The 70,907-nt window shown below is 40.3% G+C and overlaps 6 protein-coding genes and 1 long non-coding RNA gene across 8 annotated transcripts in view; 5 read left to right on the forward strand and 2 right to left on the reverse strand.

Annotated features, from left to right (window-relative positions):
• Positions 1-495: 495 nt before the first annotated feature.
• LOC134059823 (grpE protein homolog 1, mitochondrial-like) lies at positions 496-5,054 on the forward strand. The gene is made up of 4 exons (XM_062516332.1): positions 496-603; positions 1,589-1,751; positions 2,305-2,386; positions 3,895-5,054. The coding sequence occupies exons 1-4, from the start codon at positions 536-538 to the stop codon at positions 4,239-4,241; spliced, it is 660 nt and encodes a 219-aa protein (XP_062372316.1). The 5' UTR covers positions 496-535; the 3' UTR covers positions 4,242-5,054.
• A 2,670-nt stretch (positions 5,055-7,724) lies between these two features.
• Positions 7,725-11,607, reverse strand: LOC134060354 (transcriptional adapter 2-beta-like). Its single transcript, XM_062517040.1, has 3 exons — positions 11,275-11,607; positions 10,260-10,752; positions 7,725-10,214 (listed from the first exon to the last, which is right to left on the reverse strand). Exons 1-3 carry the CDS (start codon positions 11,542-11,544, stop codon positions 9,484-9,486), a joined length of 1,494 nt encoding a protein of 497 aa, XP_062373024.1. The 5' UTR covers positions 11,545-11,607; the 3' UTR covers positions 7,725-9,483.
• Positions 11,608-11,708: 101 nt separating this feature from the next.
• Positions 11,709-13,538, forward strand: LOC134060006 (coiled-coil domain-containing protein 96-like). The gene is made up of 2 exons (XM_062516576.1): positions 11,709-11,755; positions 11,877-13,538. The coding sequence occupies exon 2, from the start codon at positions 11,911-11,913 to the stop codon at positions 13,429-13,431; it is 1,521 nt and encodes a 506-aa protein (XP_062372560.1). The 5' UTR covers positions 11,709-11,755; positions 11,877-11,910; the 3' UTR covers positions 13,432-13,538.
• A 6,993-nt stretch (positions 13,539-20,531) lies between these two features.
• On the forward strand, positions 20,532-57,797 carry LOC134059509 (uncharacterized). 2 transcript variants are annotated; one of them, XM_062515944.1, is made up of 11 exons: positions 20,532-20,656; positions 20,781-20,832; positions 20,959-21,114; positions 21,272-21,389; positions 21,533-21,583; positions 21,680-21,757; positions 21,891-21,947; positions 22,043-22,102; positions 22,256-22,417; positions 57,037-57,200; positions 57,432-57,797. In XM_062515944.1, the coding sequence occupies exons 1-11, from the start codon at positions 20,563-20,565 to the stop codon at positions 57,616-57,618; spliced, it is 1,179 nt and encodes a 392-aa protein (XP_062371928.1). In that variant the 5' UTR covers positions 20,532-20,562; the 3' UTR covers positions 57,619-57,797. The 2 variants fall into 2 exon arrangements, with proteins under 2 accessions (XP_062371928.1, XP_062371927.1); XM_062515943.1 differs by lacking the exons at positions 57,037-57,200; positions 57,432-57,797 and adding exons at positions 22,518-22,681; positions 22,916-23,287.
• Positions 29,921-55,446, forward strand: LOC134059507 (putative leucine-rich repeat-containing protein DDB_G0290503). The gene is made up of 4 exons (XM_062515941.1): positions 29,921-30,119; positions 51,315-52,979; positions 53,709-53,744; positions 54,156-55,446. The coding sequence occupies exons 1-4, from the start codon at positions 29,960-29,962 to the stop codon at positions 54,704-54,706; spliced, it is 2,412 nt and encodes an 803-aa protein (XP_062371925.1). The 5' UTR covers positions 29,921-29,959; the 3' UTR covers positions 54,707-55,446.
• LOC134060191 (uncharacterized) lies at positions 36,491-38,367 on the reverse strand. Its single transcript, XR_009935138.1, has 3 exons — positions 38,121-38,367; positions 36,945-37,283; positions 36,491-36,694 (listed from the first exon to the last, which is right to left on the reverse strand). It is a non-coding gene; the product is annotated as an uncharacterized LOC134060191 (long non-coding RNA).
• A 7,400-nt stretch (positions 57,798-65,197) lies between the features above and the next one.
• Positions 65,198-70,907, forward strand: part of LOC134059508 (E3 ubiquitin-protein ligase TRIM39-like) — a 12,268-nt gene continuing 6,558 nt past the window's right edge. The window contains exon 1 of the mRNA XM_062515942.1: positions 65,198-65,414. Coding sequence (XP_062371926.1) covers positions 65,255-65,414 — 160 coding nt within the window. The 5' untranslated portion in view covers positions 65,198-65,254. The remainder of the gene's footprint in view (positions 65,415-70,907) is intronic.

Below are 70,907 nucleotides of genomic sequence, written 5' to 3' on the forward strand. Positions count from 1 at the left end.
TCGCCACGGGAAGGCGTCATTTCCCCCAATTTAGACCGATAAGCCTATTCATTTAAATGACAACCGTAAACATAGCTTGGAAGAGTCGCTTGTTTGGGTTAGGCTACTTTGGCTTTCAAATTGGCCTAGGAGTGTTGCCTTTCTTTACATAAGATGATTGTGCCAGGCAACAAGTGTAAAGCCGCTACTTTACCTTATAAAGTTCTGGAAGTGTTTGGATGACTTGACGCAAACCAAATGGACCACACTGTTGCTAATCTCTGGGCTATTAGTGTATTTATGCTGTTCTTAAATTCGTAAATCAAGTTGAAAAGTAACCTTTACACAACGCTAAATTACACTGTCCTTGATCACGTGTGCAGCATTTGACCTTTAACTTCCGCTCTACCAAACTACAGGAAGGAAAGTGGACGCTTGCGCGTATTTGATTGGACAGGCTGACGGGGAGTTTGTAGACGGCTGCTGTGATTGGTCAAGTTACTGGAGTCACTGCAGACTGCACTACACTGTCCTCCAACGTGTTGTATCACTGATCATGGCGAGCTGGTGTGTACGTGCTGTTAGACAGAGCTACACTATTGTAGCATCTCCTTCACTCGTCAGGTAACGTTAAGAATACTTCTGAAATGAAGTTTCAGTTCTTTCTCGTGTGATTTATCTTGCTTCTGTTGTCAGTGAAGTTCTGCTCGAATACCACTTTCGTAATTTTAGCGACAGCCGGAGTCGGGTCACATGCAGACAACGTTAACTAACGTTGGTAGCTAACGTTGCCTCCGTTTTGCTACGGTTTATATAAACGTTATGTCTAATCTTGTGTCATGTGCTAATCCCTCGTTTTAGCCGTAAATTCACTTGTTAAGTGATTTACATACTCAGTCCAGTAGTTCATCGAATTATGTCACACAATTTCAGCTTGTTAGCATGCTAGCATCCCTTACAACACCCAGGAGTTCAAAGTAGCGTCAACTATTATGACAATTTGCTGAGACCTATTCAGATGATGTAACTTTATCTTGGCAGTAACGTTCATACAGGCTGTATTAACCTCTCACTTGAACACTGTGCTGAAATTTTAAGCCAGTCATGACGTTAGCAGCTACTCTACTTTATGGTACGTGATGTTCTGTATCAGTTAGCTAGACGCATGTTAATAATAATCAGTAGTTACGTAGGGCAGGGCTTTTGAAAGTGCCGTTCATGTGACCTTCTCGACCTCGACTCCTTATTGGTAGGTAATGTTGCCGTGAAGTTTCAAATGTTCGAGTAGTGTCTGCAGTTCATAGTGGTCTGGTTGCTGTCAAGGTTAAATTGCTAGTGAGCGTTCCCCACAGCCAAAGACTGACGACACAGCAGGAAATGCGGCATAACAGTATGGGTGACCAGTCTAGACTGATGTCTAATTGACGTAAACTTCAGTGTTGTTTGTTTTGTTTGTGTTGTTGTATGACCACTTGGGACCTAAACACTGGGACCCTATTCTGACTGTGCACTTCATACTACACTTGTATTGTTATTCCATATTGACCATGACACATGTTCGCTGCTCCCTTCCACATCCCGATAACCTGTGTCCTGTATTCTGTCATAGGGCAACTCCAAGGCTACTATGCACAGCAGCCCACCAGAAGAGCCCGGGCTCTGGCTCTGGCTCGGAGGAAGATAGTGGAGCACAGAAGCCTGAGCAGAGTCCAGCAGAGAAGGCTCTGACGGAGGAGAAGGCACAACTGGAGGAGCAGGTCAAAGAACTCACAGTGAGTGGGAACTTTCACATACATTACATTACATTTGGCTGACACCTTTTAACCAAAGCGACTAACATGGTTACATGGACATGGTAAAAACATTCAAGCTTTTTAGAGCACTTCTAACAACAAATTAAAAATGTCCTGTTGTGGAAAGGTTGGGATACGGAATATTTGTGCACGTGTCCATGGAATCCATGGTGCATTTAGTTGCACTCATTGTTTGTTTTCCCATACCATTTGTCATGTTACTGTTGTACCTTTGTGGTAGACATGGGCCAACCACTGCTCTTAAACAACCTTACACATAATAAAATAGTGATGGTCTAAGTTACTGATGAGTTACACAGTAGTGTACAGTACCAGATAGTACAGAAACAAACAAGGGCCCTAATATTTTCCATTGAATTGAGATATTAGGAAAATTCTTGCCTCAATTCAGTGCTTCAGTAGTTAGTCACAGTAGACATGGTAAGGGTAGGGGAGGCATTGGTCAGTTGGTTTTGTACTGCTCTGCCATGACACTTCCAGAAATATTGAAAATGTACATTTTGTTGGTCAGGACAAATACAAGCGGGCACTGGCAGACACAGAGAACCTGAGACGCAGGAGTCAGAAGATGGTGGAAGATGCAAAGCAGTTTGGTGAGTATTTACAGCGAGGAAAGTGAAAGGGCGTAAGTCCCAGGCCAGGTCACTCTATACCTTGCTCTGTTGGTCTTCTATGGCTCCTAATGCAGCACAGAGATAAAATACTCACCTTAAGACGAGTGAAAGTCAGATTTTGATATTAAACAGGTCACCTACAAGAGTTTTGCAGTTCTGAGGAGAAATGCCTGACCCTTAGCCTGGCTGACACTAAAAAAACACTTCCTAATTGAGTATAGGTCTGGACGGCTCTTGTGTTCATTTGAGACTTCCGAGGAATGTCTTTTATTGAAAACCCCCCCATGTTCATGCCCCCAGAGTGTAGCACTGTAGCTGCAGCAACTCAAGCTACTCGGTGACCTGGAGAAACAGAGCTATGTGCAATATCGCTGTACAGTAATTCTCCTTTAACAGCTGATGACATCCACACTTAAAGGGATATTCCGGAGTGAAATGCACTTTAGATAATTTTTTCGGACTATTGGGAGTACATACGTTGAGTTGACACCAAAATCATGTCATTCGGATGTATTTTGAGAAAGTTCGAGTTCACCGTTTTTAGCCAAAACTCGTTACCCTGGAAGTGACCCGGGCATGCCCTTTCGCCGCTACAAAACGCTATTTTTATACCTCTTCTACTGTTCCAAACAACACTACACTTACGTGGTAGTGAGTAGAGGTTCCCTAAAGCCAAACCGAAGTATCCCCACGTCTTTATGTGGTCGGATAGAGAGTCCAGAATGAATTTAAAGTCAGTACCTTTCCGGAAATGTCGCTGCTGCAGCTGGCAACGCTTCAACAACACTTTATTAACATTTCCAGAAAGGTACGGTTTGGCTTTAGGGACCCTACTCACTACCACGTAAGTGTGGTGTTGTTTGGAACAGTAGAAGAGGTATAAAAATAGCGTTTTGTAGCGGCGAAAGGACATGCCCGGGTCACTTCCAGGCTAACGAGTTTTGGCTAAAAACCGTGAACTCGAACTTTCTCAAAATACATCCGAATGACATGATTTTGGTGTCAACTCAACGTATGTACTCCCAATAGTCTGAAAAATTGATCTAAAGTGCATTTCACTCCGGATTATCCCTTTTAAACTATACTGATAACATAAATAACAATATCATTGGGGATCTGCAAATGTTCAGGGTTAGTGGCGTGTTCAGTCCTCTTTCTTCTTTTGATGCTGCTTTTTGTTGGGTGCTCTTTGGTCCAAGGTAAATAATTTGTGTAAGAAAAGGGAAAAAAAATCCTCCACGACCAAGGCACTCCAGAGGTTTAAAATGTCTTTATTTTGAAACTGACATGTCCAACAAGGACCTAAAAATGCTCACGCGTTGCGGCTGGGGCCTTCATTCATTAACACGAGGAGAGACTTTCCTTATCGATGGTTAGTGTGCACACTTATCAGTGTGTGAATGGCCCTTTGCTGTTTTGCATCCCTGCATAGACTTTGAAAGTGTGCCAGTGGTGGTATTCATTTGGTGTGTTTTTTTCCCCTCCAGGCATCCAGGGCTTCTGTAAAGATCTTCTAGAGGTGGCAGACATCTTGGAGAAGGCAACAGAGTGTGTGCCTAAGGAGGAGGTTACATCACAGAACCCTCACTTGAAGAACCTGTACGACGGGCTGGTCATGACCGAGGTCCAGATGCAGAAGGTCTTCACCAAACACGGCTTGGTCAAGCTCAACCCTGAGGGCCAGAAGTTCGACCCCTACGAGCACGAAGCTCTCTTCCAAGCACCTGTCCCGGGCAAGGAGCCGGGCACTGTTGCGGCGGTCACCAAAATCGGCTACAAGCTGCATGGACGCACCCTCCGACCAGCTTTGGTGGGCGTGGTCCAGGCTCCCTAGGCCCTGGGGGATTGGTGCCGTGGCAACGTCCTGTTACCTGGGCAACAGATCTGTTTGGGCTCTTGAAGGTGGGGCATTATATGAGAGCCCTTTAAATGGTGCCTGAAAGCGAGATGGAAAAAAACATTTAAAACACAGGATCAAACTGACAGCAAATCTCTGGACCTCACCTAGTGATGAAGAGTTAATGTTAAAAGAAACAAATAGGGAGGGCGGAAACTAGCACTTCATGTCAATCAGGATGTCAGGCTAAACCTCCAGCTCCTGCTGTCATCTGTCAGTACAGTCAGAGTATACACTTGTTTTCGTCCAGTTTTCCAATAAGCTATACTTATGTTAATCATAAAAAATGCACCCATAATGTTATCAATCCTATACGTTGTGTATTATTGATGTCTAGTTGGGAGAACATCCTGGTCGAATAGAATGGAACTGTGATGAAGCCCATTATACAGCAACAGAAACATTGAAATCTTACCAGTCACAGCAGATCAGTGCACCACATATAGTGACTTTAGTCTTTTATAGATGTATGGCAATTTGTCATAGGGTTCAGCTGTATCATATGCGCATTATGGCCATAATCTTGACACAAAGTTCATTTTAGGTCCTATTCTTATGGTCTCTTCAGATTTAAGTTTTGTTCAGAATTGCTCTTCACCTTTTCAAACTGTGAGAATGGCATTGTCCCATTGAGTGCACTGGGTTTATTCACATTGGCAGGTGGCATGTCATCATAGTATTTTACAAAGGATGTGTAAAGTTCAATGGAAACTTTTCATAATGAATAAATAAATAATATAACTCCTTGAAGGAGAGAGGCGGTCTTAGTTTTTGGACAGCATCGCTCAAGACCCATGGTTTGTCTCTAGGCCATGAGACTTGACGAGCACACCTTTGACATCTCTCTTGCTGATAATGCAGATGTGAATCCAAAAGCTAAATTCTGGAGTACCTGCTTATTCGTTCAAAATGTATGTGAAATGCTTGTTTCTGTTGTCCAGGCAGTTATATCATAATGTAAGATTACAAAGTTGGATGAATAACAGCCCTCAGGAAATCCCATAATAATTATTATGTTTTTCTGGACTTTTAGGTTTCACTCAGTTATGTTGCCTAGGAGATTAGAAATGTCATGGGGAAACTACCCCATGTTTCAATTCTTAGGGGTTAAGATTGATCTCAGAAAGGCATTGTGTTCCATTCGGTAAATAAACTTCCCTAACAAGTGATTACAGTTAAACTATGAGACATGAATGTTTGAAAATGAATCAAGGTCACAGGCCTTATCTGGAAAAAATTAGCATTGCAGTCCTTGTCTAAAAGTTTCAAAGCCATTCTGTCACCTTGAATCCCAAGGGTAAACCATCAGAAAGAAGACCGCTAGCCAACCTCAAATTTCATTTTCTGAAACCTATTATTTTTGCCATAACAACGCACAACCAGTTGTGTCTTCTACAAAGATGTTTTTTTTTTTCAGGTTCTGTTCAAATTACTATCATCCAACAACATACTCATTTCTTGTGGACTTCAAGCACTTCTCTACATTTCAGTCATGAGATAAACATATTTAACTATGAACATCACATTATTTGTAGCCACATCTGGTAACATTCCAAGAGACCTGAATGACAAATTTTCCTTCCTGTAAAATCTCAACCATTGGCCTCGCACTTCAAGTACCAGTACTTTATTGACACAACGCAAAGTCCCCAAAGTTCTGTAATGATTGCATTTTGATTCATATAATATCTTCCTTTTTTGAAGGTCTACACGTGACCATAACAAGGGACTACGTCTTCTGTTCCATGACTGGACTGTATAAAAAAAATTACATTTGTATGCACATGTCATGAAAGTTGAAGTCTACTGAAATAAAATGTCAGAAATATCAAAACTTCTTTCCTGGCAATACTTTTTGCGCATGGAACATGTACAATAGCAATAGTAGTTCTATACAGTTTATGTGGTGTAACAATTACAATAACCCCAAATGATGTAAGAACAGTCAGACAGCAACATCAGAATAAAGTATGTGCACTTTAATACAAAACAAGAGGTTGACGCAAACAAATTGCAATGTGCAATCACAAAATGCAGGGCAGAGAACCAGCCCACATAACGGTCTCAACCACTAAACCTGCCTACCACTGCTGAGCATACTACAGGTACATAAAAACAACTCAACTGCATGCTAGGACAACATACAGAAAAAAAGCAACTTTGTAAATGCGTACATCGCACTCAGTTTTTTTTCCTTACAAAAGTTATAAAAACCGCTCTTGAAATAAAATACTTTACATTTCACAGGTCATTGTTTTGAATATCCCATTTCTTTCTCAAACATTTCAGTTCCAAAACATTATTTACATTCACTCAGATACTTCACAATACGTCCCACTGAAATAAAATGTACAATTGTATACCCAATGTAAAAGACAGGATTGTAGAACAGAGGAAATTTTGCTAATAATTTGCATTTCCTATTTCTGCATCTGGCCTTGTAACTGCTGTAAAAAAAAAAAAAAAAAGACCTGGTAAATGCCTACGAGACAAATATAGGATATGTTTGGTTTGAAGCATTTTCAAAGCAACTTTGATCATGTTTAGCTACTCTAGATTCCAACACACTAAACGTAAGATCAGCTCTGAAAAGTTTGGCATGATATTGACAACACACAACTATAGACATTTTGAACAGGATTATGGTTACGGAAGGTCTCCACACAAAGTCTTGATTAATAAAGGTACCTGATTTGGTCAGTTTTCCACTCTACAGAGATGTGACCATATTCAATCTGGAAGCACCGAGTCGATAGCAGTAATGTGACATCCTGCTTGACAACATGTTGTCTTTTTTAATGAATAACAGTTTCATTTTTGTCAGGAGTAATTGGACTGGTCAAGGTTCCTCCAGTGCTTGTGGTTAAGATATGGGAGCCAGCACACCAGCAAAGAGCAAATGAAGAGAAAGGCCCTTTTTGTCTTTCAGAAAGCCTCCATCACAAACATGACATGGCTGACATGAAGGGAAGAGAGAGAGACAAGTAGTTTGCCCAGCAATATTACTTATGGAAGTGATGAGAGGACGACAGTTTGAAACCACTCCCCTGCACCCCAAAATCTCGTTTGTATTCATCTGTGTCCCTGGCACACCATCGCTAGTCAATTTGCTATTTACATTTAAATGGGGTCGAGTCAGCCACACCAAACAAGGCATACAAAGAGCGCCTGACAGCAGAAGACTGTAAAGGAGAAAAAAGCAAGTGACTAGATTTCTCTCTTTAACTTGTCGATACAATAAACAACACCCCTTCCTTTGATCTCTGAACAGCACTTGAGAAAGAAAGAAAAAAAAAAATGCTGGCGTTATGTGAGGGAAAATATTTTGATAGTGCGACAAGGAGTAGGAGGCAGAAAGGGCTTGTGTTCTGCCTTTGGGAGAGAGGGGAGAGAGGGGAGAGAGGGCAGACCCCCCCCCCCCCCCCCCCCCCCCCCAAACAGGAACTTGATTTAGATTTCAGGTTGATGCTTTGGCTGTACCTCCTCACCAACTAAAGCTACAAAGCTTTGACTGTGATCTTGGGTGTCAAGGATATTCCTTTTCTTCTTTGAAGACTGTCAGCACAGAAAATAGGCCATATTTTTAAATACTTTTCAGGCATAAAATCTGCCCGACACAAAGTGGAATGCTGAGGCATTCTTCATCCATTTTATCTGTCCCATTTCTATCTCCTTCACTTCTCTGTTTTATAAATGTTTTTACTCGGTTTTGTAATTCTTATAGTAGTGCTTCATATTCTCTATGTGGGCCACAATGTTTGAGAGGAGTCCCTAACATAGCAGTAGTCCATATTCCATACACAGACACACAATTATGCACACTGGGACAAAAATATGTTTCATCTAAATGGTGCCTCTATTGGAAATAGCAAAAATATATTAGCAAAGGGGGTAAAGGTTTCTTTTTTACAAGGCTTTCAGGAAGGACATGCATACTTATTCTCACTAGTTTTCACTGCAACACTGTTTTCAGTTTGTACACACAAACCATATACACTGATTGATGCATTCTAAGCACCTCTCTGCACCATAACCTAACGTGATCTGAACCATACATCTAGTCTTTCATTTCTGGCAAAGACTGCCATGTCGCTCACAGCACTCGTCACAGTGGCGGGACCTTTTATCTCCTCTTCTGGACAGTTCTCCCTTGACAAAAGATATTATCAATGCGTCCATAACAGTGATTTAACAATGTTAATAAAGCCAGCTAGACCAAGCGCGCGCCCGACCGACAACAGTTCACACAAGGAACATAAAATAAAAAAACGACATCAACTGAGCATCAGCAGGAAAGAGTAAACATGCTCATGTCTTCTTTTTTTTCACGAGAAATTGCAACACAGCACTTAAACCATATGCGCCTCCAACACACCAGTAAAAAAGAACACGTTCAGCCCACCACATCCAACACGACGGGCAAAGAAATCTCAAACATCCCAGCTCCACTCACTTCGGAGTCAACGGACAAGCTGTGAGACTGGAAGAGCAAAGAAAGAACATGCACACTGTGGCAAAAGAAGAGAACCTTGTGCTTCTTTGAAGCCTTAAGAGGCAACGCAGGCATCAGCATAGCTGTCGATTTGATCAGAACTATGATGGAGACCTGAGAGGGAGATGAACAAAATTGTTGTTTTTTTGTTTGTTTGTTTGTTTTTGTTTTCCACAACACAAAGCAATTGATATTCAATGGTGGAGACAAAATGGCACCTTTTAGCAGTGCAGCCTGACAAGGTTAGCTGCCATATCTTGTGGTTGACCTCCCCCCCCTTACTTCACCATAAGAATGAGGAAAAAAGTACTTCCACAGCCAAATGCTTATAAACCTTAATTAGTATGTGAGATTCCTTGGCAAAATGAATGTAGAAGGGAATTCTGTATAGAAATATAGGCTAACCTTTTCTTATCTCTTTGTAAAGTCTCACTCTGCTGTTTAGTATAAAATATATAGGCATATTTGTTCCTTTCAGGTCAGGACTGGGATGATTTTTTTCTTTCTTTTTTTCTAAAAAACAAGGAGTATCGTTTCTGTTTCTTGACTGTACATCAGTTAATACATGGACATTTCAAGAAGGACTGCATGTAGTGTCCAGCAATTTGGCCCCATCTCAAACATAATGAGACATGAGAAAATGAGGGAAAAAAAGGGGGGGGGGGAAACACCTGTCCATATTCCAGGCTAGGATGCATCTCGGGATATCCAGCCACTTTCCGTAAGGAAGCTCAGGATGCGCTTTTTCAGCACTTTGTCCAGGTAGCTGGGCAGGCGGCTCTTGGAAGGGATCCCCTGCCTCTTCTGCAGGTGGTCCTTGATGATGATAGTTTTGACAGTCAGGTAGCGCCCTGGGGTGAGGTTGAGCGAGTTGCAGAGCACTTTCTCGCGGTCAGACAGCAATTCGAAGCCTGACAGGTTCTCGATGGCCGAGAACTCGCCGTCCTTGGCCTCCTCCTTGATGCCACCCGCTCCGGGGCACGTGCCGCCTCCTCCCCCCCCACCACCGCCTCCGCCGCCGCCTCCCCCACCCCCTCCCTGGCCACCCCCTCCTCCGCCGCTGCTACCGCGCTTGGCCACGTTCTTGTTCTCCTTGCGCTTCTCGCGCTTGTGCCGGGCGGCCTCGTACTCGGCCGACTCATCGAGGCGCGTGATGCCGTTGCGGCGGTAGCGCTGCAGCTCGCGCACCTTGGCGCGCAGAACGCGCTCCTTGTGCAGGTTCTCGAAGAACTCCTCGAACTCGCGGTGCGCCATCAGCTGGCAGAGCGGACGAAGCTTTACCCGCTGCTCCTTCTCCTCCTTGGTGATCTTCCGCTTGGGCGCTACAGCCGCCGATGGAACCACCGTGCCCGCGGAAGCACCCCCGGCTCCCGTGGGAACGCCCCCAAGTCCCCCTACCACCCCCACTGCTCCTCCTACTCCTGCTCCACCTCCTCCAGCACCAGCGCCCGTCCCTGCGCCACCTCCCCCGACCCCGATGCTTGCCAACCCCGAGCCAGGGCGCCCGTCCCGCTCCTTGTCCCGCTTGTCCCGGCCCAGAAAGGAGGGCACCAGGTTGTAGTCGCGGGCAATGTTCTTGCGGCGCTGTCGCTCACGGAGCCGGCGCACGTACATGTCCACGTGCGCCCGCTTCATCTCAATCTCCACGTCCTCGTCGTCGTAGTTGACCGACAGGCCGCTGATCAGCTTCTCCGCCTCCTGGTCGTACTCGATCTCGTAGTCGTCCCGCAGCGGCATGTAGCCCAGCTGCTGCTGCTCAGCAACAGAGATGTCCAGCGGGGGCAGTGGGGTGGTTAGGCTTGGGGACAGCGGACCCCCGCTTGGGCAGGTGTGGTCAGTCACACGGTTGGGGATGTTGTCAGGTATGCAAGCCTTCCCCAGGTTGCCATGAATGTACATGGTGACATAGTGGTCCATGGCCTCCTGAGGGGTCCTGCCTGGGGCAGTCATATCCTCCTGTAAAACATGATGTTTTTCAAATTCTTACAACTGCCAAAGGTTGCATGCATTCTTGAGATGACACTGTTGCTTGATGTTATTCCTAGTAATTAATTGAAAGTTAAGTTTAGTCTCGCAATCCATGCACCAATTCATGTTAAAGAAGAGCTGGTCATACAATCATTGATATAAAGAACTGGTTAACACTTGAAATTAGCGCATTTTTCGAAGTAATGTTGCTGTCTTTCAAACTATCCGCCAAACTACATAGCTTCCGCGTGCCTATTCCAAAACAAATAGTCGAAAAGTAGGCCTAAGTTTCTCTGAGGAGACTCCTGCATTATCATTTGATGTTACAAGAACTTAACGTAGTAGGCTACCGATAAATGACCCAACGTTCGTTGCATTTTGACAGCTTTCGGTCATGTTATTGCAACTACCAATACAAGTCGAACAAACAGTACTGTTGATTCACCATTTCAGAAAATGCACTGCTCTGATAACATAATCATTTTTAAATGAGAGAAATATGCATTTTACCCAGTTTCCAAAGCCATACTGCTCGATCGCATCGAGTAGCGACTGCTCTTCCCTGCTCGTCCATCCTCCCTCCGCTTCGGGACCCCACAGGGTAAAGTGCCCGCCATCTACTAACTGGTAGCCGTGCCATCGGCGGTGATTACCAATTTCGGCGCCTGCAGAGAAACACTCCGGACAAAGTTCTATATCCTGGCAATCGGTACAGCGAAGCCGCAGATTTGTAACGTCTGCTAGGCAGTTCACGCAATACTTCTTCCCCAGGTCGGCCATGTTGCTGGCTTCTGCTTGTTGTTGGAAGCAGCAGTGCCTCGCAGGGAGGGCATGCGTACTGGAGTGTCTCCGGTCAGCTAGTGCTGCGTCTCATTAATATTAATCAAAACAGCGCGAACGTCTCTGATAGGCCAGCTCACCCAGTTTCCAGGACAACTCTAAAACATAATGGTTTTACTGAAGAATCTTACGTCCTGACTTGTCATTTAAGGTAGGATACGCTGTTCTTTCGCTAACGTAAACATTTGAATGACACGCTGAGTTATATTTTAGCGCTTTGTTGTGTACTTTGTATCCTACTAAGAGTTTTCCATTTGGTTGTGATATTTCAGCGTTTCTCTAGGTTGTTTCAAGATTCGGCTTGACATGGAGGAGGAAGTGGCAGAGACTGTAGGTGAAAACCACGTAGATTTAAATAATCACGACAATACTCAGTCTAATACTGCGGAAGCTTCAGAGGAAAACTCTGGGGTAGAAAAAACACTCAATCTAAATGAGAATGCCGCAGCCCCTGACCAAGTTGAGCAAGAGCATACAGACACAGGCCATGACCTAAGTCAGGTCACAGGAGAGGAGGTCCCATTAAACCATACTGTAGAAGACTCTTTAACAAAGACTTTTGAAGTTCAGGAAGAAAGAGAAGAAGAAAGCATGGGAGAGGAAGACATCAATGCTGGCTTACCAACAAGTGAAGCATTTGAAGAGGGGGAGGGTCCTGAAATGGAGCCCCTCATCGGTGAACCACTTACACGTGAAGGAAGCATCAAAGGAGAATATGATGATGATATCACTGAGAACGACAATGGGCCTCCAAGAATAGATCCAGGGACACCAGAGGGAGAAAGAAGCAGCCCTGGCTCTGAGAGCCCTGAGCAGGTTGAGGAGGAGGCAGATATTGAAGAAGACCCTGGTATTGATTACATGGAAATCCTGACAGAGCTTCAGAATGAGAAGGAAAAGTTGAGCCAGCACAATACCCAGATGCAGTTTAAACTTGTAGAGTACTTTCGAAAGAAGACCGGCGACGAGGCCAAGCCCGAGCGGGAGAGAGACAAGGCCGTGTCGGACCAAGAACAGCGCTTCCAGAAGTACATCGACATCATGAGCAGCCTGAAGAACCAGCACCGTCGTGACTCGGAGCTCCACCAGCAGCAGGCCGAGGAGCTGCGTCAGCAGGTGCAGGCAAAGCTGGGGCAGGCGGACCAGGAGTGGCACGCCTTCATGGAGCAGAAGCGCGCCGTGGCAGTGGCTGTACTGAGCCGGCGCCTGGGCAAGCAGGCAGCACAGGCGGAGGTGGAGCAGATCCAGGCGGCCGAACAGCGCCGTGAAAGCGAGCTGGTGGCCGTGCGCCTGGAGAACATCAAGCTCAAGAATAAAACAGGCAAGCTTGAGGCGGAGCTGCGCGCCAAGGAGGAGCTGGCCGAAGGCCTGCACCTGATTGACTTTGAGCAGCTGAAGATCGAGAACCAGACGTACAACGAGAAGATCGAGGAGCGCAACGAGGAGCTGCTTAAGCTCCGCAAGAAGATCACCAGCACCGTGCAGGTGCTCACGCACGTCAAGGAGAAGCTGCAGTTCGTCCAGGTGGAGAACCAGGCCAGGCGTGTGCAGTTGGCCGACGTGGAGGCCCTGGTGGCCCGGAAGAGGGACGCGCTCACAAGGACCAAGCAGGCCCGTGACGGCCTGCGCATGGACAACCTAAAGCTGCGTCAGCGCTGCGGTCTCCTGGGCAACCAGACGCTGCTGCGCGACTTTGAGGAGAAGGTGGACAGCTCCGAGGCCCTGGAGCAGAGGCTTGAGATGCTGAAGAGGCGGCATGCTGAGCTCATCCTCAAGTGTGCTGGAGTCAAAAAGAAACTGGAGCAAACAAAACTGGCAGAGCACTGACACCTACTGGCTCTAACACAAAACTGCAGACAATAACATGCTAAACACTTGAGCTCTGGGTCTGTTACAATATTGGAATGTGACAGTGCATTAAGAATGGTTGAACATATTTTAGGGACTATACTGTGTGATTAAAGATGTGTAATATATTGAATATGTTTCTTCTCCTTACTTGGGTTGGTACCATTTGAATGGATATTAATACTATATTTATTGCATAATATTTTATAATGAGTATGAACAGTACTGCATTTTTGTAACAGTTTGACACATCAGGGTGTGTGAATAAAATGAAGCTTTTTTTTATATATGGATTTATTTCTAAAGATGAAACCAGGGAAAGGACTGTCCCTCAGACCACTAGTAGTATTTTATTTCATGATTTTTCTCTTGTCAACTCAACAATGATCATAACTGGGGGCTTTGAACTACCAGAATGCACTACAAACACTGTCCTAAAGGGTCTCTTATCCATCAGGGGGATGGATAAGAGACCCTGCCTTTCTGGGTTGCTCTTATCATATTGCCAGTTATCCTAATTCTGAAACATTCCTCCTTTTGTTTTCTTTATCATTACACAACTTTTCCGTCTCAACTTTTTAAAAAAACATGTTGGTATCAAATTCAAAGTTAAAATATCACACGCACGACCACATAAGGCTACTTTGGTTATGGCCATTCAAAGAGAAACAGAATTAAAGAAAGCTGTTTTCTTGTGTTCATAGACCTATTTCAATGCACAAAGCGAGCAATGTTAAGCCATACAGAGCTCCATTCTAAAGCTGCCAAATTCCACAAACAGGCTCAAACGTCAAAATTTCGGTGTCAAACACTCGTTTTCATGCTAGGCAAACAGGCTTAAAGTGTAAAATACTGAACTATTCCATTAAATAGCACGTGGGTTTTTTTTTTTTTTTTTTGTATTTGAGGTTGATGTTGCTTTCTTTTTCCCCAGAATTACAGAAGCTGCAAAGATTATCATGGGCCATCTTTAACCGATCCGAATGCTGAGTATCAAGTCCTAAGCCAAGAGTCAAGGAACAAAATTGCGTTCTCCAACTACAATGGCATGTATCTTTTTACGGCTATAGTTGTGGACCCAGATTACAGGTATATTCTTTGCTTATATTTTTTCTTATACTTCATGTATACATGTTTGAAAAATGTCTATGAAATGTATTGATTAGATAACGGAGTACTCTTTGCTTGTTTCTCCAGCTTCTGTAGCCTCAGAACCACCTTCACTGTTTACGTATATGGAGCATTTCCTAAAAGAATTCTGCCATACGGTGTTCTGTGTGGAATCTTCATTGCCATCTTAACTACACTTCTCTTGATCGGTTACCTCCGGAAACGGAATATCTTCGCAAAAGTCATTAGATACAGTGATAACAAGACTCACTGACTCCAATAATCTAAAGAATAATTATTTCCAATTTTATTTCCAATATGTAAGAATCGACCAAGTTTCAGAGCTCAAATGTAAAGCTTGTTTGGTCACACGTGAAGCTTTATTTGTAATATATTTTTTACATGCTGATGAATGGATGTTTTAGCAGATTAATAAACTCACCGCAGGGTAACTCTTTAAATCTGTCTCCTTTTATCCCTAACAGAAAATTCTCATATACAGTATTGGAACACATGCTAAAATTCACTATAAAGTAAAAAATAAATTCATCTTTTGGAAATTGATCTTAATGCCTTTAAATGAAAAAATGAGGAAATATCCAACCTTTAAGGACATCAATTTTCTTTGTGAATGAATAATATATCGTAAATAAATAAATGATTTCCTTGATATACAGGGGCCATAAGTATTGGACCCTAATGCACCCTGATATTTTTGGAATTAAAATACCCCACATAATCACATACCCTTCACCATGCCAAGAGATTGGCATGGTTTTATTTCAGTTAGCCTATTAGATGGTTTGACTTACATTGAGCTCAATGAGAATGAAACCAGCTAATAGGCTAACTGAAGCAAAACCATGTCAGTCTCTAGGTATGGTGATTTCTGATTGATGTTTTTTTTACTGTGCTGATGTTTTCAAAAATGTGGTCTATTTTCTGTATGTCTAAAATTATGTACTTGCTAAATGCTCAATAACATTGGGGATATGTCTTTGTATTATCATGTCTGATACAATATTTATATTGGCTGGGTGAACCCTGCCTGAACTAACAGGTAATTTGGATTTAGCTCAGCAGCTCAGGCTGGAAGCCTGCACATCTATCTCCTCCCTGCCAGAACCTTTGGCTCCAATCAGAACCTAGCTTATCCAAAAGACGCACCGGATCGTTGGTCTGATTGGTTGAAGGACTATCCAAGCATACAGAGTCATTTGAACGATGCCCATTGATTCCGCCTCTTGTGCAGTAGAAACAAAGCGCAGCCTCCCCATCCTAATGTTTAATCTTAAAAGATTGAGCTTAGTATGGGGATAGCCAGACTAATATTTATATATTCTTTATATGTAATTATTGTAACCTATTGTAGCACTTTACATACTGGGACTTTTAATCAGCATTATGTAAATTGATTGATTGAATTACAGTTTTTGCCCTTTGCTTGAACACATTTTGCAAAACTTCGCTCACCGTACCAAAACTCTACACACTAGTGAACATAACACAACTCTAGGAAATAAACCTTTCACATCTATGCCAAATTGAAACTCATCTATCAGCACCTAAACTCTGCGATCAAAACCCAACAATCCTTTGTCAAAATGTAACTCTAGTGACAAAATGAAACACACTTGCATCATATGCATAAACTTGCAAATCAGGAGGAATACACTAGTCTACTTTATATAAAACATATTTGCTTGAATACATTTAGAAAAACTTCACTCATTGTGCCAAAACTCTACACACAAGGAAACAATGACACAACACTGGGAAGTATACCATTCACATCACCATTTCCAATGGCTAAACGAATGGACTTTTTGTAGATGGCTGATTGGTGTTCAGTTTTGCAAGTAAGTGCGTTTAGGTGTGTATTTGAGCGGTTGCAATTACTCGATGTGTTTTGTATTTTGGATACATGTGTTTAACAAATGGTACTCTGAGATTTCATTTTTGAACGAAGTGACTTATGTATGACATAGAGAGTAGGATGCAGGACCAAGTGTGTTGCATAAAGGAGTAAGTGTGTTGCATAATTGCAACTAGAGTGCAAAGCAGCACTTTTGTTTAAGGTATAGGTATAGGTGTTTGAGATATGCCAACAAAACTTAAAGTTGTGTTACTTTAGTCTAAGCATGGGTCTATAGTGTTCAAGCAACGGGCAAAAACTGTAATCGATTGTTGGACTGATTGTCTAATGTGATTCACGTGTGAATAAGGACAAGTGGGAATTTATGGTGGTGCATTGTGAAACACTTGTTTGTAGCCTGAAGAAGAGCTAAACGTTGCACAAAAAAACCCTCCTCCTCCTTTACACTTGAATTCCTGAGTAACCACACTGCTTTAACTTATACATTCTGAAAAGGTTTACATGGAAGACAACATATTCAAGCACCAGTATTATAGAGGAGTTTGAGGCATAGGAATGATAAATCCCAACACCACTTCTTATTTGCACTTTATGCTACTCAAAACAAATGGATACTTTTTTACATATGAAATGACAAAAAAACCCATCATATTGTTGAGGATTTCCCAGTCAAATGCATCACTTGTTATCATAATGTAGTGGTCTAATTTATGACATGGTGGTGTGAAAGCACTGAACGAAGGCATTCCTTCACCCATGACCTCTCCATACCTTATCAGAATTTGCAGCAGGCTTATACTTGCCAGAAGTCTGTTCAAATAAAGATAAGATGACCGTTAACTCTTGGTTGAAAAGTATCACAAAACGCTGCACTGCCGTCTTTGAATATGATTGTGATGCATTTTTGATGTCGCTTCTTTTGTACGTAAGCGTTCCCTTTTTCTCCTGTGTTGGCAATTGTTCACACTGTGGATCTACTACAAACTGATTGAGGACATTGAGTTGAGTTGATTGCATCAAGTGATCCAAGCTCAGAACATCTGAAAATGGAGAGCAATGAGGAAGGTACCCACATTCACACAAAAAACAGACCCAGCTCACGTACCAATAAGGATTCCAAACGAAAAGGTACAATTGTAATGTACTTATTCTCCATTACAACTCTTGTTTCTGTTATTCACTGCCCAGGCTTCATTTATTTAATACTTTTTGAGGCTTCATGTCTTGAAAGTGATGTAAATGTAGGCACTTATGTTGTTGTTATGTTTTCTTATCTGCAGGCTTCCTGGCGTTGTGTTTCCTGGGCCTGCTTGGTGCTCTCCTGCTTTTGTTTTTGAAGGCCTTTGTTGAGAAAGAAAAGCTTAAAAAGGAGAATGAGCGGTTAAAGGCCATATACAGCACTGTTGTTGAGGAGAGAGATGAGCTACGGACACATGTATCCAAAATAGGTGAGAAAATCTTCACTAATATCGAAACTATCTGAAAAAAACAACAACTTTGTTTTACTGTATGAAATGGAAGCCTCATATTTGTATTGACATTAACACTACTGTACACTGCGTGTGGTGGATGTTTCTGTGCGATTATCATTGTAGGCTAAAACATTATATACCATTCCTAATTTTGGTTTGTTCATATTTTAATTCAGTACTTCTAGCGATTTAGATATTAGGTACAATCATTTTAAACAGTGTTAACTGTAACTTATTTAACATTTCATTTCAAGTCAATGAAAAGAGAGGGAGAAAGACTTGGATGCAAGGGCGTAGGCCTGCTCGCAGCTTTTGTGGGGACAAACGCAAGCCGACACACCCGCTCGCTTGTCTGTTTGGCTGTTTTGAGCATGGCATTTGAGAACTTTAAAGATATCAAATTGAACTGTAGCTGTCACTCTGCTGCCTGGCCTGGCAGTGCTTACCCAGTACCTATGGAGAGAGCACTGGTCAGGGGGCACGAGGATGGCACTGCGTGTTGACTGCTATGCACCACACATACCACACATGTGCCTTTTTCATTGAGAGCAGCAGAAGGCTTTTAGTTTATTTTGAATTAACCTGCCAATTAAAAGCATTGCAAGCTTAATGCAATACACCTGATGGTGTGTAATTTGTGGTATGTAATTTATGATTGCTTGATTCACAGAATCCATGCTGGAGATAAAATCTTATGCAGGTATGTATTTTTCTGGTTGTGGGGAATTACTCTGGTCTTAAATGTTAAATAAATAAATGTTTTCCTTAAAGTACAGGGGTCATAAGTATTGGAACGCCTATTTTAACCCTATGTGTTAAAATTCCCATAGAGGCAGGCAGATTTTTATATTTATTTTTTTTTTAAAATGCCAGTTATTTCATGGATCCAGGACACTATGCACCCTGGTTAAGTTCACTAGGCCTTTGGAATTAAAATAGCCCCTCATCATCACATACCCTTCACCATACCTAGAGATTGGCATGGTTTTATTTCAGTTAGCCTATTAGCCTGTTTCATTCTCATTGAGCTCAATGCAAATCAAACCAGCTAATAGGCCAACTGAAATATATAATCTTCAGATTACTGGAAAGGAGTGGTAGTGTCATATTGCAGTTTTTTACAATACAGTCATACTCATGTGAGATTGAATGAGCGATTTCTCTTAGACCCAGTTGCTCGACCCTTGATAATGCCAAACGAACTACTCTTTCTCTTTAGTTGATGTGACTGTGGACCCTGATACAGCGTATCCAGGTCTTAACCTGTCTGCTGACGGGAAACAAATGAGACATGAAGACGTACTACAGGTTCTTCCCAGCAATGCAGAGAGGTTTGACACCGTGTCCTGTGCTATGGGAAAAGAGGGATTCTCTTCTGGAAAATTCTATTTTGAAGTGGAGGTCACAGGAACGACCGATGCAGATTTAGGAGTAGCTTCCCACTCAGTGGAAAGGAAGGGAAGAATGACACAGAGTCCTGCGGGGGGATTCTGGGAATTATGGGTGACAAATGAGTATAAAGCAATATTAGATCATGAGAATATCCCCCTCTCCATGGAGGAGGTACCACAAGTGGTTGGGGTGTTTGTGGATTATGAGGCAGGTCTGGTCTCTTTCTACAATGCAGACACCTGGCATCATATCTACTCTTTCACTAGTGCTTCCTTCACTACGAAAATATATCCATCTCTCTGCATAAATGTAGTCGGTGAAACTCTTGCCTTCAAAACAAAGTGTCACTAGTCTTAGAAATTATGGAAAGCCCTTTTCAAAAATGTTATATTTGAGATTAGGATTTGAGGTTAACTATGATTAGTGATTAGAGGAAATTATGATTTTTTTTAATGTATATTTTTTATTCTACCCATATGGAGGTTGTTGATTAGATAAATGAACATTAGCATTTCCCTTGACCTGTTTGTTAACCTACGATTTAGCTAAAAAGCAGTGCTTAGTTAAATGAAAATGTTTTTTTTTTTTTTTTTAAATAAATATCAGTTTGACAAATTTCAACAGACCAGTGTTAATGTTGTGCAAGCTAGATTATAATGAATGAGTAGGTGACATATCCCAACTGCAGAGCACCCGATTGCTTCCATGATCAGTGTAAATGGCATTATGACATCATAAGAGAACACAGCTGAAATTCAGCTACCATCCAACTGTAGCCTAGTTTTAGGCCTTGCTGAGTAGCCTACTGAAAATGTAATAGATAGGCTATCAAACCAGAGAGGGTTGAAGCGGATAGTAATGAAGGATCTTTGATCAAACATTTGAATTGATGAACCTGTAAAGTCTGAACCAGTAATAGACTATCCCTGACTAAAAGGTCAGTTTTCAGTAACCACGCATAGGCCAAACTAATTAAAATAATAAACTGATAATTAAGCTTTATGCTGTCTTGTGTTGTCATAATGAGTTGACATCATCACTGACATCATAGACACGGTCTCAAAATCAGACGTGCTTCAGTTACACTGGTTCATTGATTGCTACAACATAGAAAACTGTTGAAGTGTGTCAAATTTGATCGCCACCACATAGGCTATTCTGTTACAGCAATATTGCAGAGAAGCTCATTGCATACCCGTAGGACTTGATCATTTACACCGATTGGACATTTTAAGTGGGAGGGATTTGCCTCCAAATTCCATGCAGAAACGGATAACAGGCCCTCATTGGGCCAAATCAACAGTCGTTAAGAGAGAAAGCTCACAAGGAGAAGCCAACAACCACGGAAATCGGGGTAATGCCTCTTAGGATAATGATGTATCAAACTGAATTAATGTAATTATCTCACCAATATATTCATGTTGACAATGGAGCAGTCATGCTGAGCAAATTAATGTTTATGTGCTTGTATTCACAAGGTACAGTAATGTATGCTGAAGAGAAGATTGAGGTCGGTTACTCCTCTGATGTGTAAGTGGCCTGATGGAAGGAAATGTCTTTTCAATGTCTGACCCTCCCACCCTATACATAGAGCTGTTTCAACACAACATGGTGACATTCACAAAACCTTGACATAAAGGTATTGTGTACCCTTAGGGATGTCCATGTGAAAGGCCGCTTTGTGGATCTGAGGCGCCAAAAGGACCACCTACTAAAAAAGAATGCCATCCTCAAACAGTCTCTGAATACCTGTGAAGATGCCAATGCTGAACTTGATAATGAGAACTCTGCCATTAAAAAACAGATCAAAAGGTAGGCTACATGTGGACCAACATGGAGATCTCTACCTGATGTCCCAAGCTGTTTTCAGAATGTGCTTTCAAACAAGAACTCAGATTAACAAGATGAAGTGATTAAAGACTTCTGTGTGACAACAACAGACAACAAAATTGTTTGTATCATTGTACAGTATGGAGCATTCGGTCAGGGGTTTGAGCCAGGTGAGGGCAGAAATGAACATCATTCGCGCAGCGCTAGCTGAGAAAGAGATGACCAACTGTGGTCTTAAAGTCTGGATTAGTAAACTGGTGAGTTCCCTCAAATATTGGTCAACAAGTGTTTGTGTGTTCTCCAACGACAGCCCTGTAGCCTCGTGTATATAAACTCACATTAGTCATGAATGTAGTGACAGTATGTTAACCCTTATTTTACTATTCATTTTACCATATAGCAAAAGAAGAATGAAGCTCTGAAGGACCACCTTGAAACCAGCACCAATGAGGTAAAAACTCCTGTTCAGTGCTCTTCATCATCAATATCATTGAAGTCAATGCTGCATCATCTGTTCTTGAATTCTTTGCCTAACACTTCCTGACAGAGATCTGATAACTTATTGGCCAAGGAAATGGACAAAAAAGACCAAAAGAAACTGACTCTGCATGTTCTGGCATTGCAGGTAGGGCTACTACAAATCAAGCAGCTTGGTGTATATAGTCTTCAGTGACTTCACAGATTTTTACAAGGTGTTTATGTATGCCTTTGGCAGACCATTGTGTATCACTAACCTTATACTGTATTTGTGTGCATAGCAACAACTTGAGCTGACAAGGATGAAGATCACAGAAAAAGACGAGATTATGTTGCATGTGAGTAAACGTAACTTTTGCAACCCTACCTATTTGATCCCACTGGGTAGATAAAAAGTTGTTTTAACATGCACGTTTCATTTGCAATCCTTCAGAAAGATTTTATGATTGATCAGAAGAAGGCCTCCATTGACGAGATGATCAGTATTGGACAGGTGCTTATGTAAAATAATAATAACAATAACAGTAATAATTGTTGGTATACCCTTCAAATTCCTTTTGCCTGTTTGAGACAGAAGGCGTTTGACTGCATGGACACATTTCTGTCCAAATCTTTCCGTTTTTAAACTTTTTATACAACTTCACAGGACCTGAAAAAGAAGGCTAAGGACCTGACGAGACAGTTGGAAATGGTAGAACATGGTGCGGCATCTGGACAGGAAAGTTCCATGACCTCTGATGGACATCACAGTGGAGCCACCAGGAACCATTTGTCTCTGGCACAGGAGTTCAGCCTGTCTGGATTTCAGGTGGGTTCTTAGGACGTTAGATATCATTAATATTTTATCCTCCAGTCCAGTGATATATTATCATCCAAATCAACTCATCTCATTGAATGGACTCATTTAGGAGTCATTTGACGAGGAGGTGAAGGCCACTGAGACGGTCAGCCTTCAGAGAGAGACCACTGACCGAACAGAGGATGGAGTCATGGAGCTGAAAGAAGAGAGTGGAGTGATTATTCAGAAGATGGGAGCACGTGATCTGACTGAGGTCTCTGCATCTGAGAACAGGTAGATTACCAAGCCATATTCATATCATCGCCAAATTAGTTTGCGTTTCAATGTCTCGCCTATGGTATTAAACTAGCCAATATAATGTGTCTAGTTATTAAATTAGCATCAGTTTTAGACTTGAGACTTTGCCCATCAATCTAAATTAGGGCCCTGGGTTGTGTGGGTTTGAAAAGCCATTACCTTTAATTTCCTAAAGGTTGATGTTTCTCTCTTTTGTACTCGTCACTGCAGTACTCACTGGCTGAACAAGGCCTGGACCAGCTGCAAAAGAGGGGCCCTGCTCGGGGTTAGTTTTGGCCTGGGCACCGTGCTGCCCTTCTGCCTGTTGGGGGTCGCTATGACATCTTGCTCCAACTTCACGTCGACAGATGCTCACCTAGACATCCTGCAGCACAGCGCATTTCTGCCGCCATTTTAACTTCTCCACGAGGCTGCAGAAAAACTTGTTGACACTGTGGTGTTTGCTATGTAGATGTACTACTGGATTTTTGCACAGCTTGTGCCAACAGGATGAAGGACATTTGCCATTACTGCTCATCATCCAAACATATTCTTGTATGTTTATACGTTTTTACCATATTGAAATAAACATCACTAAACATTTCTGTTGTCTAAACTTTAAAAGTTTTTAAAAGTTTGAAAAGTTTGAAAAAATGAAGATCCAACTTTATCTAATTATGAGTTAGATTCGTCACAATAAAGGTTTACTACACTGTTTTATTAATGAGTTATGTAAGATATCATTAACACAGAACAATAAATCAAATCCACAAACAAACAAACACAAATGTGACTCTGTTTAACCTGTTTTATTGCGTTATATTTTTCAGTTATAATGATTAATTAGGTTCACTGCATCCAAACCAAACCAACCTTTTGCAGTAAACATTAGTTAGACCCTTTATGGTTAGTGTTTGAAAAAGAATTCTCTGGAGGTACATTACTGATTATTCGTTAATAATTGTATCCGTTTGTAACAGTGCTTATATTGGAGTGAGATTCCAATTCAACACAACCTCGCTGAAACGCTGGATAACACAGACCACGCATTTTTGGGGACATTTGGTGACATCAAGTTCAGGCCTATAGTATTTCCCACACTCAAAAAAATTATCATTGGTCCTAATACACTTTAGATACTAATTTTAAGTAAAATGTAACTGAAATGCATTAAGTCAAGAGTTTATTCGAGCAAAACACATAAACACAATGTGAATGTTTTCAATGTAAACTGAATGTAAACAAATCAGGTATACCTTACTTGATTATATCCTTTAAGGCAGTTATGTGTGTGACACTCCAGCAAACTAGGTGGCGGTATGCACTGACTTGCCAGATAGCAAAGTTTAGTTGAATCAACATTTAAATATGGTTTGAAATATTGAAACTACGTTGAAGCCTGACGTTGAAGTGATATTGAAAGTGTCTCCTCTGTTTTACGTTGAATCAACGTTGGATTTTCAACTATACTGACACAGGTGATTGTGTGAAGTGCTGTCCCAAATACCTATCTGAGCCCATGTGGCAAAATACACGCACTCACTTAGCACCTGAAATCAATTAAGTCTGAGTTTAGTCATCAGGGCTCACATTGGCTGAATCTCAGTACAGCAGTTAGGGATTATGGGTAAGTGTTAGTTTCTTGTTTATAATGTTTTTTTTTCTTCTAATAACTCTTTATTGCGTATTTTTGGGATATGTACAGTATGCCATAGAACAACTGACTGAACAGTCAACAAAAAATGACTGTGTAAGGGATTTGTCAAGATTACCACTATAGAGAAGACCATGATTAAAATACATTAACATTTTAGAGAAACCATATGTTTCTTCTTGGGTGTAATGCGAAATTGATTAGTTCTCAATTAGCATTCATCTGCACCCTTGGCAGTGTCACAAAGTTGGGCACTCAATGCTTACTCGCATTGGCCACGTTTCCCAGATTCGTTAAGAAGCTCTTAAGTGCTAAGAACTTCTTATGAGCGTTTTAAGAATGCTCCTAAGAAGTTCTTAGCACTTAGGAGCTTCTTAACGAATTTGGGAAACCCGGCCATTATGTGTCTGCAGAGGTGCTGTTGGAAAATCTAGTTATCACATATTAGTGGGAAAGGGTTTCTAATATAGTGTTATTGGGGAGGGAATTTTCTGGACCCCCCTTCCACCAGTGCTAGCTCTGCCCATATTGAAGCTGTAACAATTGGACTAATTAAACTAAAAATTACTTTATATTCCCAACTTCACGGCTTAGGTTTGTATGTTTGTTCCTAGGAGGCAGGAACAATGCAACGGGCCTTAACCCTTCCCAAGTTGCACATCTACAGAACTGCAATACTAAAATTTAAGTATGCAGGCTGCAAAGGGTTAACTTCCATGCACTTTATTAAGCTGTTGTGGATGGTCATCTACTTAACGGTTTGTGGCACCAATAAACAATTACTCGAAAATATGATAACAGTATAGCCTTTAGTGTCACTGCCACCTAGTTGTATTTTATTTCAAGATTATATTTCAATATGCAGTATGCGTGTATGAGTGTATGCAATCTCTTTAAGAATATGTTGACTGGGGCTGTTGCATTCTGGGAACAAGCTTTACATGCAAGCACATAGGGGTTATGTGCCTAAAACTTCACCTTAACATAAGGTGTCCATTTAACTACAACTTATCTCCCTCAACAATGGAATTCTCTTCTCTGATTGGCTGATGGGGTGGCCATTAACTTCGTATAACCTGCTACCTTTGAAGTAGTTCCCGTATCACACTTGAATATTAATTCGCCAAACTCGTTGCGAAGTTTAAATGAACTGTCACGTTGCATCCAAGCTGAAATACAGACGTGCAGAACCATAGTAACATTGTAGCATATGACGGAGGTGGATTGTAGCTAGTTGGATGCCATGTAGGCTATAAAAGTAGCGATCTTTCAAAGTTAAAGTTAATCAGAATCCTGGGATATGCCCGCTTGACAACGGGAGAGATAGAACTAACGACTGGCTTTTGGCCGTAGCAACCAGCCATTTAGAACTAACGACTGGCTTTTGGCCATAGCAACCATCCATTTAGAACTAGTAACGGCAGTTTTGTCCTGCAAGTAGAAAGTTAATATGTGGCGGAAAGTAGTCCCACAGTCAAGACAGTTTTAGCGATGTTTACGGACGCAACGGTGGAATAAAACTATGTTCTTAATATACAGGTTATGAATACAAACGGGAGATAAGCGGGATAACGGCCTTCGAGGTCGACCGGTTCGATGGAAATAATGGCACGGCGGAGGTAACTCCGTCTCCGTGCTTCGCACGTCGCCGGAGTTCTAGACCTCCACCTAGCCATTATTTCCATCGAACCGGTCACCTCGTCGGCCGTTATCCCTTACTTATCTCCCTCAACAATGGAATTCTCTTCTCTGATTGGCTAATGGGGTGGCCATTAACTTCGTATAACCTGCTACCTTCGAAGTAGTTCCCGTATCACACTTGAATATTAATTCGCCAAACTCGTTGCGAAGTTTAAATGAACTGTCACGTTGCATCCAAGCTGAAATACAGACGTGCAGAACCATAGTAACATTGTAGCATATGACGGAGGTGGATTGTAGCTAGTTGGATGCCATGTAGGCTATAAAAGTAGCGATCTTTCAAAGTTAAAGTTAATCAGAATCCTGGGAAATGCCCGCTTGACAACGGCAGAGATAGAACTAACGACTGGCTTTTGGCCGTAGCAACCAGCCATTTAGAACTAACGACTGGCTTTTGGCCATAGCAACTATCCATTTAGAACTAGTAACGGCAGTTTTGTCCTGCAAGTAGAAAGTTGATATGTGGCGGAAAGTAGTCCCACAGTCAAGACAGTTTTAGCGATGTTAACGGACGCAACGGTGGAATAAAACTATGTTCTAAATATACAGGTTATGAATACAAACGGGAGATAAGCGGGATAACGGCCTTCGAGGTCGACCGGTTCGATGGAAATAATGGCACGGCGGAGGTAACTCCGTCTCCGTGCTTCGCACGTCGCCGGAGTTCTAGACCTCCACCTAGCCATTATTTCCATCGAACCGGTCACCTCGTCGGCCGTTATCCCTTACTTATTTGATTCATTCACATTAAGCCAACCTGATAAAAATACATACTATTGAACTCTACCTTTTACATTCAACTTATGCAATATAATTACGTGGAAAATTGTTATGTAATTAAATCACATAAAGTCAACATTTTAGGCTTGATTCTTTTTTTGAGTGCAGCTTTCATGGCTGTAAGCCAAAACTGTCTGTGTAACGGTTAATGTTTGGCTGCAGCCAGTCAGTGAATTGTTTTTCCGCCTTCTCTTAAATTCTCTATTGCTTGTTATCTATTGACCATTATCTATTGTTAACTATCTTTGCTGTGCTCTTATTACAGAATTATTATCACTGGGTAAATAGATGTCATTATTTCATTTCATTATATACTGGATGTAATTGACAATTCATTTATGAATATGCATCCACCACTAGTCTGATTAACAGTTACAATGGGGAGCACATGTATTTGATACCATGCTATAACAGGAATATAAAATCATCATTTGACAATTGATCTTAATGCCTTCATTCAAAAAATGAGTAAAAATCAAACCGCCAAGGACACCAATTTTCTTTGTGATTGAAGAATATATCGTAAATAAATAAATGTTTTTCTTAAATGCTAATGTAACGGGGTTAGTGCTTCCACTTGCCACTGTAAGTAAGGGATAACGGCCGACGAGGTGACCGGTTCGATGGAAATAATGGCTAGGTGGAGGTCTAGAACTCCGGCGACGTGCGAAGCACGGAGACGGAGTTACCTCCGCCGTGCCATTATTTCCATCGAACCGGTCGACCTCGAAGGCCGTTATCCCGCTTATCTCCCGTTTGCATTCATAACCTGTATATTTAGAACATCGTTTTATTCCACCGTTGCGTCCGTTAACATCGCTAAAACTGTCTTGACTGTGGGACTACTTTCCGCCACATATCAACTTTCTACTTGCAGGACAAAACTGCCGTTACTAGTTCTAAATGGATAGTTGCTATGGCCAAAAGCCAGTCGTTAGTTCTAAATGGCTAGTTGCTACGGCCAAAAGCCAGTCGTTAGTTCTATATCTGCCGTTGTCAAGGGGGCATTTCCCAGGATTCTGATTAACTTTAACTTTGAAAGATCGCTACTTTTATAGCCTACATGGCATCCAACTAGCTACAATCCACCTCCGTCATATGCTACAATGTTACTATGGTTCTGCACGTCTGTATTTCAGCTTGGATGCAACGTGACAGTTCATTTAAACTTAGCAACGAGTTTGGCGAATTAATATTCAAGTGTGATACGGGAACTACTTCAGAGGTAGCAGGTTATACGAAGTTAATGGCCACCCCATCAGCCAATCAGAGAAGAGAATTCCATTGTTGAGGGAGATAATGTTATGTAATGGTGTTCTGCACCTTTAAGAAATTGGTTGGTATGGGAACGACGCGTTCGGCTCTTCCCAGTTCATCTTGCCCGCGCAAGTGGTAGGTTACGAGTTTTACACACTGGAGAAAAATTATGATATTTTAATACTTTTAATTGCATATATCCTTTATCTCAATCTACATGTACCTAGAATTCGATTTTCATTAAGTGAGAACAGAACTATGTGTTTAGGACTGTCCAGTAAGTAGACTGTTGGTTTGTAAAGTGTACAATATATTCCATGTATGCTAACAGTGACTCTATACTTTTAGTGGCATTCGCCAGGTTGGACAGTCGTGTGATACAACTTTGTTGTCTATCTTCAGAATAATAAAACCCTCGACTGGGAGTTCGTGTCTGCTGTGCTATTTACAACACAACGCATACAACTGTTACACTAAGGGAAGGAAGTATTTAACCCCGTAACCCTATTGGAATTTAACACATGGGGTTAACATAGGGGCAGGCAGATTTTTATTTTTAAAGGCCAGCTATTTCATAGATCCAGGATATTATGCATCCTGATAAAGTTCCTAAAATAGCCCCACATCATCACCCCACCGCCCCACATGTGTTAAATTCCCATAGGGTTACATAGGGGTCAAATACTTCCTTCCCCCTAGCATTTAGGAAGAACATCTATTTATTTACGATACATTCTTCAATCACAAAGAAAATTGGTGTACTTAGCGGTGTTATTTTTTAGTAAAATAATAATTTTGTAATGTATGTGATGTAAATGTATATTTCATATCAAGAGGGACTCCATAAAGTTTTCCTCCACATGAAAAACTTTTTCATATGCTGCTGTGCGCTCCTGCTGATGAAAGAAGTAGGGTGTGTGCGCGCACTGTGCACTCTTCCATATCCCCAAGCATCAAGCGCTCATAAAATAGCCTTTCAGCTATGTGCGAATAATTCCCGACTAGGTTATTCCTGGTCAGTGGTGTACTTACTTTCTGCATCCATATATTAGCGACTGGCGAGCTTTGCGCCGGACCACACCTCTTCTCTTCACTGACACGCCTGTTAGGCCGCGATATCATCTCCTACAGTATTTGGAGAACATGCATTTGCGCTGGAAAAAAGAAGGCTGCGCTCCCAGAGAATAGTAGTGATATGTGCGCCGTCTGCATGATAGGGCCCTTTACCTTAGTGTGAGGTCATAGTGAACAGGGCTGTGTACTACAATCTAAACCAAACCTTCTCGGGACATGAACTCTGCAGTGTGCACTGGTTCCTTCTCGATAGAGGAAGAGAGGATTGGGGTTACTTGAGTGTAACCCAGAAAGTGTGAACAAGACGATAGGACGACAGTTCAACATATGAATCAGCTGACTGTTCATGTCCATTTCCATCTGCCTCGTCAGGAAGGTTGTAGTCTGTCAGTTGCAGGGAAAGCTTTAAAATAAACTCAAGATACCTTCCTGCTGAAGTGTACTGAAGGTGGCATGCTACGACTTTTTCCTCACACAGATAGACATAGGCTTAAATAAAGAAAGACAATAAAATGTATGCCAACAAAATGCCTCTAGACCAAAGCTGTTCACCTAAACACTCAGCTAGTGACCATGACTATGAGTTGCACTATGCAACCCTCTCACAGGTTGCTAACTCAACAAGAAGAGAGGGAAGGGGAAATGGAGTTTAAGGGCCCTTTTCTGAATTTCTCAGCTGCAGTGACTTCCACATCCTGATTTGTACGCATATAAAACACTGTGGGTTTGAATTTCACTGACAGACTCACTCCACATAACAGAGTGGAAAAGATATACTATAGCAGCCAGAAGAGAAGAGCAGGTGCAGAATGGAGATGACTGAGGGCATCTATCGACCTGTAGACCCTGGTGAGGTCAGCAAGCCCGCTACAGACAAATATGAAGAAGCAGGCACCGACACCATTGATGTTCTCAGCAAGACTCCAGACTCCAGAGACAACCAGGAAGGCCCAGGTCCTCATCACTCTAGTGAGTGTGACATTTTTATTAATGTAATTGTTATTCAGTATCAACTTTAAACCGTAAGGTAAGCCTACAATTGTAATTTACAAAACATTTGTGTAATTTGTGATTGATGACACAGGGAATGGCCTCTTCCTTGTAAATGCATTCTATCCACACAGACCATGTTAGACTGTTATACTGTAACTATGTTATTTATTACAAATCATTTAAATCCTGTGGTTGTTCTACAGTTATAGTGGAGGAATGTTTCATAACTAGAAATGCAATTCCAAGGAATTACCAGTGCATGAAAATGCAAAAATAGATAGATAATGTAGATACTGTATGGTTACTAAGGTGTAGCTAGGGTAAACATGGTGGTTGCATAGTTTACAGAGAGTTGATAGTGTGAAGGTGAAAGGTAAAGATGAAACATTCCAGTTCTAACTTAACTGATCACTTAACTTATATTCATGTTAAAATGTTGATTAGCTAACTTAGCTAATGATTTCTAGCAGTTACGCTAAAAATGCTAATTATGCTAGCAATGCTAACTTTACTAACAATGCTAACCAGGTTGATTAGCTAACTTAACCGATGATTTCTAGCAGTATTGCTAAAAATGCTAACTATGCTAACAATGCTACATTTGCTAACAATGCTAACCAGGTTGATTAGCTAACTTAGTTGATGATTTTTTTGCAGTTATGCTAAAAATGCTAACTATGCTAACCATGCTAACTTGCTAGTGAGGACTTTTATTTTGAAACATTTGTTGCTAGGGTATCCATGGTGGCCACTATCAGGAAACAAGAAGTTACTGCAGTATAATGATGTTGGTTGCTATGGAAACGGTCATAAACGCTTAATTTTAATGGTTGCTATGTTGGTTGCTGGGTATCCATGGTGGCCACTATCAGGAAACAAGAAGTTACTGCAGTATAATGATGTTGGTTGCTATGGAAACGGTCATAAACGCTTAATTTTAATGGTTGCTATGTTGGTTGCTAGGTACATGGAGGTTTCATGTAGTTGACCGGAGGCATGGCTGATGATAACTGACAGTGGGAATGGTTGAACAGTTAAATAGATGAGTAGTTTCAATGGTTAAATGATTTAATAGTGTATTATTGCAGTGAGGACTTTTATTTTGAAACAGTTGTGGACAGAGGAAACAGAGTTTAACAGGTATATGTAGTCTTCACAGAGAATGTATGCTTAAAGCCTGAGAGAGAGAGAGTTGCTGCAGCTGGCCTGGCCACCTGGCAGAAGATTCTAATTGCCCTATTATGATGTCATAATCACAATGTTAAGTCTATGGGGAAATTGTCATTTTAATTAATTAATAGTTCAAAAAGTATAAAAGTTACAAAGTTGAAAAATACAAAGCCCGGATGGCCTAAGTAAGACCTACGCAGCAAAGTTTGAATGAAGTTTCTATGTTAAACGGTTGAAGCTGCATTAACTGCGTTAGAAGAAGAAGAAGAACTAGAAATGCAATTCCAAGGAATTACCAGTGCATGAAAATGCAAAAAAAGATAGATAATGTAGATATGGTTACTAAGGTGTAGCTAGGGTAAACATGGTGGTTGCGTAGTTTACAGAGAGTTGATAGTGTGAAGGTAGACAGTTTAAAGATTAAACATTCCAGTTCTAACTTAACTAATGATTTCTATTCATGTGAAAATGTTGATTAGCTAACTTAGCTAATGATTTCTAGCAGTTACGTTAAAAATGCTAATTATGCTAGCAATGCTAACTTTACTAACAATGCTAACCAGGTTGATTAGCTAACTTAACCGATGATTTCTAGCAGTAATGCTAAAAATGCTAACTATGCTAACAATGTTAAATTTGCTAACAATGCTAAACAGGTTGATTAGCTAACTTAGTTGATGATTTTTTGCAGTTATGCTAAAAATGCTAACTATGCTAACCATGCTAACTAGCTAACTTGCTAGTGAGGACTTTTATTTTGAAACATTTGTTGCTAGGGTATCCATGGTGGCCACTATCAGGAAACAAGAAGTTACTGCAGTAAAATTATGTTGGTTGCTATGGAAACAGTCATAAACACTTCATTTTAATGGTTGCTATGTTGGTTGCTAGGTACATGGAGGTTTCATGTAGTTGACTGGAGGCATAGTTGATGATAACTGACAGTTGGAATGGTTGAACAGTTCAATAGTTGAGTAGTTTCAATGGTTAAATGATTTAATAGTGTATTATTGCAGTGAGGACCTTTATTTTGAAACAGTTGTGGACAGAGGAAGTAGTGAAACAGGATCTGTAGTCTTAATGAGATTGTATGCTTAAAGCCTGAGACAGAAGGTGCCTCTCATAGCGTTTACGCGTCCTCTCTCGCTCCTCACTGATCTACATAAAGAATGATGGAGCGGCAACAATGGGATAGTCTAGCCCTTCTTCTATCTTTCTTTATGTAGATCATTGAGGATCGAGGAGCGAGGGAGGACATATAAACGCTGCTTGAGAGGGACCCACAGTAAATACTTCAAAAGTTGTATGTAGATAGTCTAATTAATGTTGATAGACAGAATGTTTAATGGATGTTGATAGGCAGATTGTTTAATAGATATTGATTGACAGTTTAATGGGTGGATGAGTGAATGGTCTGAAGAAGATGAATGGATAGAAGGTTGGATGGAATGTGCCTTATATTCTTGTTAAGAGAGACACTGATACAGCTCTCTGAGAGTAGTTGACACAGGTGTAATCAATTTAACTGGCTAGTCTTAAGAGAGCCAGAGTAGGCTACTCTTAAAGCCTGAGACAGAGTAAATAATTTAAAAATTGAATGTAGATAGTCTAATTAATGTTGATAGACAGAGAGTTTAATGGATGTTGATAGACAGATTGTTTAATAGATGTTGATAGACAGTTTAATGGGTGGATGAGTGAATGGTCTGAAGAAGATGAATGGATAGAATGTTAGATGGAATGTGCCTTATATTCTTGTAGAATGGAGAGACACAGCTCTCTACTGAGAGTAGTGGATACAGATACAGGTGTAATCAATTTAACTGGCTAGTCTTAAGAGAGCCAGCCTGAGACAGAGTAGATTGTTTAAAAGTTCAATGTAGAGCGTCTAATTGATGTTGTTGATAGGCAGACTGTTTAGAATGGGTGGATGAGTGAATGGTTTGAAGAAGATGAATGGATATAAAGTTGGATGGAATTAGGAGGACTTATTTTGATATTGTTGTGCGCAGAGGATACAGGGGAACAGAATATGTAGTCTTCAGAGAGGAGCCTGAGAGAAACTGACAGTTGGTGCCCAGGTGGCTGACCAGCTGGGGTAACATTCTAATTGCTGCCGTGATGTCATAATGAGCAATGTTAAGTCTATGGGGAAATTGTTAATAGTTTTTAATTTATAGTTTAAAAAGTATAAAAGTTACAAAGTTGAAAAATACAAAGCCCACATCGCGTAAGTAAGACCTACGCGACAAAATTTGAATGGAGTTTCTACGTTAAGCGGTTGAAGCTGAATAGCGTGCGTTAGAAGAAGAATAATAACTAGAAATGCAATTCCAAGGAATTACCAGTGCATGAAAATGCAAAAAAAGATAGATAATGTAGATATGGTTACTAAGGTGTATCTAGGGTAAACATGGTGGTTGCGTAGTTTACAGAGAGTTGATAGTGTGAAGGTAGACAGTTTAAAGCTGAAACATTCCAGTTCTAACTTAACTAATGATTTCTATTCATGTTAAAATGTTGATTAGCTAACTTAGCTAATGATTTCTAGCAGTTACGCTAAAAATGCTAATTATGCTAGCAATGCTAACTTTACTAACAATGCTAACCAGGTTGATTAGCTAACTTAACCGATGATTTCTAGCAGTAATGTTAAAAATGCTAACTATGCTAACAATGCTAAATATGCTAACAATGCTAACCAGGTTGATTAGCTAACTTAGTTGATGATTTTTTGCAGTTATGCTAAAAATGCTAACTATGCTAACAATGCTAACTATGCTAACTAGCTAACTTGCTAGTGAGGACTTTTATTTTGAAACATTTGTTGCTAGGGTATCCATGGTGGCCACTATCAAGAAACAAGAAGTTACTGCAGTATAATCATGTTGGTTGCTATGGAAACGGTCATAAACACTTAATTTTAATGGTTGCTATGTTGGTTGCTAGGTACATGGAGGTTTCATGTAGTTGACTGGAGGCATAGTGGATGATAACTGACAGTTGGAATGGTTGAACAGTTCAATTCATACTTTGCACGTGACGTCACAAAGATCGGCTGGCGGGCAAGAACTTCATTCACCAGCAATGAAACATAGTAGCTTAACCAGGGATATAGTTACTAGTTTGTAGGAATTTGGTATTTTGAGGCTTAAACAATATCGTCGCCGTCGGGCGGAAATCTCCACATCCATTAGTTTTCAGGGAAAAAAAACAAAACAAAAAAACGACTTATTTAACAAGTTATTAAGCATGTATGCCTCAAGTTGGTATTATACCTGGCTATCCTTTATTTGTACCAACATTAACACAATATTTCCTCAAAATCATGTTTAATCGGAGATACGAGATTTATGACTTGGGAGCAGGGAGATAGGAGTTTACGCTGTCATTGAAAATAGGCCTATGGACAGACGGCTGCAATGTTCACCTAAAGGCCCCAGTACAGTTCACGCACCCGACTTGTCGTGCGACATGTTGACGTCACGGGGAACGTTGTAACCATGTATACTTGCGCGTGGTAGTCGCGACACAATTTGCAGTATTCTCCTGAACGGAGGCACGGTATCCATTGACGTTAATGGCAGTAGCAACTAGCTTCTTTGCTGATATTTCAGACTTAGCTTGCACAACTGAAGGATTAGCCTACCATCTCGTTTATGAGATGAGCTTGTGTAATCTCCCTAAATGGAAAGATATATATATATATTTTAGGTCTAGCAGATATCCTTTGGTTGAAAACAAATCTCTTCCTTACCTTTTGCTGGAATACTTATGTGCCTCGGTCCTAGTCATTTCCCCCTAATATCCTCCTGTTGCAACTCTCACTGGTAACTTCGTTAACTTATCCAACGTAGTTCACGACTGTAAACAAATCAGTCATCCAAACGGCAACTCTCGCTGCAGCCTAGCCAAGTTAACTTCCCACTTTTCAAACTTACTATCAAACTTCATGACTACAGTCGTTTTAAAAATGAATGGGCTTATTTAAGATGTTGGATAGGCTATATGATAATGCCTGAATGTGGTTTATGTGGTTGATGACTGTATAAGGACACTGGCTCCGTGAGCTTGGCTTCAATCTCTTCCTAGTTGTCGTGCGAGGTTGGCGCGCGCGGCTGATAAAAAATGTTCGGTGTCCGACAGGTCGGCGCGCGGCTGAAATGTGGCTTGCGACACAGGAAATTACGTCATTTTGACGTCACATTGTCGCGCGACAGGTCGGGTGCGTCGAGTATACTTCTAGCATAAGTCTGCGGCCGCGTTGAGCCTTTAGACAAGGCTTTAAGAGCTAATCAAAGCTAAAGATTGTAGTAGCCTAACATAGATCTTCCGGAATATATTTGAAACGTTGAGCTGAGTGATGCATTACGAACATAACACGATAAGACGATGAGACGGAAATGAATCTGCAAACAAAGTTTGCTGTCGCGTTGAGCCTTGTCAAGAGAAAAGGCTTTACTAGTTAACCAAAGCTAACGATTGTGATTGCTTTCTACACATTGGTTTAAAGGTTTAAGCGCCATGAGTGATGCAATATAAAGAAGATGAGCTGATAGGTCGTCTAATAGGCGGAAATGATAACTTACCTTGGCTCACGAGCTCTCTCTTGATTTTTAACCAAAACAGGCCAACTGATGTCACCATTTTCACTCGTTATTATCTAAAAAAACATAATTCTCCCATAAATAAAAACCTTGCTACTGGGTATTGTACATGCAGTACCATAGAGGCATAGTCTAGAACAAGACCTGGACAGCTGAACTTCGAATCAATAAAACAATAATAAAGACAACAATTTAATGGTGGTATCCAACACATTCAATTCATTTTAATTCAAGTATTATATTAGATACATTTCAAAACGTCAAGGCACATGTATAATATGTCTAGCAATAATAACCCTAGTAGTAACAGCAGTAGATATTAAAAATACATCAATGACTTGTATGAACACAGATTATGGTTATGGTTATGGTTATTTAGCAGACGCCTTTTTCCAAAGCGACATACAAATAAATAACAATACAAATGAAATTAACGGTGAACAATTACAAAATAGGGAGAATAGAAGAAATAGGGAGAAATAAATGAGTCACTCAGTTAATCATAATAATGATTATGGTTGAGACTTGTTTTAATAAGCCTTACACTAAGTGTATTTGTGTTTGTGAGCAGGGTGGGTCTGTGTGTCTGTGTGCATGTATCTGTGAGGCTCTGTGTGTTTTGTTACATTGCCATCCTATATTAGTGAAGCAAATTGACGTAAAAGCTGTGAAAGTCCTTTGGGGTGACTTCCTTCAGGTCTTGGAGATGTTTGAATTTCAGCTCTGAGCACGCATTCTCTGCATCCAAGTCCTCTTCACTTCAACCGTGGAAAACTGCAAAATACATACACAAACCAATCGTGCATGGATGAGTTAGGTCTTTGTAAACTATAGCTGAAGGACCTTATCCAATGTACAGATAATTATACCAAAAAAAGAAAATAATAAACTACAGGAAAAATGGGGAAATGTTGTGGTTGCCACATGGGGCAACCAGGAGTGAGGAATTGGTTGCCACTTGTCAAAATTTGGTTGCCCGGGGCTACTGGGCTACCGTTAATGTCGAGCCCTGCATCTAACCTACCTGTATCAAACTGCACCTGCTTTGGAGCCAGCAGCGAGGCCTCCTCTCCCTCCAGACCATTGGGAGAGTATCCTTGGATTTTGCTCACACAGCTGCATTGACGCCTGACCCATCAGCCTGCGCACCTCACGCTCAACAGCTCTGGGGTCACTTCCTATCAGTGTTACTGTATCCCTTGCCTCCATGTGCATTCTGTCGGCCCTCTTGATCCCTCTTGATCCTCCAGGCAGTAGTCCCCTTCTGGTAGTACTCAAGGGCCAGTTCTGTGGCAACGGAGGGCCACATGGTCAGTTGGCAGGATGAGGGCTCAAACCTAAAGGGAGGCACAGATGCAGTGTTCTACAAGAAAAAGACATAAACAACTTGAATCACACCATACAGAATCAATTTTGAATACACACATGCCCAGAGTAGAAGTAAAAGCCTATCACTGCACATATTAGTGGTGCATTAACACACATTAAAAATCAGGTGGTCTGTTCACATATATAAAACATATTTAGGCCTCGAATTTCGACTCCACACTGTAGTGACAACATCTACAGGGACTAAACATGCTAACCAGATGATCTGATGAGGGCTTAAACACATTTTCAGAGACCCTCAACCCTCGTAAAAGTAGTAACCAAAAATAGCCCATTCATCACTGTTTTTAGCATGCAAATTGCGGTTGACATGTCTACACTTCTAAAGCATATTTACACAACGAATTTCAACTCCATACTATTGTAACACCATCTCTATGGTCTTAAGAGGTGAGCTAGAGTGTCTGATCACGTTTTAAAGTATTACCAGTGATCGTCAGGTCATTACAGTGGCGATTGGTAGCCCATTCACTCATTTTCAATAAATTTAGCATGCTAATCGCGAGTGATATTCTAACGCATCTAACGCATATTTAAGCTTTAAATTTCGAGTCCACACAGTGGTGGTACGTTTCCCAATGTCTCAATATGTAAAATCAACAGTCTGATCACAATTTAAGTGCATTTCAGAGAAATCGAAGCAAGCTGTTTCAATGTAAACAAACGGGGCTAGCCTAGCCTGCTGGTGCACAAAATCAGTGTCAGTATGGGGCTAACGAGATTATCACGTAAAACCTTGAGTATCAGACCAATGATCCCAAAATACATCTTATTGAATTCATTAGTTAGCACATAATTCGACCAAACGTACCTGAGAGTAAAAAGCAAGTCCGATGTCTATCATCAGTAGCTGCTAACGTCCATAGGTAGCGCCGTCCGTCTGTCCACACTAAATGTTTGGTAGAGACTTTGCCAGCTTCAAATAAATGAATAAATCAGCAGGTGCTGTGTATGGATCACAAGTTCCGAGTATAGATATCTTTTCTTGATACCTAATATTGACATTGTCTGACATAATATGGTCTAAATAGTTGATTGATTCTAGTATTCATGTCTGCTGGCCGCTGTTCGTCGCCATTTTCCAACGTTTGTTGCCCGCCAGGTAATCATGGCGGTCACGTGACTGCAAAGTATGAATAGTTGAGTAGTTTCAATGGTTAAATGATTTAATAGTGTATTATTGCAGTGAGGCAGTGGCGTGCGGTGAGGTCTGTGGCAGGGTAGGCAGTGGCCATTCACATGTGTAAATTCCATCCATACACTCGCAAATATTACTATATTTTCATGGTAATACTCCTCCTACTTAGTCATTTTACAGATTCAGAGGCGTCACTAGGTGTGCATTTTTAAAAAACATTTTTTTTTTTTTTTTTTACCCTACGGGGGTCTGGGGGAAATTTTGAAAATTGGGCTGTTAAAGATGCAGTTTCAACGTAGTTTGAGAAGGAAATAAGGAAGAAAATTCGTTGGGGTCCTCCTCATCATATTTTTAATAACAAATAGCCTAAGCTAATTTCCCTCACTAGACCTACTGGTATTTATGGGGGATTAAGAGGGGGGAAATCGTTTTAACTGAGACCCAAACTTTTTTTTCTGCCCGTGACATGCTGGATAAGCTAGTGAATACCTGGTGCGTTGTTGGCTTCTTTAGTAGACCTGCTGCAAACGTGAGACATCTTGTAGGCTACTGTTGATGAAATATAACCTCGTTTTCTAGCCTCTCGGTGTACTTGGTTGACCATGGTTATCCGTCTGGGTTTTTAATTAGCTAAACTACATAAATCCACCATTCATTTGTAATTGTATGCCTCCTCCCTGCTGTTTCCTATCTGGAGTTGTTCGAGCTGCTGATGTCCCGAGTCCCGTTGAGGCCGGACTGCCATTGGCTTATCTGCGTTCTAAAGGCAGCGCTTGGCGGGAATAAGCATGCTTATTCTCCCCATAAACTTTCGCATGAATCATGTAATACGCATGCGCAACCTCCGAAATTCGCAGCATTGAAATGAATGGTAAGGATAGGCAGAGACCTTACAAGCCTACCCTGGCCTTTGGAATCAAAGCAAGCTTTGGGACTGCTTGCTTGGGCGTTCCCACGGTAACCAGGCATGTTTGCTTTGCTGCGTAGTTCAGTGTTGTGAATCGCTGTTTGCGTAAGCCTTCACGTTTGAGTTTTTGACCTTAAATAAGACGTAAATTTACTTGAAATTGCATTCTAATTGTATTGTTTGTGACTTCAGTGTGAGCTTTTAATAATATTTTTTAAAAATACGTGTCGTCCTTCTTTTTAAAATGAAATTTACTCAGGGTAGGCACTGCCTACCCTGCCTACCCTGACCGCACGTCACTGCAGTGAGGACTTTTATTTTGAAACAGTTGTGGACAGAGGAAACAGTTAACAGGATATGTAGTCTTCTGAGAGACTGTATGCTTAAAGCCAGAGAAACTGACAGTTGGTGCCCAGGTGGCCGGCCACCTGGCGTAAGATTCTAATTGCTGCAGTGATGTCATAATGAGCAATGTTAAGTCTATGGGGGAAATTGTAATAGTTTTTAACTAATAGTTTAAAAAGTATAAAAGTTACAAAGTTGAAAAATACAAAGCCCACATCGCGTAAGTAAGACCTACGCGACAAAATTTGAATGGAGTTTCTACGTTAAGCGGTTGAAGCTGAATTGCGTGCGTTAGAAGAAGAACTAGAAATGCAATTCCAAGGAATTACCAGTGCATGAAAATGCAAAAATAGATAGATAATGTAGATATGGTTACTAAGGTGTAGCTAGGGTAAACATGGTGGTTGCATAGTTTACAGAGAGTTGATAGTGTGAAGGTAGACAGTTTAAAGATGAAACATTCCAGTTCTAACTTAACTAATGATTTCTATTCATGTTAAAATGTTGATTAGCTAACTTAGCTAATGATTTCTAGCAGTTACGCTAAAAATGCTAATTATGCTAGCAATGCTAACTTTACTAACAATGCTAACCAGGTTGATTAGCTAACTTAACCGATGATTTCTAGCAGTAATGCTAAAAATGCTAACTATGCTAACAATGCTAAATTTGCTAACAATGCTAACCAGGTTGATTAGCTAACTTAGTTGATGATTTTTTGCAGTTATGCTAAAAATGCTAACTATGCTAACTATGCTAACCATGCTAATTAGCTAACTTGCTAGTGAGGACTTTTATTTTGAAACATTTGTTGCTAGGGTATCCATGGTGGCCACTATCAGGAAACAAGAAGTTACTGCAGTATAATCATGTTTGTTGCTATGGAAACAGTCATAAACACTTAATTTTAATGGTTGTTATGTTGGTTTCTAGGTACATGGAGGTTTCATGTAGTTGACTGGAGGCATAGTGGATGATAACTGACAGTTGGAATGGTTGAACAGTTCAATAGTTGAGTAGTTTCAATGGTTAAATGATTTAATAGTGTATTATTGCAGTGAGGACCTTTATTTTGAAACAGTTGTGGACAGAGGAAGTAGTGAAACAGGATCTGTAGTCTTAATGAGATTGTATGCTTAAAGCCTGAGACAGAAGGTGCCTCTCATAGCGTTTACGCGTCCTCTCTCGCTCCTCACTGATCTACATAAAGAATGATGGAGCGGCAACAATGGGATAGTCTAGCCCTTCTTCTATCTTTCTTTATGTAGATCATCGAGGAGCGAGGGAGGACATATAAACGCTGCTTGAGAGGGACCCACAGTAAATACTTCAAAAGTTGTATGTAGATAGTCTAATTAATGTTGATAGACAGAATGTTTAATGGATGTTGATAGGCAGATTGTTTAATAGATATTGATTGACAGTTTAATGGGTGGATGAGTGAATGGTCTGAAGAAGATGAATGGATAGAAGGTTGGATGGAATGTGCCTTATATTCTTGTTAAGAGAGACACTGATACAGCTCTCTGAGAGTAGTTGACACAGGTGTAATCAATTTAACTGGTTAGTCTTAAGAGAGCCAGAGTACTCTTAAAGCCTGAGACAGAGTAAATCATTTAAAAGTTGAATGTAGATAGTCTAATTAATGTTGATAGACAGAGAGTTTAATGGATGTTGATAGACAGAGAGTTTAATGGATGTTGATAGACAGATTGTTTAATAGATGTTGATAGACAGTTTAATGGGTGGATGAGTGAATGGTCTGAAGAAGATGAATGGATAGAATGTTGGATGGAATGTGCCTTATATTCTTGTAGAATGGAGAGACACAGCTCTCTACTGAGAGTAGTGGATACAGATACAGGTGTAATCAATTTAACTGGCTAGTCTTAAGAGAGCCAGCCTGAGACAGAGTAGATTGTTTAAAAGTTCAATGTAGAGCGTCTAATTGATGTTGTTGATAGGCAGACTGTTTAGAATGGGTGGATGAGTGAATGGTTTGAAGAAGATGAATGGATATAAAGTTGGATGGAATTAGGAGGACTTATTTTGATACTGTTGTGCGCAGAGGATACAGGGGAACAGAATATGTAGTCTTCAGAGAGGAGCCTGAGAGAAACTGACAGTTGGTGCCCAGGTGGCTGACCAGCTGGGGTAACATTCTAATTGCTGCCGTGATGTCATAATGAGCCATGTTAAGTCTATGGGGGAAATTGTAATAGTTTTTAACTAATAGTTTAAAAAGTATAAAAGTTACAAAGTTGAAAAATACAAAGCCCACATCGCGTAAGTAAGACCTACGCGTCAAAATTTGAATGGAGTTTCTACGTTAAGCGGTTGAAGCTGAATTGCGTGCGTTAGAAGAAGAACTAGAAATGCAATTCCAAGGAATTACCAGTGCATGAAAATGCAAAAATAGATAGATCATGTAGATATGGTTACTAAGGTGTAGCTAGGGTAAACATGGTGGTTGCATAGTTTACAGAGAGTTGATAGTGTGAAGGTAGACAGTTTAAAGATTAAACATTCCAGTTCTAACTTAACTAATGATTTCTATTCATGTTAAAATGTTGATTAGCTAACTTAGCTAATGATTTCTAGCAGTTACGCTAAAAATGCTAATTATGTTAGCAATGCTTACTTTACTTACAATGCTAACCAGGTTGATTAGCTAACTTAACCGATGATTTCTAGCAGTAATGCTAAAAATGCTAACTATGCTAACAATGCTAAATTTGCTAACAATGCTAACCAGGTTGATTAGCTTACTTAGTTGATGATTTTTTGCAGTTATGCTAAAAATGCTAACTATGCTAACCATGCTAACTAGCTAACTTGCTAGTGAGGACTTTTATTTTGAAACATTTGTTGCTAGGGTATCCATGGTGGCCACTATCAGGAAACAAGAAGTTACTGCAGTAAAATTATGTTGGTTGCTATGGAAACAGTCATAAACACTTCATTTTAATGGTTGCTCTGTTGGTTGCTAGGTACATGGAGGTTTCATGTAGTTGACTGGAGGCATAGTGGATGATAACTGACAGTTGGAATGGTTGAACAGTTCAATAGTTGAGTAGTTTCAATTGTTAAATGATTTAATAGTGTATTATTGCAGTGAGGACCTTTATTTTGAAACAGTTGTGGACAGAGGAAGTAGTGAAACAGGATCTGTAGTCTTAATGAGATTGTATGCTTAAAGCCTGAGACAGAAGGTGCCTCTCATAGCGTTTACGCGTCCTCTCTCGCTCCTCACTGATCTACATAAAGAATGATGGAGCGGCAACAATGGGATAGTCTAGCCCTTCTTCTATCTTTCTTTATGTAGATCATTGAGGATCGAGGAGCGAGGGAGGACATATAAACGCTGCTTGAGAGGGACCCACAGTAAATACTTTAAAAGTTGTATGTAGATAGTCTAATTAGTGTTGATAGACAGAATGTTTAATGGATGTTGATAGGCAGATTGTTTAATAGATATTGATTGACAGTTTAATGGGTGGATGAGTGAATGGTCTGAAGAAGATGAATGGATAGAAGGTTGGATGGAATGTGCCTTATATTCTTGTTAAGAGAGACACTGATACAGCTCTCTGAGAGTAATTGACACAGGTGTAATCAATTTAACTGGCTAGTCTTAAGAGAGCCAGAGTAGGCTACTCTTAAAGCCTGAGACAGAGTAAATAATTTAAAAGTTGAATGTAGATAGTCTAATTAATGTTGATAGACAGAGAGTTTAATGGATGTTGATAGACAGATTGTTTAATAGATGTTGATAGACAGTTTAATGGGTGGATGAGTGAATGGTCTGAAGAAGATGAATGGATAGAATGTTAGATGGAATGTGCCTTATATTCTTGTAGAATGGAGAGACACAGCTCTCTACTGAGAGTAGTGGATACAGATACAGGTGTAATCAATTTAACTGGCTAATCTTAAGAGAGCCAGCCTGAGACAGAGTAGATTGTTTAAAAGTTCAATGTAGAGCGTCTAATTGATGTTGTTGATAGGCAGACTGTTTAGAATGGGTGGATGAGTGAATGGTTTGAAGAAGATGAATGGATATAAAGTTGGATGGAATTAGGAGGACTTATTTTGATATTGTTGTGCGCAGAGGATACAGGGGAACAGAATATGTAGTCTTCAGAGAGGAGCCTGAGAGAAACTGACAGTTGGTGCCCAGGTGGCTGACCAGCTGGGGTAACATTCTAATTGCTGCCGTGATGTCATAATGAGCAATGTTAAGTCTATGGGGAAATTGTTAATAGTTTTTAATTTATAGTTTAAAAAGTATAAAAGTTACAAAGTTAAAAAATACATTGCGCTGATGTCCTAAGCAAGACCTTCGTAACACAGTTTGAATGAAGTTTCTAAGTTAAACGGTTCAAGCTGAATTGCGTGCGTTAGAAGAAGAACTAGAAATGCAATTCCAAGGAATTACCAGTGCATGAAAATGCAGAAATAGATAGATAATGTAGATATGGTTACTAAGGTGTAGCTAGGGTAAACATGGTGGTTGCATAGTTTACAGAGAGTTGATAGAGTGAAGGTAGACTGTTTAAAGATGAAACATTCCAGTTCTAACTTAACTAATGATTTCTATTCATGTTAAAATGTTGATTAGCTAACTTAGCTAATGATTTCTAGCAGTTACGCTAAAAATGCCAATTATGCTAGCAATGCTAACTTTACTAACAATGCTAACCAGGTTGATTAGCTAACTTAGTTGATGATTTTTTGCAGTTATGCTAAAAATGCTAACTATGCTAACTAGCTAACTTGCTAGTGAGGACTTTTATTTTGAAACATTTGTTGCTAGGGTATCCATGGTGTCCACTATCAGGAAACAAGAAGTTACTGCAGTAAAATCATGTTGGTTGCTATGGAAACGGTCATAAACGCTTAATTTTAATGGTTGCTATGTTGGTTGCTAGGTACATGGAGGTTTCATGTAGTTGACTGGAGGCATAGTGGATGATAACTGACAGTTGGAATGGTTGAACAGTTCAATAGTTGAGTAGTTTCAATGGTTAAATGATTTAATAGTGTATTATTGCAGTGAGGACTTTTATTTTGAAACAGTTGTGGACAGAGGAAACAGTTAACAGGATATGTAGTCTTCTGAGAGACTGTATGCTTAAAGCCAGAGAAACTGACAGTTGGTGCCCAGGTGGCCGGCCACCTGGCCTAAGATTCTAATTGCTGCCGTGATGTCATAATGAGCAATGTTAAGTCTATGGGGGAAATTGTAATAGTTTTTAACTAATAGTTTAAAAAGTATAAAAGTTACAAAGTTGAAAAATACAAAGCAGGCATGGCATAAGCAAGACCTACGCAACAACGTTTGAATGAAGTTTCTACGTTAAACGGTTGAAGCTGAATTGGCTGCGTTAGAAGAAGAAGTTTAACTAGAAATGCAATTCCAAGGAATTACCAGTGCATGAAAATGCAAAAAAAGATAGATAATGTAGATATGGTTACTAAGGTGTAGCTAGGGTAAACATGGTAGTTGCGTAGTTTACAGAGAGTTGATAGTGTGCAGGTAGACAGTTTAAAGCTGAAACATTCCAGTTCTAACTTAACTAATGATTAGTTAAAATGTTGATTAGCTAACTTAGCTAATGATTTCTAGCGGTTGTGCTAAAAATGCTAATTATGCTAGCAATGCTAACTTTACTAACAATGCTAACCAGGTTGATTAGCTAACTTAACCGATGATTTCTAGCAGTAATGCTAAAAATGCTAACTATGCTAACAATGCTAGATTTGCTAACAATGCAAACCAGGTTGATTAGCTAACTTAGTTGATGATTTTTTGCAGTTATGCTAAAAATGCTAGCTATGTTAACAATGCTAACCATGCTAACTAGATAACTTGCTAGTGAGGACTTTTATTTTGAAACATTTTTTGCTAGGGTATCCATGGTGGCCACTATCAGGAAACAAGAAGTTACTGCAGTATAATCATGTTGGTTGCTATGGAAACAGTCATAAACGCTAAATTTTAATGGTTGCTATGTTGGTTGCTAGGTACATGGAAGTTTCATGTAGTTGACTGGAGGCATAGTTGATAACTGACAGTTGGAATGGTTGAACAGTTAAATACTTGAGTAGTTTCAATGGTTAAATGATTTAATAGTGTATTATTGCAGTGAGGACTTTTATTTTGAAACAATTGTGGACAGAGGAAACAGTTAACAGGATATTCAGATTCAGATTCAGAAAACTTTATTAATCCCCAAGGGGCAATTCAGTTTACAGCCAACCCATATGTAGTCTTCAGAGAGATTGTATGCTTAAAGCCAGAGAAACTGACAGTTGATACAGGTGTAATCAATTTAACTGGCTAGTCTTAAGAGAGCCAGAGTGTATCCTTAAAGCCTGAGACAGAGTAAATAATTTAAAAGTTGAATGTAGATAGTCTAATTAATGTTGATAGACAGAGAGTTTAATGGATGTTGATAGACAGTTTAATGGGTGGATGAGTGAATGGTCTGAAGAAGATGAATGGATAGAAAGTTGGATGGAATGTGCCTTATATTCTTGTAGAATGGAGACACAGCTCTCTGAGAGTAGTGGATACAGATACAGGTGTAATCAATTTAACTGGCTAGTCTGAAGAGAGCCAGCCTGAGACAGAGTAGATTGTTTAAAAGTTGAATGTAGATTGTCTAATTGATGTTGATAGGCAGACTGTTTAGAATGGGTGGATGAGTGAATAGTTTGAAGAAGATGAATGGATAGAAAGTTGGATGGAATTAGGAAGACTTATGTTGATACAGGGGAACAGAAAATGTAGTCTCAAGAGAGCCAGTGTAAAGCCTGAGAGAGAGCTGCTGCACCTGGACTGGCCACCTGGCCTAACATTGCTGCCGTGATGTCATAATGAGCAATGTTAAGTCTATGGGGAAATTGTTAATAGTTTTTATTTAATAGTTCAAAAAGTATAAAAGTTACAAAGTTGAAAAATACAAAGCACCCATGTCCTAAGTAAGACCTACGTAATAAAGTTTGAATGAAGTTTCTAGGTTGAACGGTTGAAGCTGCATTAAGAGCGTTAGAAGAAGAAAAATAATAAGAAGCCTAGGAAGAACAGTACAGTGCATTTTCATGCACTGTAATAATAAGAAGACTTGGAATAACAGTACAGTGCATTTTCATGCACTGTAATAATAAGAAGAAGAAGACCGAGGAAGAACAGTACAGTGCATTTTCATGCACTGTAATAAGAAGAAAAGGAAGAACAGTACAGTGCATTTTCATGCACTGTAATAAGAAGAAGAAGACCGAGGAAGAACAGTACAGTGCATTTTCATGCACTGTAATAAGAAGAAGAAGAAGAAGACCGAGGAAGAACAGTACAGTGCATTTTCATGCACTGTAATAATAAGAAACCTAGGAAGAACAAGATAGTGCATTTTCATGCACTATAATAAGAAGATTTTGGAAGAACAGTATAGTGCATTTTCATGCACTATAATAAGAAGACTTGGAATAACAGTATAGTGCATTTTCATGCACTATAATAATAAGAAGTAGAAGAAGCCTAGGGATAACAGTACAGTGCATTTTCATGCACTGTAATAATAAGAAGACGAAGTTGAAGACTAGGAAGAACAGTACAGTGCATTTTCATGCACTGTAATAATAATAATAATAAGAAGAAGAAGACCGAGGAAGAACAGTACAGTGCATTTTCATGCACTGTAATAAGAAGACTTGGAATAACAGTACTGTGCATTTTCATGCACTGTAATAAAAAGTTTTGGAAGAACAGTACAGTGCATTTTCATGCACTGTAATTAATTGGGGTAACTGGCAACAGGATTGTGTATTGCAGGAGCCATTTGAGTTAACTGTATGTGCAAGTTATTATTTGTTTGTTGGTTTGATATGGTGGTGTGTTGATCTATATGGGGGAAGTGCGCCGGGTTCTGCCATGTGGGTCATGTGGTGCATACTGTATGTTTGCTTAGGTTAGTAGCCTACAACGTGTCAGGCAAAGAAGCAATAGGCCTACAGTTTTCTGACTGACACTGGCTCCAATGACGACAAAGAGATGGAGCTGATTAGTTCATTTCAGCCAGATTGCTAATATTTCATTTTGTATTTTGTATGACACACTATTTTATAAAACAGAAGACAGATTTTTTGAGTTTTTAGTTTTTTAATATTTGGATAGTCACACTAGTTGCCAATCACCTGAACATTGGTGGCATAAGCTACAGAAAGCAAGAGTGCCACTTACAGGTATGAAAAAGAAGTAAAGTCTCTTACAAGTAAAGATGTAGCGGTATTCATCACTCAGTAAACCTGTGTGGACAAATGAGGAAACAATGTAATTTAAATTCTTCACAACATGAAATATGTGATGTATTTGGGGAGTTCATCATCTAGGCTACAGTACATAATGAAATATTCAGAGAATCCAGAGAAATCTTTGCAAACAAGGGATAGAGCTGAAGAACAATATTGGATGGCTATGATCTTTGCTGCACCTCAGATGGCACTGCATTAAAACAATACCTGTTTCTGTGAAGAAAATCATTGCATGGGCTCAGGATAACAATTGTCAATTCTTTTTTGGAAATCATGGACTCATAGAGGAGAGGGCTTATCCAAGCATCCGACCTATCCAAATTGTTAGTGCTCAGTTTGAAAAGCAATATCTATGACGGATGTGGAGGTACATTAGTGCATACAGCATGGGCATCTTGCACATCTGGCAGGGCACAACATTAGTCTGGGGAGGCTGCGCTTTGTTTCTACTGCACAAGAGGCGTGATCAATGGGCATCGTTCAAATGTACGCAATTGAATAGTCCTTCAACCAATCAGACCAACTATCCGTTGTGTACAAGTGCTGCTTCACGTCACTTATGTTTCGTCATCGGAATTGGCCAATCAATTAAGTGATGATGCAATAATGGGACAATACATTTCTTTCCAGCATTCAGAACCATTACATTAACATTTTTTTTTTGATTATTTTTTTGGGCTTTTTATGCCTTTAATTGGACAGGACAGTAGAGAGCATGACAGGAAACAAACGGGAGAGAGAGTAGGGGCGGGATCCGGAAAGGACCACGGGGCGGGAATCGGCGTGCGGTGCAGGTGCCCCAGCCAGTCGCGCCACGGCTGGGGCCAACATTTAATTTTTTTAATTTATATTGACATTTATTTTTTACATTCATTTGTTTTACTCTCTACTCACTAAAACGAGGGTGACGCTGACATGGTTCACAAGTTTCCGGCAACCTGCATTAGTAAAGTTTTTTGGTGAAAAAGCTGTGGGGCCCATGGGGTGGGACTTAACTACCAAATTGCGTGGAATTTCCGAAGACGTCACTTCCATTGTCATCAAGCAATTACATATGTAAATGAAATATGATATTAGAAAGCCAAACAAAAGTTAAAGTGAAAATGTTCTATTAAAGTGCTTTAAAGTTAAAGTAAAAAGCTAAAATCAGTATCGTCAGCCATAGCCCACCCGTGACACAAATAATCAAGCTTGTGGTCAAGACCCCTTCCCCCCTCATCCCTACAAATCACAACCTGAATTTGCTTGCATATGGAGTAACATGGATATTTCAAAAGTTTGTAAACTGCTATAAAGAAGTTTTATATAGCTATTATATAAATTATATAAATTATATAGCTTATAGCTATAGAGAATAACTTATTTGCCTGTTATCTGTCTGTTCGCCTGTTCCATTAATTAAAGTAATTTCAGTATGGAAAAGTTGATTGAATTTCAATGTTAAAATGTTCTATTAAAGAAAAGACAGAAAATAAATCTTGGTGTGGGCTGTAAAGTGGTTAGAAAAATTTAATTGGAATCAGCTAAAATCGGCAAATCTGTACTCCCCATCCCCCCGATACAAATAATAAAACTTGTGCTCAAAACTAGAAGGGGGAAGCCCTTCAAATCACACACTGACTATGGAATTTGCTTGCATATGGAGTTATTTCAAAAGTTTGTAAACTGCTATGAATGAAGAAGCTTAAAAGAACATCATGAGTAAGCATGAGATCAGTTTATTTGATCAGGGGTTGAAAATATTTTATTCAGTGGCGATTCTAGAGATTTGTAACAAGGTTGGCCCTAGTGGGGCACTGGTTAATTCAAGGGTGGCATCTAGATAAACAGAAACAGTCTCAAGTTGTTAAATTAGCACACATGCATGAGTAAAACCATGCACCAAGCACCATACTCATGAATTGAAAGACAAAGACCATACTCTCACATCAAATGTCTTTGTAATTGGATAAAATGTCCAAAACAGTTTTCAGCTCATTTTCAGCTCTGAACAAAACCCGTTCAGAAATTAGGCCATTTGAGCAAAAGTGGAAGTGTGAAATGTTTTTTTGCCAGTGGTTCTTAACTGGTCTGGTTTTGGAACCCATCATTTCACAAGTTCATAGTGACCAACTATATATATATTCAGCATTCAGGCCAACGAATATGGTGAGGTAGCCTACATAAAACACGCAAAGTGCCTGCCTATTTGTGTGGAAAATGCAGATGTTTGCCATTACATTTGTGAAGTCTTTAACTGCTGATATTACCTCAAAGTCCTACTCGACAGGTTTGTCTTTGACAGGGGTGCGTTATTTCCAAGTGGCACTTTAGTTTGGATGGTTTTATGCTCTCATGTGCACCCCACACTGGTCTTATTTTGTCCTCAATTTAAGTTAATCATATTCTATCTTACTTCAAGTTTTAAGGGTTGCAGCCAACTTGCGTTTCACATGATAGCTTAAAATTATGCATACTTTTATAAAATTAGCTCCCTAACATTATATCTAATATGACCTGTACATAAACATTGTCTATGTCCATGCCATGCCAATGACTGACATAGGCTACGAATAAAGTATAAATAAATTCAAAATAATGGGCCAATGATAGATCTGATCAGGTAGCATTTTAAATTGGCGATTTTTAATTTCTTTTTAGCCACAAGCTCCGCGACCCATCACGATCAGTACCACAACCCACTTTTGGGTTCCAAGTTCCAACCCACCAGTTAAGATTAAGAAACACTGGCCTATAAGCTATAAACTTTCCCCAATGTCAATAGGTCAGTAGACTATTTAAAATACAACATAACAATACAACAGTGTCGGCTGAGTAGGTAGAATAGGCAGATATAAAAATGTGCCTACATTACGTGATTCCACAGTGGCAATACTGGGTTTTGTGTGTGTGTGTAATAAGGTAAATGGACACTGTCAGATGTGATAGGTAAATATATGTTTTTGTGTTAGCGCAAGCAGTAGCCTGTAGGCCTACTGTAAACTCACATGCTAAAAACAATAAGCCATGTAGCCTAACTGCAAGCATGTTTGCTTGATTGCTTATATTTCTGAACCCTGATATTTCAAACTAGTGTGCTGCAAGTGCATCAAGAAATTTCTCGCCTTTGACTGTTAATGGCGAATCGTAAACTAGGATTTTAGGGTGGCACCTGGGGTGGCCAATTGAATGTCAAGGGTGGCCTGTGCCACCCGGAGCCACCCCTCTGGCTATGCCCCTGATTTTATTTGCCTGTTATCATCAACTACAGTGACATATTGTTCTAATTATCATATTATTGTACTTTGTCTTATCCTCAGGGCCCTGGAGGAGCACTGCTGTGTTTCTGGGTCTGCTGTGTGTTCTTCTGCTCTCTGGTATTGCAGTTCTCAGCTTCAAAATGGTGGAAGCCAAACAGTTACAGGATAGTTGCACAGAGAAACTAAGGATGCAGTCAGGTCATGACAATCTGATCAGAGAAAAATTACAGTTGCAAAAGAGTTACGATACCCTGAGTAGTGAGAAATCCCAGCTACAGACCCATTATGACAACCTGAATTCAGAGAAATCCAAATTGCAGGACAAAATTAACAACCTGAATAGTGAGAAATCCCAGCTACAGACCACTTACAACAACCTGACAAAATACAGCACCCAACTGCAGAAAGGTTACAACAACCTCAACAAACAAAAGGCCCTTTTGGATGCTAGCTACAATAACGTAACTGAAGAGATATTACAGTTACAGCTTAAGTATAGCAACCTATTTAAAGAGAAGTCTAAATTACAAAGCAACTGGGAAACATTGGACGGAGAGAATTACTTGTTACAAGACAGATATCAGAACTTAACTGGAGAGAAATTTCAGTTACAAACCAACTACAATACCCTGAATTCAGAAAAATCCAAACTGCAGCACAGATTTAACAATCTGTATTCAGAGAAATCCCAGCTGCAGACAAGTTACAACAACCTGAATTCAGACAAATCTCAGCTACAAACAAGGTACAACGACCTGAATTCAGAGAAATCCAAATTGCAGGACAAAATTAACAACCTGAATAGTGAGAAATCCCAGCTACAGACCAGTTACAAAAACCTGACAAAATACAGCACCCAACTGCAGAAAGGTTACAACAACCTCAACAAACAAAAGGCCCTTTTGGATGCTAGTTACAATAACGTAACTGAAGAGATATTACAGTTACAGGATAAGTATAGCAACCTATTTAAAGAGAAGTCTAAATTACAAAGCAACTGGGAAACATTGGACAGAGACAATTCTTTGTTACAAGACAGATATCAGAACTTAACTGGAGAGAAATTTCAGTTACAAACCAACTGCAATACCCTGAATTCAGAGAAATCCAAACTGCAGGACAGATTTAACAATCTGTATTCAGAGAAATCCCAGCTGCAGACAAGCTACAACAACCTGTATTCAGAGAAATTCAAATTGCAGAACATGTTTAATATCCTGAATAGAGAAAAATCCCAGTTAAACACTAGCTACAACAACCTGAATTCAGAGAAATCCCAGCTGCAGACCAGTTACAACAACCTGAATTCAGAAAAAAATCAGCTACAGACTAGATACAACAACCTGAATTCAGAGACATCCAAATTGCAAGACAGATTTAACAACCTCAATAGAGAGAAATCCCAGCTACAGACAAGCTACAACATCCTGAATTCAGAGAAATCTCAGCTACAGACAGGATACAATGATTTGATTAGAGATAAATCTCAGTTACAGACAAGCTACAACAACCTGAATTCAGAGAAATCCAAACTACAGGACCGATTTAACAACCTGAATAGAGAGAAATCCCAATTGCAGACCAGGTACAACAACTTGAATTCAGATAAGTCTCAGCTACAGACAAGTCACAACAACCTGACCAGAGAGAAAACCCAGCTACAGAACAGACTGAACACTGTGACTGCCGAGAGGGATGCACTACAAGAGAATTTGTCAAACCTACGTGAGTGTTTAAACATAATCAGTTGCTTTACATATCTTATGATGTACTGTAGAAGTTATTTTAATGCCGAAGCAACATGTAATTAAGTGTCTCAATGAAATCCTCCCTTGAATAGTGTTATCAAGAACACTGATGTATATGCAGATGTATGTTATTTTATGTGCAGAAAACTGTGGTGACACGTAGACTCTGTGGGAGGGATGAATTGTAAAATGAATGATATTTCAAATGTGACCCGATCTGGCAAAATGAGTCAAAATTGAGGGTTTGGTGTCAGTGGACAGAGGATACAATCATTTTAAATAAATCTTGAATTGTTGTCTTCTACAGCATTTTGAATTATTGTACAGTAATTTGATACTGAAAAGTAGTTTACCGAAATAGACTGTTGTCAAAAAGTGACATGATAGGAAGAAAGGAGAGGATTTTCATTTGGAAAAGGCACATTGCATATTATAAATGATCGGGTTCTGTTTCATTTTTTAGTGTAAGCTTTAATTATTATAAAGACTTTTAGTTCTGTGAAACTCTTCAGCATTTATTTTCTCCTTTTCAATGTTTTTTTTTTTATTTATTTTTTTATCAGTGCCACTACTCACAAGACAGGACCAAATACTCTTTTAGAATCTTTTTAACTGTCCTGCACTTCAGAAATGTTGTTCATGTAGCCTATGTCAAATACAATAGATGTGTTTCGACTGCCTTTATTTAATGTATTCTTCTCCACAGAATCACATGACATGAAGAGAATTAAAAGTCATGCAGGTATTTTTTTTAAACTCTGACAATCATCACATTTCATATTGTTTCTTCTGTTAAAAAAAACTGAATATGTTTCATGTATTAGATTCTTCAAAATAGCCTCCATTTACCTTCATGCCTTGTGCACTATCGGCATCATTTGCAATTTCATGGAACAGTCACCTGGAAGGCTTCTTGATTAACATGAGTGAATGAAAAGCAGTCAACAAGTGCTCAACATGTATGAGAACTCCTTCAGGACTAATGGCAGGCTTTATTAAATCTATGGGTACATGGGTTACATAGTCTCCAAATTACACTTGTCACAGACCGTTTCTGTAAAACATTCCTCACAAACATTTCTTATAGTATGTATAATTTTGTTTCAGACTATATATTTTCAGCTGCCATGTCTTTTTTTTTGTTTTATCTTAGTGGATGTGACTCTGGATCCTGACACCGCACATGCCAATTTCATCCTGTCTGCTGATGGGAAACAAGTGAGATGTGGCGACACAAAGCAGAATGTCCCTGACAACCCCAAAAGGTTCAGTCCTGTTGGAAGTGTCTTGGGAAAACAGGGGTTTTCTGCTGGCAAATTCTACTATGAGGTTCAGGTCAAGGGGAAGACTGCGTGGGGCTTAGGGGTGGCCAGAGAGTCCATTACCAGGAAGGGAAAGATAATTCTGAGACCTGTGAATGGATACTGGGCAATATGGCTGTATAAAGGGACTTATGAAGCACTAGCTGGTCCCTCTGTTCCCCTCTCCCTGAAAGAGAAGCCCCAGAGGGTGGGGGTGTTTGTGGATTATGAGGCAGGTCTGGTCTCCTTTTATGATGCAGACTGTTGGTATCATCTCTACTCTTATGCTAATGTTACCTTCACTGAGAAACTTTACTCATACTTCTATCCTGGTACTAATGATGGAGTTGAGAACTCCTCTCCTCTTATCATCTCCTCAGTTCATATCTGCCCTATCAAGTAATGCATAATGATGGGTTGATGTTTTATTAAAACCAGCAGTTCATTACGCACCTGAAACTCCTCTTACATCTCTAATAAGTTCAGAAGGTTCTTTTTTCATGGAAAATCCCTTCATGGCCTTAAAATGGTTTATATATATTTGTTGCATACTGAAGCTGTAATCGGTCTGCCATAAATCCAAAGTAGAAATTCTCAATCATGACAATGACTGCTTATTTTTGCTTTATTTTTCTTGGAAAAAAAGCAGATAACATACAGAGCGTTACAAACTTAATTTTCTCCGGAGGTTTTTTTTTAAAGAAATAACTAGTTATTTGTTCAATAATGCCAGACCCCAAATATTCTGATCTTATGCAAATGAGTCTCACTGCATTCATAAGGCCCTTTGTATTTTCTTTTTCATGATTGTACAATGTTAGGCCTACTTAAGTTGTGACAACTCATTTCCAGTGTCCTGGGTACTAAGGGTTGCACAGAGAACTCAAGTGCTTGGGTAATCGAGTAGTAGCATCAATGCTTGAGCTTTTAAGCTCGAGATCTTGTTAACCACACAATGTTAGACAATAATAGAGTGTTTGTGTTTTTTTACACCATGATTGATCAGCATTTTTACAGTAATATAGTCTGCAACAGATTATGCTTGCTTTTACTCAAATCATAGACTGTATAAATAAGGATTCAACTACATTGTTTTAAAAAGCTTTTAGCACATCTTGGACAATAAATGTATTATTTACCTTTGCACTCTGTGTAATGTCATTTCTAAATTCTGTTCAACACACAATGACAATTCAATTTAAGTTTCCCATTTCAGAAGATGCAGGAAGTTAGAGTGTCCAGCACCAAAGCCATACTAAGGGTTGTACAGAGTACTGAAGTGCTCAGATAATCGAGTAGTGACATCAATGCTTGAGCTTTTACATTAAACTTGATATCATGTTAACCACGCAATACAAGACAATCGAGAGTGTTACTGTGTTTTTTTTAGACCCTGATTGATAATCAAGGGACATTTTTATTTCTTCATGCTTGTCTACTCAAAACAGACTACTGTATGTAAATACAGATTCAAATGCATTGTTTTAATGATCTTTGCACTGTTTACTGTACCATTTACTTCTTCCATACTTAAGTGTGAATTTTCCAGTCAAGTCAAAACAGCTTTTATGATAAGTTGGTCATATGAACAAAAAAGCAGTGATCATTCACTTTAAACAATTATAGACCATTATAAAGACCTACAAGACTCTGGGCAGCTGTCCTCCATGTAATCTTCAGTAAGGCCAGTTGTCTACTCAATCTATTCATCTTCTGCATTTGTCTACTCTGGATGGACTCCACTGTGAACGGCATCGCTCCATGGAGTTTGTCTGGTGTAGCCCTTTTCTACAAACCTGATGCTCAGAAAAAAGTGTTGGTAAGATTCTGATTTAGCTTCTGCTACGAATGAAACAGAATAAACTGAAAACAATGACACAGGCAATCAGTACCAATATTAGACATTAGATATCACCACTAGTGATGACTAATGGAATGCCTCTGGTCCAATCAAAATGAACAAATAGTTTGACGGGACCAAACTGTTGTGTAACATTTGTCAGTAAGTCGAAGATGTGCTTACTAATGTCAAATTGAAAGTACTGCTAGTGAGGCCTACCAGCGGTGAAGATGCCATCCCCGCCAAACCACACGATCTTGGTTCTTCTGACTACCTTCTTATGAACTGCATACAGTATCGTCTACATTCACACTAATAAACTGAGACATTATAACTTGTTACGTAAAAAGGCTCAATATAATTCCATATATCTTACAGAATGTAAAATGCATCACACATTTTCAACCTGGCCATGTAGTATGCCTTCAATGCTCATCAATCAGTTCTATATATATATATCGAAATCTTATGCATTAAAAGTGCAGCACTGGACTATGTTGTCCACCATATTTACCATGCTGTCTTATCTTTCTTTGGGCGAAGGCACCTGTAACTGGTATCGAAGAATATTTCCTGTCATAGCCTCTTAACTTAACGGGAATTCAGTATGTACACTTTATGTAATCTCAGGGTTCAGAGTAAATCCCAGGTGATATAACATTTTTGGTACAATAATGATCTACATTTTGGTCATCTCAGGGTAGCCTAATAATGTAATACCAAAGATGGTCACTAGGAGGTACACTCTCGTTCATTCAAAGTTGCACTGTTCAGAATTGGGAATGGAGGAAATTGAGGCAAGGGCACTTCTGATGAGCATCTGTTGAAATCAATCATATCATCATCCAAATCAACTCATCTCAATGACATCTCAACAAAATGAACTCATTTAGGAGTCATTTGACGAGGAGGTGAAGGCCACTGAGACGGTCATCCTTCAGAGAGAGACCACTGACCGAACAGAGGATGGAGTCAAGGAGCTGAAAGAAGAGAGTGGAGTGATTATTCAGAAGATGGCAGCATGTGATCTGACTGAGGTCTCTGCATCTGAGAACAGGTAGATTACCAAGCCATATTCATATCATCGCCAAATTAGTTTGTGTTTCAATGTCTCGCCTATGGTATTAAACTAGCCAATGTAATTTGTCTAGTTATTAAATTAGCGTCAGTTTTAGACTTGAGACTTTGCCCATCAATCTGAATTAGGGCCCTGGGTTGTGTGGGTTTGAAAAGCCATTACCTTTAATTTCCTAAAGGTTGACGTTTCTCTCTTTTCTACTCACTGCAGCACTCACTGGCTGAACAAGGCCTGGACCAGCTGCAAAAGAGGGGCCCTGCTCGGGGTTAGTTTTGGCCTGGGCACCGTGCTGCCCTTCTGCCTGTTGGGGGTCGCTATGACGTCTTGCTCCAACTTCACGTCGACTGATGCTCACCAAGACATCCTGCAGCACGGCGCATTTCTGCCGCCATTTTAACTTCTCCATGAGGCTGCAGAAAAACTTGTTGACACTGTGGTGTTTGCTATGTAGATGTACTACTGGATTTTTGCACAGCTTGTCCCAACAGGATGAAGGACATTTGCCATTACTGCTCATCATCCAAACATATTCTTGTATGTTTATACGTTTTTACCATATTGAAATAAACATCACTAAACATTTCTGTTGTCTAAACATTAAACGTTTTGAAAAGTTTGAAAAGTTTGAAAAAATGAAGATCCAACTTTATCTAATTATGAGTTAGATTAGTCACAATAAAGGTTTACTACACTGTTTTATTAATGAGTTATGTAAGATATCATTAACACAGAACAATAAATCAAATCCACAAACAAACAAACACAAATGTGACTCTGTTTAACCTGTTATATTGCGTTATATTTTTCAATTATAATGATTAATTAGGTTCACTGCATCCAAACCAAACCAACCTTTTGCAGTAAACATTAGTTAGACCCTTTATGGTTAGTGTTTGAAAAATAATTCTCTGGAGGTACCTTACTGATTATTCGTTAATAATTGTATCCGTGTGTAACAGTGCTTGTATTGGAGTGAGATTCCAATTCAACACAACCTCGCTGAAATGCTGGATAACACAGACCACACATTTTTGGGGACATTTGGTGACATCAAGTTCAGGCCTATAGTATTTCCCAGCTTTCATGGCTGTAAGCCAAAACTGTCTGTGTAACGGTTAATGTTTGGCTGCAGCCAGTCAGTGAATTGTTTTTCCGCCTTCTCTTAAATTCTCTATTGCTTGTTATCTATTGACCATTATCTATTGTTAACTATCTTTGCTGTGCTCTTATTACAGAATTATTACCACTGGGTAAATAGATGTCATTATTTCATTTCATTATATACTGGGTGTAATTGACAATTCATTTATGAATATGCATCCACCACTAGTCTGATTAACAGTTACAATGGGGAGCACATGTATTTGATACCATGCTATAACAGGAATATAAAATCATCATTTGACAATTGATCTTAATGCCTTAATTAAAAAAATGAGTAAAAATCAAACCGCCAAGGACACCAATTTTCTTTGTGATTGAAGAATATATCGTAAATAAATAAATGTTTTTCTTAAATGCTAAGGGAAGGAAGTATTTAACCCCATAACCCTATTGGAATTTAACACATGGGGTTAACATAGGGGCAGGCAGATTTTTATTTTTAAAGGCCAGCTATTTCATAGATCCAGGATATTATGCATCCTGATAAAGTTCCCTTGGCCTTTGGTATTAAAATAGCCCCACATCATCACCCCACCGCCCCACATGTGTTAAATTCCCATAGGGTTACATAGGGGTCAAATACTTCCTTCCCCCTAGCATTTAGGAAGAACATTTATTTATTTACGATACATTCAATCACAAAGAAAATTGGTGTAGCCTACTTAGCGGTGTTATTTTTTAGTAAAATAATAATTTTGTAATGTATGTGATGTAAATGTATATTTCATATACATTTAAATGTATATTTCATATATACATTTACTCCACATGAAAAACTTTTTCATATGCTGTCTGCGCGCTCCTGCTGATGAAAGAAGTATGGTGTGTGCGCGCACTGTGCACTCGCTCATAAAATAGCCTTTCAGCTACGTGCGAATAATTCCCGACTAGGTTTTTCCTGGTCAGTGGTGTACTTACTTTCTGCATCCATATATTAGCGACTGGCGAACTTTGCGCCGGACCACACCTCTTCTCTTCACTGACACGTGTTACAAGCCTGGCTCAGAGCAAGCAACAGAGAATAGGGAAAGGCACACGCGGAGTAGCGATATATATTAGATTTATTAAATAAATAGAATTGAACAGAATAGGTTTAAGTAACGTCAGTAGTGGAGTTGAACTTAGAAATAAAAGTGTATGCAATCAGTATATGAGGTGCAATGAATAAGCAAAGCAAAATCCTAAGTCGGTGCGGGAGAGACAGAGCAGCGGCGGTCGACCTCCAGCCTCGTCTGGAGAACTCTTTTAAAGGCCCAAACCAGGAAGCAATTACTGCAACTCCAAACACCTGCGCCCAGCTCATCTGTAGGAGACAGACGTAGGACAGACAGGAGGAGGAGCCAGGCAAAGCCGTGACACCTCCCCCCTTAAGACAGAGGCCTCTCAAAGAGAGACTCTAAAATTACTCACCCCTCCCCCAGCACCCAAAACATAGAGCAAATATCAAATTCTAAATATACATCAACAATTCATATTATTATTTTTTTTTTTCATAGGTTAGTAAATATCAAATGTTAAAAGTACTCAGCTTTTGTCTAGGGGTTTTGGCTTGGACTCATCACCCAAGCCTACAAAGCAGATGAAAAATGGATCACTTGAAGTCAGCTGGCCCCCATCCACTCAACCAATCCCTCCCCAGAGATTCCAACCACCCTCCCTCGAACCCAAGGCTCCAGCAAGTCCCGGTACCTGGAAAGCCAAATTTTAAGGAGACTAGGCAGAGAGAGAGATGATATACTAAAGAGAGAGAGATAGAAACATGAGGACAACACAATGGCTCACTCGGGCCCCCACGGGGAACAGGACAAGGCATCAGCCATGATGTCCACACCCCGAACGTGCAAGATCAGTAGGCTATATGGAAACGCCCAGCGCATAAGGCGCTGACGTTAGAGAATGAAGTCGTTAGTGGATTATGATTGGAATAAATGATAAACAAAACATCACCCCCACTTAAACAACCATTGAAATGTTGTAATTCCCATATTAAAACTAACATTTCTTTCTCAATGGTCAAATTGAACTTGTGGCAGTTAATCTTTTTAGAAAAGAAACAAGCTATGAAGAAGCTGCACCAGTCCACGCCTTGCTCATCCCTGCCTTGGTGCAGAGTCACTCACATCGATGTCAAGCTCGCCTAGATGAGTGCGTGATTGTGTGTCTGAAAACAAAGCAGTGAAGTCAGCACTCAAAAACTGAAACTCTGATGCCTTCGCTTTGGACAAATGGTCAACTAGTGCACCCAAGTCAGACAACTCCTCCGAGTTCCTCAACTGAGGCTGGAGCATACAGTCACCCGGGCCTACCACATCCTCATCACACGCTGCCACCATGTGAGGAGAGAAGCTAAATATCCCAGTCACTGCAGCCAAAGAAACTAACTGAACCTGGTCACCAGTCTCTGCTGCCCCAGAAACTGGAGACCTGCTGTAGTAGAGTTGCGTATTACGCCTATGGTCAGGGTTTGAAACTAGATAGCTCAGGTCTGACACCTGCCGAACAACCGTATTGGGACCTGTGTATTTAGAGGGGAAGGGGGAACCGGCTATTGGCAACAATGCCAGAACCTGATCTACAGGACTGAACACCCTCGGTTCAGCCCAGTGGTCAATCCAACTCATGTTCTCTTGCGTCTTGGTCAAATTCTCTGTACACTCCATCTGCAACTGCTCAAATGGGTTCCCTAATGTTGGAAAAGGGTAAAGTGGGGCTGGCTCAATCACCTGCTTCGGCTTTCCCATCAACTGAGACGTAGGACAGGTCTTAGTGAAGCATGCCACATCCTTCTTTAGGCCAGGCCAAAAGAAGTGCTTCACAAGTCTGTCATACATCTTCCCCACACCCAAATGGCCCGCTATATCACCATGAGCTGTCTGGAAAACAGGATCCTCAAACACCTTAGTCTGCGGCATCCCCCTACGGACTAACAGCCCATCCTGAACGAAATTCCCCTTTTCTGCACTATGCATCTCCTCAGCAGAACAAGCAAACAGTTCAACAAGTGTTGCATCCTCTTTCTGCGCTACAACAAAATCATCAAGTGACACAGACGGTAAATCTGGCAAAACAATAGGCTTCAAAACAGGCTTACTGTGTTTCTCCTGAACCTCAGCTCCAAAGACTGAGTTCATGGCATGTGTTTCTGCACATGCAGTGGACACCTCAGGTAAATTCTGCATGCTACCATCAGCACCTGATGGGATAGATGGAACCCTCTTAACCACCACAGGTGACGGCATATCACGCCAGACACGCCCTCCAGCCAAGTTATTGCCCAAGATGAGATGTACGCCATCTACAGGCAATGAAGGGCAGACAGCAATGACTACCTCACCCTGCACCAGGTCTGATTGTAGCGCAATCCTATGCAGAGGAACAGTTACAACCTGCAACCCAATTCCTTTTACTAAAACATTACCAGTGGTGGAATCACTAGAAAAAGGCAAAACGGACTCTAGCAGAAAAGATTCAGATGCCCCTGTGTCTCTAAGAATCTTAACTGGCACCTTTGCAGAACGGCCCACCAACGATACAAAACCATCTGTAATGAAAGGAGAATAGTCATTTACATCAGATTTAATTACATCAGAAACACTGTACTGACTAGCTCCAACAAGGCTGTCAGCAGAGAAGTTCGATGAGACCACACCCACTTCAGGGTTAGGCCTCATCCCTGTGTGAATGACGTCAGATTGTGCGCGCACACCTGAAACAGCAAGGGCCACAGGCCTTGCTGCGCCAGGTTTGCTCTTCTGACCTCTCCCCTTCAAACTTGGACATTCATTCTTCCAATGCCCCTTTTCTGAACAGTAGTGACACACATTCGGATCTGCCTTACCACGAGACTGCTCTCTGGCAACATAATGATTAGAAGCATTGGAAAATCCCGAACGTTCACTGAAACGGCCAAAGCGCTGCTCGCGATAGCCCTTACCCGGATTTTGTTCTTTAACATTATTCCTGTGTGTTAAAACATATTCGTCAGACAAAACTGCGGCGTCTGCTGCTGTTACGACTTTCCGCTCATTTATATAAACTGCAATTCGATCAGGGAGGATGTTTCTAAATTGCTCTAACACAATCAGATTACACAGCCCATCAAAGGTAGCCACGCCTACTGCAGCGCACCAACGATTGAAATGAGACTTCAGCTCTCTTGCTACCTCGGTGTAATTCTGCTTATCTCCCTTCTTCCAATTACGAAATCGCAGTCTATATGCTTCTGGAACCAACTCATACACTTTAAGCACAGCATCTTTCACGTTGTTATAAATCTTCCTGTCAGCTACAGACATTGCAATAAACGCCTCCTGCCCTTTTCCGACAAGGACGCTCTGGAGTAACAAAGTGCGTTCAAAATCACTCCACCCACAATCATCTGCCACACTTTCAAACAGTGAAAAGAACACATCCGGATCTTTCTCATTAAACCTGGGAATCAATCTGGTCATTTTAGCGATATCAGGGGTGCGCGCTGGCCCAGTAGGAACAACGCCACCGCCATCATCTACAATTTTCCCTTCTGCGATCAACCTCAAACGTTCTAACGCAATATCGCGATCATTTTGGATCTTATTATATTCTAGTTGCCGTTCAGCTTCCCTTTCTTTATGTTGCAATTCCAACCACTCTTTTTGTTGTTCAAATGTCCAACCTGTATTACTTTGAAACGCACCCAATGGTGCAAGCGGTGTTGAAACATCGTCAGGCTCCAATTCACTCATTGAATCAATGGATGGCAAAACTTTTCTGTCTGACAATTTAGTTTTAACAGCCTTCCTTATCTGTGCCAATCTAGCACTCTTCTTCAAGCCTAATTTCAAATTATAATGATCACAAACCTTACGCAACTGCACCCTAGTCAAAGTATCCAACACTTGATCTGATGGAGCTGCGAGAAAATCATCCACAACATCCATTCATTTGCCTACGGACTGTTTACCAATTTGCTTTAACAAGCCAAACTCTAAACGATCTTTCTTTTAACAATTTAAGTGCGGCCCCCACACTGCAGTTACAAGACAAAAAACAAACGGAGCTGCCCTGCACCGATCCCCTTCATGCATACCCCAAGAACAGAGATTTTTATACACGATATCAGCGGCGCCTAACTTCCCCGACAAAATGCCGTTAAAGCAAGCATCCACGACTGTGCCCTCCGCCCAAGATATAGCACAAAAACAAAAAAAAACAAAATAACAAACAAGCGTTTAAACGCTTAGCAGGGATTTACAAAAGCTCCAATGGCTACACCAGCAATTAACAATAGCCTAATTCTGTCTCGCAATCACAGCGAAGGCCCGCACTTACCCCTCAATGGACCGCCGCCAATACTTTAACCTGGCTGTATTTAAACAACCCCTGGCACAGAACGAACCAAATTGTCTCCCGCACCAACGTAACACAAATCAATTACTAAATCTAATCGAAGTGCGTCTTTCCCAATAATTTGCAATGCGTCTATGCTTTACAAACAAACTTAGGCTACTGCGCCGGATCACCGAAGGATCCAAATACAGCTACCAAATTTAGACACGTTAATCAAAACAGCCTACAATCCTTAGTGCATTTAACAATTAACACTACAAACTACTCAAAGTCAATTGAGCAATAGAAACAAAGACGCATATTTACCGATCGATGGCTCAAAATCCCGGACGAGATCCCCAATTCTGTTACAAGCCTGGCTCAGAGCAAGCAACAGAGAATAGGGAAAGGCACACGCGGAGTAGCGATATATATTAGATTTATTAAATAAATAGAATTGAACAGAATAGGTTTAAGTAACGTCAGTAGTGGAGTTGAACTTAGAAATAAAAGTGTATGCAATCAGTATATGAGGTGCAATGAATAAGCAAAGCAAAATCCTAAGTCGGTGCGGGAGAGACAGAGCAGCGGCGGTCGACCTCCAGCCTCGTCTGGAGAACTCTTTTAAAGGCCCAAACCAGGAAGCAATTACTGCAACTCCAAACACCTGCGCCCAGCTCATCTGTAGGAGACAGACGTAGGACAGACAGGAGGAGGAGCCAGGCAAAGCCGTGACACACGCCCGTTAGGCTGCGATATCATCTCCTATTTAGAGAACATACATTTTCGCTGGAAAAAAGAAGGATGCGCTCCCAGAGATTAGTAGTGATATGTTGCGCAAGTCGCAAAAGCTCACTGCGCTGTCTGCATGATAGGGCCCTTTACCTTAGTGTGAGGTCATAGTGAACAGGGCTGTGTACTACAATCTAAACCAAACCCTCTCGGGACATGAACTCTGCAGTGTGCGCTGGTTCCTTCTCGATAGAGGAAGAGAGGATTGGGGTTACTTGAGTGTAACCCAGAAAGTGTGAACAAGACGATAGGACGACAGTTCAACATATGAATCAGCTGACTGTTCATGTCCATTTCCATCTGCGTCAGGAAGGTTTTAGTCTGTCAGTTGCAGGGAAACCTTTACAATAAACTCAAGATACCTTCCTGCTGAAGTGTACTGAAGGTGGCATGCTATGACTTTTTCCTCACACAGATAGACCTAGGCTTAAATAAAGAAAGACAATAAAATGTATGCCAACAAAATGCCTCTAGACCAAAGCTGTTCACCTAAACACTCAGCTAGTAACCATGACTATGAGTTGACCTCATGAACATGAAGCACTATGCAACCCTCTCACAGGTTGCTAACTCAACAAGAAGAGAGGGAAGGGGTAATGGAGTTTAAGGGCCCTTTTCTGAATTTCTCAGCTGCAGTGACTTCCACATCCTGGTTTGTACGCATATAAAACCTGTCTAACACTGTGGGTTTGAATTTCACTGACAGACTCACTCCACATAACAGAGTGGAAAAGATATACTAGCAGCCAGAAGAGAAGAGCAGGTGCAGAATGGAGATGACTGAGGGCATCTATCGACCTGTAGACCCTGGTGAGGTCAGCAAGCCCGCTACAGACAAATATGAAGAAGCAGGCACCGACACCATTGATGTTCTCAGCAAGACTCCAGACTCCAGAGACAACCAGGAAGGCCCAGGTCCTCATCACTCTAGTGAGTGTGACATTTTTATTAATGTAATTGTTATTCAGTATCAATTTTAAACCGTAAGGTAAGCCTACAGTTGTAATTTACAAAACATTTGTGTAATTTGTGATTGATGACACAGGGAATGGTCTCTTCCTTGTAAAACATATGCATTCTATCCACACAGACCATGTTAGACTGTTATACTGTAACTATGTTATTTATTACAAATCATTTAAATCCTGTGGTTGTTCTACAGTTATAGTGGAGGAATGTTTCATAATTAATTGGGGTAACTGGCAACAGGATTGTGTATTGCAGGAGCCATTTGAGTTAACTGTATGTGCAAGTTATTATTTGTTTGTTGGTTTGATATGGTGGTGTGTTGATCTATATGGGGGAAGTGCGCCGGGTTCTGCCATGTGGGTCATGTGGTGCATATGTTTGCTTAGGTTAGTAGCCTACAACATGTCAGGCAAAGAAGCAATACAGTTTTCTGACTGACACTGGCTCCAATGACGACAAAGAGATGGAGCTGATTAGTTCATTTCAGCCAGATTGCTAATATTTCATTTTGTATATGACACACTATTTTATAAAACAGAAGACAGATTTTTTGAGTTTTGAGTTTTTTAATATTTGGATAGTCACACTAGTTGCCAATCACCTGAACATTGGTGGCATAAGCTACAGAAAGAAAGAGTGCCACTTACAGGTATGAAAAAGAAGTAAAGTCTCTTACAAGTAAAGATGTAGCGGTATTCATCACTCAATAAACCTGTGTGGACAAATGAGGAAACAATGTAATTTAAATTCTTCACAACATGAAATATGTGATGTATTTGGGGAGTTCATCATCTAGGCTACAGTACATAATGAAATATTCAGAGAATCCAGAGAAATCTTTGCAAACAAGGGATAGAGCTGAAGAACAATATTGGATGGCTATGATCTTTGCTGCACCTCAGATGGCACTGCATTAAAACAATACCTGTTTCTGTGAAGAAAATCATTGCATGGGCTCAGGATAACAATTGTCTTCTATACAGTTTGATTTTTTAAAATGGTCAATTCTTTTTTGGAAATCATGGACTCATAGAGGAGAGGGCTTATCCAAGCATCCGACCTATCCAAATTGTTAGTGCTCAGTTTGAAAAGCAATATCTATGACGGATGTGGAGGTACATTAGTGCCTACAGCATGGGCATCTTGCACATCTGGCAGGGCACAACATTAGTCTGGGGAGGCTGCGCTTTGTTTCTACTGCACAAGAGGCGTGATCAATGGGCATCGTTCAAATGTACGCAATTGAATAGTCCTTCAACCAATCAGACCAACTATCCGTTGTGTACAAGTGCTGCTTCACGTCACTTATGTTTCATCATCGGAATTGGCCAATCAATTAAGTGATGATGCAATAATGGGACAATACATTTCTTTCCAGCATTCAGAACCATTACATTAACAATTTTTTTTTTGATTATTTTTTGGGCTTTTTATGCCTTTAATTGGACAGGACAGTAGAGAGCATGACAGGAAACAAACGGGAGAGAGAGTAGGGGCGGGATCCGGAAAGGACCACGGGGCGGGAATCGGCGTGCGGTGCAGGTGCCCCAGCCAGTCGCGCCACGGCTGGGGCCAACATTTAATTTTTTTAATTTATATTGACATTTATTTTTTACATTCATTTGTTTTACTCTCTACTCACTAAAACGAGGGTGACGCTGACATGGTTCACAAGTTTCCGGCAACCTGCATTAGTAAAGTTTTTGGTGAAAAAGCTGTGGGGCCCATGGGGTGGGACTCAAATTGCGTGGAATTTCCGAAGACGTCACTTCCATTGTCATCAAGCAATTACATATGTAAATGAAATATGATATTAGAAAGCCAAACAAAAGTTAAAGTGAAAATGTTCTATTAAAGTGCTTTAAAGTTAAAGTAAAAAGCTAAAATCAGTATCGTCAGCCATAGCCCACCCGTGACACAAATAATCAAGCTTGTGGTCAAGACCCCTTCCCCCCTCATCCCTACAAATCACAACCTGAATTTGCTTGCATATGGAGTAACATGGATATTTCAAAAGTTTGTAAACTGCTATAAAGAAGTTTTATATAGCTATTATATAAATTATATAAATTATATAGCTTATAGCTATAGAAAATAACGTATTTGCCTGTTATCTGTCTGTTCGCCTGTTCCATTAATTAAAGTAATTTCAGTATGGAAAAGTTGATTGAATTTCAATGTTAAAATGTTCTATTAAAGAAAAGACAGAAAATAAATCTTGGTGTGGGCTGTAAAGTGGTTAGAAAAATGTAATTGGAATCAGCTAAAATCGGCAAATCTGTACTCCCCATCCCCCCGATACAAATAATAAAACTTGTGCTCAAAACTGGAAGGGGGAAGCCCTTCAAATCACACACTGACTATGGAATTTGCTTGCATATGGAGTTATTTCAAAAGTTTGTAAACTGCTATGAATGAAGAAGCTTAAAAGAACATCATGAGTAAGCATGAGATCAGTTTATTTGATCAGGGGTTGAAAATATTTTATTCAGTGGCGATTCTAGAGATTTGTAACAAGGGTGGCCCTAGTGGGGCACTGGTTAATTCAAGGGTGGCATCTAGATAAACAGAAACAGTCTCAAGTTGTTAAATTAGCACACATGCATGAGTAAAACCATGCACCAAGCACCATACTCATGAATTGAAGGACAAAGACTATACTCTCACATCAAATGTCTTTGTAATTGGATAAAATGTCCAATACAGTTTTCAGCTCATTTTCAGCTCTGAACAAAACCCGTTCAGAAATTAGGCCATTTGAGCAAAAGTGGAAGTGTGAAATGTTTTTTTGCCAGTGGTTCTTAACTGGTCTGGTTTTGGAACCCATAATTTCACAAGTTCATAGTGACCAACTATATATTCAGCATTCAGGCCAACGAATATGGTGAGGTAGCCTACATAATCTCGCTGAGATTGCCGTGTTAGTCGGTTGACTAGCTTGTCCTGGGAGATCGAGGCTTTGTGCTGTGTCTGCCTGCGCTGCTGCGCGTCCATCTATAGGCCTACTCCACATCAGCTCCACAGTCTGTGTAGACTATGGGTGGATTTCTTTACAACGCCGAGGAACTTCGACAGCACGCCTCCTCCACTGCCACCTCCTCCGTCGATGAAGATATGCTCCACCTTTGCAGAGGAAGCGCTACAAGCACAGATGGTCACGCCGCTCCTTTAGGCTACGGACGGACTCAATGTTGCGTTCATGTTAGGCAAAGCGCTAACATTGCCTTTTGGACGTATTGAGTGTTTTGTTGTCTATGTTTCGTTTGTTCATCTGTATGTCAAATGTTTGTGTACGGGTACGCTGGCGAATACGCCACTCCGTCCAGCATTTTGTTTTTGTTTGTCTGCAGCGCTTTGGGTGTGCACTTTGTGTAGCCTATACAAAAATGCGCTTTATAAATAAATGTGACTTGACTTGACTTGACATAAGACACGCAAAGTGCCTGCCTATTTGTGTGGAAAATGCAGATGTTTGCCATTACATTTGTGAAGTCTTTAACTGCTGATATTACCTCAAAGTCCTACTCGACAGGTTTGTCTTTGACAGGGGTGCGTTATTTCCAAGTGGCACTTTAGTTTGGATGGTTTTATGCTCTCATGTGCACCCCATAGGGTTGGGCATCGATAACCGGTTCCGTCTTGGAACCGGGTTTAACTTATCAATTCCATCGACATCGTACGTCTTTTTTGTTATCGATTCCCTTAACGATTCCCTCAGCCTGCATGACGTCGGACCTTTTCCGGTTTTCCTGAAATTTTGTGTTACTACACGCCCTCTGCGACGACTCATACTACAAGTCAAATCGTGTAAGGGTAGTAATACCAGCAATAAGTTAAAACATTTGTCCGTGAAGCATGGGATTAAGCTCCAAGAGTGTCATGTGTTTGACAGACTACGGAGGGGTGCTAACGTTGCCCGGTCCAGGGCTCCAGAGTGCATATGCGCCCAAAATGTTGTGATTAAGAGTGTGCCTGAAAATAATTCTAGGTGCACCTGACGCTGCTCGGGTGAAAGCATACGTTTCCTTCACAAGTTTTAATTGTAGACTATGCGTGCAACTTTGCCAAAACTGTATATAAGTAACCCCTTGGCCCGCTCTCTCTCCCTCTCCCTCTCTCGTGCGCGACACCCGCCCCTCGACATGCACATTCACAATCGTGAAAGCAATGACGCATAGAAGACAACTAGCGACATTATAATTAATTTCGGTTAGCATCATAGCGTAGGCTACTGCACAAATTTGATTCAAACTCTTGCATTCAAGTTGACTGATCATCTCAATGTTTTCCAACTCTAAAACTCAAAAGGGCCTGTCCCAAGGAGACAAAGTATTAGCCTACCTTGCAACTTAAACACACGTGGGGAAACTGAACAGTCCAACCAGTAGACTATAGCCTAATAAGCTAGCCAACTATGCTACTTTGTTTACAATTTGAGGCTACAAGTCGACAGCTGAATTAAAGAGGCAGAGTTGTAATATGAATAGTCATGAATATCAGAAATGTCAGTAGTAGGCTATAGATTAGAATATATAAAGAATTATATTATATTATATATATACACTGTAGGCTATACATCTTTATAATTCTTTATAAAGAATATGTATATTCCTTATTGTGTTTTAAATAAAGACAAGCTTTTTCTACGCCTTATTGTTAAAAAATCATTCACATTATATGAAAGGAGAGCGATAAAAGGTAACCTTTTGGCGTTAAAGGCGATGCAATGAAAAATGTGGGTGCACCTACATTTTTTGGGAATCGATAAGAGAATTGATAAGGAATTGGATTGATAGGCAGAATCGATAATGCCATCGATATTGATAAAAACGTATCAATACCCATCCCTAGCACCCCACACTGTCTTATTTTGTCCTCAATTTAAGTTAATCATATTCTATCTTACTTCAAGTTTTAAGGGTTGCAGCCAACTTGCGTTTCACATGATAGCTTAAAATTATGCATACTTTTATAAAATTAGCTCCCTAACATTATATCTATGACCTGTACATAAGCATTGTCTATGTCCATGCCATGCCAATGACTGACATAGGCTACGAATAAAGTTTATCAAAATAATGGGCCAATGATAGATCTGATCAGGTAGCATTTTAAATTGGCGATTTTTAATTTCTTTTTAGCCACAAGCTCCGCGACCCATCACTCAGATCAGAACCACAACCCACTTTTGGGTTCCAAGTTCCAACCCACCAGTTAAGATTAAGAAACACTGGCCTATAAGCTATAAACTTTCCCCAATGTCAATAGGGCAGTAGACTATTTAAAATACAACATAACAATACAACAGTGTCGGCTGAGTAGGTAGAATAGGCAGATATAAAAATTTGCCTACATTACGTGATTCCACAATTGCAATACTGGGTTTTGTGTGTGTGTAATAAGGTAAATGGACACTGTCAGATGTGATAGGTAAATATATGTTTTTGTGTTAGC

The sequence above is a fragment of the Sardina pilchardus genome, chromosome 16 (assembly GCF_963854185.1).
Source record: "Sardina pilchardus chromosome 16, fSarPil1.1, whole genome shotgun sequence".
Classification (NCBI taxonomy): Eukaryota; Metazoa; Chordata; class Actinopteri; order Clupeiformes; family Clupeidae; genus Sardina; species Sardina pilchardus.

What these genes read in the sequence shown, in the direction of transcription:
- LOC134059823 (XM_062516332.1), top strand. Translation starts at nt 536, where the DNA reads ATGGCGAGCTGGTGTGTACGTGCTGTTAGACAGAGCTACACTATTGTA. An exon ending in GCATCTCCTTCACTCGTCAG is followed by an intron (nt 604 to 1,588) that starts GTAACGTTAAGA and finishes ATTCTGTCATAG; the next exon opens with GGCAACTCCAAGGCTACTAT. An exon ending in GGAAGATGCAAAGCAGTTTG is followed by an intron (nt 2,387 to 3,894) that starts GTGAGTATTTAC and finishes TTTCCCCTCCAG; the next exon opens with GCATCCAGGGCTTCTGTAAA.
- LOC134060354 (XM_062517040.1), bottom strand. Translation starts at nt 11,544, where the DNA reads ATGGCCGACCTGGGGAAGAAGTATTGCGTGAACTGCCTAGCAGACGTT. An exon ending in AGTATGGCTTTGGAAACTGG is followed by an intron (nt 10,753 to 11,274) that starts GTAAAATGCATA and finishes CATGTTTTACAG; the next exon opens with GAGGATATGACTGCCCCAGG. An exon ending in AAGCATCGGGGTCGGGGGAG is followed by an intron (nt 10,215 to 10,259) that starts GTGGCGCAGGGA and finishes GTGGAGCAGGAG; the next exon opens with TAGGAGGAGCAGTGGGGGTG.
- LOC134060006 (XM_062516576.1), top strand. Translation starts at nt 11,911, where the DNA reads ATGGAGGAGGAAGTGGCAGAGACTGTAGGTGAAAACCACGTAGATTTA.
- LOC134059509 (XM_062515944.1), top strand. Translation starts at nt 20,563, where the DNA reads ATGCAGAAACGGATAACAGGCCCTCATTGGGCCAAATCAACAGTCGTT. An exon ending in AAGTCTGGATTAGTAAACTG is followed by an intron (nt 21,390 to 21,532) that starts GTGAGTTCCCTC and finishes TTTACCATATAG; the next exon opens with CAAAAGAAGAATGAAGCTCT. An exon ending in AAGACGAGATTATGTTGCAT is followed by an intron (nt 21,948 to 22,042) that starts GTGAGTAAACGT and finishes GCAATCCTTCAG; the next exon opens with AAAGATTTTATGATTGATCA.
- LOC134059507 (XM_062515941.1), top strand. Translation starts at nt 29,960, where the DNA reads ATGGAGATGACTGAGGGCATCTATCGACCTGTAGACCCTGGTGAGGTC. An exon ending in CCCAGGTCCTCATCACTCTA is followed by an intron (nt 30,120 to 51,314) that starts GTGAGTGTGACA and finishes TCTTATCCTCAG; the next exon opens with GGCCCTGGAGGAGCACTGCT. An exon ending in GAGAATTAAAAGTCATGCAG is followed by an intron (nt 53,745 to 54,155) that starts GTATTTTTTTTA and finishes GTTTTATCTTAG; the next exon opens with TGGATGTGACTCTGGATCCT.